Genomic DNA, 61,358 nt, shown 5'->3' with positions numbered 1-61,358 from the left:
TTTAAATTATTAAAATAGTTAAATTTACTGTTGCTCTTTATTTAGCCCTACCTTATACCTTGTTGTACTGTAGATTCCACGTCTGTGCATGCATTACTGTATATATAGAGATGCTGAACCATATTTTCTCACGTGACAGGTCAGAAAGTGATGTAAAACATTATACGATTTTATTTATTTGTTTAGTTTTGATTCTCCTCTTTTGGGAACCAGGGCAAGGACAAATACATTACATATGAAAAGAGACATATTGGGGACCATCATGAAAATAACAAACAACCTTTAAATTAATACAGTGTCATCATATGAAAACAATTATATGATCACAAGATCTATATGAAATATACTTGTTTTCATTTTTGGAAACATGAATAGTGACACCACTTGAAATTTTCGAGTAGTCGATAATTCATATAGCTTCATATAACGATTGTTTTGTGATCAGTTTTAGACATTAATTATTTTTCAGTAACTTGATTAATTAAGCTCCATTACCGACAGAATTAAGATGAGATAAAACCTATTAAAGCTCCTGTACAATTAGACTAAAACGCCTATCCAAAGCATACCCAAAGTAAAATTAAAGCTGTTCGGCATATATACATGGTTTTGTTCACTTTTGAAAGCTGACACTCTGAAGTGTTTTTTCCTCAGAGCTCAGAAGCAGATACCTGCAGATGACTACAGCTAGGAACTATTAGCTGTAGCTGTGTGGAAAACACAATTGGACCACAGCATGAAGCCTTTCCTAGTCCAAGTTCAAATTTGATAACAATACCAATTTTTTATTATATATATATATATATATATATATATATATATATATATATATATATATATATATATATATATATATAAGGAGAGGGGGAGGTGTTGCCAAGAGTTCCGCTGCCTTTACTGTGGAGAGGGCAGTCACCTCGTCCGCCAATGCTCTCTCAAAAAGTCATGGCCCTCCGGGGAGAGTGGGGACAGCCAACCCCGACACCAATTGGGGAGTTCCAACCACGCACGCACAACTCATGTATTCGTGCTACCTGTCATGATTGAATGATCAGGGGTGTCTACTGTGCTCACAGCGCTGATTGACTCAGGAGCTGCTGGCAATTTCATTTTCCAGAGAACAGTGCAAGACCTAAACCTTCCCGTTCGTCCCCTACTCCAGGCACGTCGTATCCAGTCCATCGATGGGTCCCCCATAGGCAGTGGGGTCATCAATGAGACACAGTGTAATGCACTTTGGATAAAAGCGCTATATAAGTGCACCATTTATCTCCCACTGTACAGCACCCCTTGTACTCCAGGTCAGTGCCCTCCATAGTGAAACCATAGTCCTGTACGTCACTGTCTCTGCCCAGCACCCCGTCATTTTAGGCCTCCTTTGGTTGGAGCTCCACAACCCCCAGGTTTCTTGGGTGGACAAACAGATTATCCAGTGGTCGCCGTACTGCTTCAGTAACTGCCTGCATTGCCCCGGTGGCAGCCATGACAGTGGAGAGCCCACTACACCCGTCCCAGTCAAAATTCCTTCCGAATATCATGCTCTCATGGAAGTATTCAGCAAGGAGAGGGCGAGTGGATTACCACCACACCGCACCTACGATTGCTCAATCAAGCTCCTTCCAGGAGCCAGCCCACCACGAGGTCAAGTGTACCCTCTCTCACAAGCCGAACATCAGGCCATGGAGGAGTATATTCAGGTGGCTCTCCAACAGGGATACATCAGACCTGCCATGTCTCCCACCCAGGCCAGTTTCTTTTTTGTGATGAACAAGGGAGGTGGCCTCAGACCATGCATAGACTGCTGGGGCCTACATCAAGTCTCTGTTAAATACCGTTATCCCTTGCCACTAGTATCAGCAGCCCTCGAACAGCTAAGGTCCACACAAATGCAACACAAACTATAAACATGGCCAACGAGGACTACACTTCCCATACACGCACACGCTCGCATTCTCCCAAGTTCTGATCATGGACACCTGCACCCAATCTCACACACACACACGGTATTCAGCCTCGTCCCTGTCGTTGACCAAGCCAGTTTTCGTGTTCGTTAGCACGGTTTTGGATTTTGTGCTTTGTTTACTGACTACGATTCTCTGCCCAAGCCTAGTATTGCCATTTCGTCTGATCGTCCGACCACAGCCTGTATTGTGACTATGCTTCCTGCCTGATCCTCGCAATTCTGAGCCATTCTTACCTGCGCTTGCTTCTGTCTCAGGTACCGTAACATAACTACGTATGTCATATAGAAAAGACATTATATTTTTGAGTCTTTTGAATCCATTCATGTGTTAATTTTTTGTTCAGGTTTGTTCAACAATTAATTTAGTTGTGTGGTTTGCAATAATATTAATATGCTTAATAATTATCTTGTATATCTGTTTAGTATTGTTTTTCACATTGTTACATGAACTGAAGCACTAGAAATTGCTAATTATCAATGTAACTACATAACTGCCAGAACATAACGAGTGGATAAATTTCATATGTGCATGCACCTGTGTGTGATTAACATTGTGTGATTAAAATGCAATTTTCCCTGAGTTATGTGTGAGTGCGTATGTGAATTTTGCAAGTTTTTGTTTATGTTTATTTATTTCATTTAAGATGGTTGCTAAGCTGAAATGCAAAGACCAGCCTTCCAAGTCTTCATTCTCCTCATGAGGGTGTCACAGTGGTGGAAAAACCCCAGAGAATGTGTGACAAATATGCCACCAAGGAGACCTCATCCTTAGCTGAGATAATCAAGTCTCTCTGCAACTTACTCCAGGTCTGTCAGCATGCCATCTTCAACATGCAAACAGAATGAGTCCAGAACATCGATGCCCTGATGGTCGCACAGGCCAAAATGTCTTGAACCCATGTTATTTGCTGTATGAGAAGTCCTGCAAACCTCCAGGGGGGTTCTCCCTATTTGAATTACTGAACAGGGAAGCTCCACAGTGTATTAATTTTTTTCCTAGAAAATTGGAAGGTGGGACCTTCACAGAGCAATGCCCTTGACCTGAGAGCAAGACAACAAGTGCTTATATTATTAGCTATGCTGAGCTCTAAATTGCAAAATGACAAGGGCCCTTGAGATCACAGAGTGAGTCTGGGACGTTGACTATGAACTAAGGTGGACAGATGGAGGTGGTGCACTTTAGATTATGCCAACCTGCTTGTCAGTTACCCTGGGTTCCTTTGTGACCTCATGGACTATTACATGTCTGGCTCTTGGAGTGATCTTTTTTGTTGACCTCTACTGGGGAGGGTAACAATGGTCTTGAATTTACTCAGTTTGTACACAATCCGTCTGTCTATGGATTGGTCCAAACTCTTTAGAGATGGTTTTGTAACCTTTTCCAGCAGGCTGAGCATCAACAAGTTTTTTTTCTGATGTCCTCAGAAATCTCCTTTACACGTCCACAACACTTCTTGTTGTGAACATCAGACTTTGATAGATCTCTGTTCTTTATATAAAACCGGGTACTCACTCACAATTGTCATCCCATTGATTGAAAATACCTGACTCTAATTTCACCTTCACATAAACTGCTACTCCTAGAGGCTCACATACTTTTCCATTCACAGATATGTAATATTGGCTCAATTTCCACAATCAATAAATTACAAGTATAATATTTTTGACTCATTTGTTTAATTCGGTTTTGTGACAGCGGGCCTGCAGTCCACACACACACACAGCGCGTCACACTCCTCGGGCAACTGCCGGCAGGGTGCTGAAAGGGCAAAGCCATTTCAGCACCCCGATTGTTTTGCTAAGCAAGAAAGCACATGGCTGCGAGGCGGGGCGGCAGAAACACACACGGCTGGCAGCGGATGATTGGAGCAGCTTCTCCTCAGCGTCTAGGAGAAGAGGAGCAGCTATAAAAAGGATGCAGCAGACACAGCATGGTGAGTTCTCACTTCAGAAACACAGTTTGTGACATGTCGCTACCTCTCACCATTTACAGACACAGATGATGCCGAGAGCCAAGAAGAAACTCCCAGACTGCGCTGCGCTTCTTGCTGACACTCACAGCCTCGGCCAAGCCTCCTGAGTCCCTCCTCCTTGCAGCACCGCCCTGTTCACCATGCCCCAGTTCGGGAAGACAGCGGCCCACAAGCACCAGCTCAAAACCTCTGCACCTCCACGCTTTCACCTGAATTTTTAATAAAACCACCCGCCTCTTTGCACCATCTCTGCCTCCGAGTGTCTGTGTTCTGCCTATCTCAGCCCTGAGTGCCACAGGTTCTCTTTGTCTATTTTTAGGACTTGTGTGAAAATTTGATGTTTTAGGTCATATTTATGCAGATATATAGAAAATCTTAAAGGGTTCACAAACTTTCAAGCACCACTGTAACTGTCTGTAGAGTTCTGAAGTAGAATGTGTTTATTTGTTTGATAAACACAGCCAGTATACTTGCAGAACTTTTCACTACACACAAACTAATTGCTTTATAGTAAATGCTAAGCTTCATACAAATATTAACAGATATGAACAGTGTTAAAATATTCTGATAAACCATACAGTATTTCCAAATTAAATCAGTCATTCATGAAGATTACTGAAGACTGACATCAGTTGTTCAAAATACTACATGGACACACTCCTTTTTTACATTGTATATGTTTTGTAGGCCTATGTGCCTTTACTCACTCTTTATGTAAATATTAAAAGAAATTAAAACAGCATATTTATCCCCACATTATTCTTTGGTTGGTCCAACTTTATAGACAATTCTCAAGATTTTGTTTCTGATCTCTTTGGTTCTGAACACGAAGTTACTGTTTCAGGTGTTCCAAGTATGTTATGTTATCTGCCTTTTATTTATAGTATACATACGATCTATCTATGTCCATTAACTTTTAAGCAGATTAATGAAGAATTTAAACTGCCTAGTAAAGATTTTTGTAAGTTTATTCAGTTACACCACTTATTGGTGTCTTATTGGAGTCTCAAATGAGAGTAGGTAAAATGCACTTTGTTCATACTGAAGAAGAAAAGAAGTTTTTCTCCTCAGGTGGTACTAAGAGGAGGATATCTTAAATTTAAACTATGCGGTCAAATGTTACAGTAGTTTATTAATGTTTGACTCTCTAATGGAGATATGGGAAAGGAAATTTGGCATCCTTTTAATGATAAGCGGAATAATAAACGTTTTTCTGAAGGGTACTTAAATTTTGGCTCATGAACAAAAATTTTAAATTCATCCACAGGACTTATTTTACACCAGTACGTCTCCACATAATTTTCCCCAACACCACCAATTATGTTTTAAGTCTAAAGCAGCCACTGGTACAGTGATGTATACATTTTGGAATTGCAAAAAGATTAAGACCTACATGAAAGACATTCTTGCATGAAAGTATCCTTTGTTTATATATTTCTGTAAAGCTGCTTTGAGACAATATCCATTGTTAACAGTGCTATACAAATAAAATGTAATTGAAAATTGAATTGAATTTCTCTGATATGCCCTGTTCCTACCTAGATTGTGTGTATAGAGTCTAAGCTAGTGAATGTTGTACATGCTGTACTTAATACTTGACATTGCAGAGTAGGATAACATTTTCAGATTTTATTTTCAGATTTATTTTATTTTATTTTAATTTTCCTGAATGCAATGTCACTGTCAAATTGATTGCAGGCTGCATTTACTTTCCTTACATACTCATCTGCCCGTAGAAAATTAATCTGCAGCTTGAATATATGAGTTAAGTGTCTATACAGTTCTGAGGTAGAAAATGTGTTTATTTGTTTGAGAAACACATCCAGTATGCTTGCACTATACACAAATTAATCATTCTTTTGCATTACATGCTTAGTTTCATATAAATATTAACAGATATGAGCAGAGTTAAAATCTGTTCTAAATCTAATCTAAATTCTGATAAACCATAATTCCAAGTTAAATAGGTCATTCATGAAGATTACTGACTGACATCAGTTCAGAATTCTACACAGACACACACTCTTGCTTTTACACTGTATATGCTTTGTGGGCCTATGAGCCTTTACTCACTCTTTATGTAAGTGTTAAAAAAAAGTAAAAACAGCATATTTTCCCCCACATTATTCTTTGGTTGGTCCAACTTTAGACACAATTCTCAAGATTTTGTCTCTGATCTCTTTGGTTCTAAAAGAATATATGAAAGGATTTACTAAGGACGGACCAAGAATGGTGCCAATTCTGAGCCCATGTCGCTCCTCTATTGTGAGAACTATACCTGTCCTAGTTAAAATGGTTATAATAAAAGTAGGGCCATAATAGCACACTACAACTATCAAATGACTGAAGCATGTGTTAAACACTTTTTTCTTGCTACCTTTTGAGGTCATTTTGACAACAACAATAACTATCATTATGTAAGACCCACAGATGAAACTGAATGTCCCAAACAGCAGAAAAAAAGTTAAAATTGCCATCAAATCAAAATATGGGTTAGGATCTACACAAGTGGCTCTGACAACAGATCCATAGTCACAAAACAAGAATTTAAGTGTTGTGAAACAAAATGGTAGAGAAATAACAGTTCCAGGCATGACAGCTATTGTAGCAGTACCTAGAATCCACAAGAAAGAAGTGAGAATAACAGAACGAACATTTGTCAGAATTGAAGGGTAGCGCAGTGGCTTGATTATGGCAAGTAATCGGTCAAAAGCCATGACAGAAATAGTAAACACCTCCATCACAAAGCCTAAACCAAACACAAACATCTGAATAATGCATGGTACATAAGATATAGTTTTAAAGCCAACTAAAAGGTTCCCTATCATAGTTGGACATGAACATGTACAATAGAGCATGTCTACTATTGCTAAATTGCAAATGAAGAGATACATTGGCTGGTGTAGATGTTTATCCATAACAATAAAGCATACGTTTGCCAGGTTCCCAAGCATTACAAGAATGTATACAGTAAGTATGACAATTCCAAGAATCATTGGTTTTTCAAAATTATCAAATCCTGTGATAACAAATTCATTGATTGTTTTTCTGGAAACATTTTGAGCCATGTTTAATTTTAAGATACTTAAAATGTTATCTTCAATAAGGAATTAACAATCTGTTGTCCAGCAGTCTTTCAAGTTGTTATTTAAAGTGCCTCTGTTATTCCAAAATTCATTAAAGTGACACTATAATAGTACTTAAAGTGAGACTGGAACTGTACTTCCAGTCCTCCAGTACTGTAGAGTTCTGCTACTGTAATGCTGTATAAGGCATCCAGTCCACTTCTTCTGCCAAAAGGGTAAGATGTGGTCTAGGGAAAAGTTTCCTGGTTTTTATATAATTCTGTATGCTTGAGCTCATTGGTCTCACCAAATACATGATGCCCCTTCAGAACTATTCCCAATGCACTACACTTTAGGAGAGGTAAAAACATTGACCTGACCACATGATTGCAGTCAGAAGGCAGTAGACTAGGTTTGTAGCAGTTTTGGAGAGCATGCGTGCATAATTTCGGTGTTACTTGGATAGGTTGTCCAATTTGAAATACATAATTCACATGGTTATTATTCAGTTTGTGTACAGTAAAATCTAATCACAAAATGAGTGAATGCAAATTCCACAGACAGTTTCCTTATTTCTTAGTTTCATTTTTGGTGTATCTGTGTGTAACCAGTCCCTCCTGCCTAGCCCGGCTACACTGCGTTGTGTTCTGGTGCACAATAGTCACTGGACATCGGCGTATCTTGGTGAACTCAGGTTTATTCGTCCCACAGACAAGCTCAACGTCTATTTAGAGTTCAAAGAGAGTAAAACGTCTTCATACAGGATTTATCTTCACAACGCACCTCTCGCAGTCAAACTCAATGCCGACTGACGAGAAACCGGGAATGACGCGATATGTCTGCTACCAATCAGCAAAGAGCACCTATAACACAAATAGTTATATTTGTGTTATAGGTGTTATAAAGTTGTGTTATAAAAAAAAAATTAAATAAATAAAAAATAAAAAAAAACTTGTGTTATACTTTATTTGTGCAATAACACAAATAAAGTACTCCCAACACCAAGAACAGCAAACTATTAAATAACCGTGAAGGATTTTGGCAAAATGAATACATTTTACAGTGCATCACATGCCATTTAAAAAAAAAAAAAAAAAAAAAAAAAAACCACACACACACACACAAAAAAACGTTTTACTTCCTATTTTTCTTATATCTGTTACATTCACTCCTCCTTAATTTCGCCTAAATCCTAGACATACAGAAGGTCCGGCAAGACAGAAAAAGCAATCATATAAGGTACAATGTTCACACTCATTTGGTCCAAAATAACCATAGGAATCTAATTCCACACAGAGCATTTTAAGCTACTCACAAAGTAAGTTCAGAGAAAGCAGAAGCTGATCAGGCTACTGCTTCTCCTAGTTAATATGATGCCTTTTACACCACATAAGATGTTGGGACCCTATACTCGTCAATGTGAACATTCTGTCATACAACCCCAAAAGAATGTACTAACTAAGAACATAACACAGTACTCATGTCTACACTCCCTCTACCCTGTTTAAAACAAGGTACGTAAAGACGGTGGCCTTCTGTTAAACCCACCTACACCATGTGAAAGATTTTTGCAACATATCCTCTATCAGCCTATTGACTGCTTTAACAACCCTGCCTGTACGTCTTCTGACTATGTGCATCTCAGTCCCTAAGACTTGTTTAGGTTTCTGACTATCAGTCATTGTCGTGGGTGAAATGCTGTTATGGGGTCCCGTCTCACCTAATTCAGGAACACTGTTTAAGGTGTCAAAGTCAACGCAAGACTCATGTGGGTCGGAGAGCACGTTGGAACTGGGCAGATCCCATTTGTCCTCCAACTTCCACTTCCCTCTCTGCTTTGTTTGTGAGCAGAACTCTGTCACCGACATTCAAGCAAGTGCCACGGACTCTCTTGTTGTAACCAGCAGCTTGATGCTGCTGCTCTTTCCTTGCATTTTGCTGAGCAATGCGAGCGGCTTTGATGGCAGGTTTGCCATCAATTTCTCAGCGTAGGTCTTCTAGTCAATCATGATTGGGTCCCTCAGGACTTGACTAAAGACCACATCCACCGGGAGTCTGGGAACTTGACCGTACATTAAAAAGAATGGGGCATATCCAGTCATTTCATGAACTGTGGCATTGTAAGCAAAGGTCAAGGTTTGAATCTGTTGTGCCCAGGGTTGTTTTGCTGCTAATGGTAAGGCGCGCAACATATTGCCAAGCGTTCTATTAAACCCCTCGGTTTGCCCATTTCCCATCAGATGGTATGCAGTTGTGTGTGTCTTTGCGATCCCTGTGAGGCTGAGGAGCTCTTCTATGAGTTGACTCTCAAAATTGGCTACCTGATCTGAATGTATTCGCTCTAGAAAACCATATATACAGAATACACTGTCCCACAGTTTCTTCATGACTTGTTTTGCAGTCTGGTTGACACTGGGGAATGCATGAGCCAATTTTTTTAAATGATCAGTTATGACCAAGACATCCACCGCTCTTTGTTTGTTATCCTCAGCGCTCCAAAAATCTATACACACCAACTCCATGGGTGCAGAGGTGCGAATACTCTCCAGGGGAGCTTGGGTAGCTGGTTCAGGGGGTTTTACTAAGATACATCGCTGGCAGCCTTTCACATATTCCTTGATGTCTCTTTCCATTTGTGGCCAGAAAAAGCACTGTCTGAAAAAAAGAATTGTTGCTCTACATAAAGATGGGCTAGGCTATAAGAAGATTGCCAAGACCCTGCAGCATGGTGGCCAAGACCATACAACGGTTTAACTGGACAGGTTCCACTCAGAACAGGCCTCGCCATGGTCGACCAAAGAAGTTGAGTGCACGTGCTCAGCGTCATATCCAGAGGTTGTCTTTGGGAAATAGACGTATGAGTGCTGCCAGCATTGCTGCAGAGGTTGAAGGGGTGGGGGTCAGCCTGTCAGTGATCAGACCATATGCCACACACTGCATCAAATTGGTCTGCATGGCTGTCGTCCCAGAACGAAGCCTCTTCTAAAGATGATGCACAAGAAAGCCCGCAAACACTTTGCTGAAGACAAGCAGACCAAGGACATGGATTACTGGAACCATGTCCTGTGGTCTGATGAGACTAAGATAAACTTATTTGGTTCAGATGGTGTCAAGCATGTGTGGTGGCAACCAGGTGAGGAGTACAAAGACAAATGTGTCTTGCCTACAGTCAAGCATGGTGGTGGGAGTGTCATGGTCTGGGGCTGCATGAGTGCTGCCGGCACTGGGGAGCTACAGTTCATTGAGGGAACCATGAATGCCAACATGTACTGTGACATACTGAAGCAGAGCATGATCAGTATGCAGTATTCCAGCATGATAACGACCCCAAACACACCTCCAAAATGACCGCTGCCTTGCTAAAGAAGCTGAGGGTGAAGGTGGTCTCCAGGCCAAGCATGACTCCAGACCTAAACTCTACTGAGCCTCAGTGGGGCATCCTCAAACGGAAGGTGGAGGAGCACAAGGTCTCTAACATCCACCAGCTCCGTGATGTCGTCATGGAGGAGTGAAAGAGGACTCCAGTGGCAACCTGTGAAGCTCTGGTGAACTCCATGCCCAAGAGAGTTAAGGCAGTGCTGGAAAATAATGGTGGCCACACAAAATATTGACACTTTGGGCCCAATTTGGACATTTTCACTTAGGGGTGTACTCACTTTTGTTGCCAGCGGTTTAGACATTAATGGCTGTGTTGAGTTATTTTGAGGGGACAGCAAATTTACACTGTTACACAAGCTGTACACTCACTACTTTACATTGTAGCAAAGTGTCATTTCTTCAGTGTTGTCACATGAAAAGATATAATCAAATATTTACAAAAATGTGAGAGGTGTACTCACTTTTGTGAGATACTGTATAGGGGGACAACTTTGCCACCCACCGCTGTTCACAAGCGTCAAGTTTTGGTTGTCATTATATATGTTAGTAGGTTATTGTTGGTCCACACCATGAATGTGTGTCCCTTCAACCAATGACTAAATTTTTCACAAACACTCCACCTGAGTGCTAGGAACTCCAGACAATGAGCCAGATACCTCTTTTGTGAGCCAGTGAGGGTCTTACTTGCAAAGGCAATCGGACGTGCTTTGGTTTCAGCTTCCGGTATCTGTGACAAAACTGCCCTGAGATCATCAAGAAAAGGGTCAATGGATAGGATAAGGGGTTTGGAGAAGTCCGGGTGAGTCAGGACTGCACAGTTCAGAAGTCATAGTCATCAGTCCAGTCTGTGGGCTTGAGCCTTTTGAAGACACTGGGTTTCTGATTTAACTTTCCCACCTTTCCCCTCTGTTTTTGACCAGCTGTACGGGCAAAAAGAGGCGTTGCTACGGAGGAACAGTTTGGTATGAAGTGCTGATAGTACAACACCATCCCCAAAAATGACTTTACCCTCCGAACTGAAGGTGTGCAGCCGTCTTCCTCCATTAAATCACTCTTTGACATTTTCACAATAACTTCCACTTTCTCTGGGTCAACCGCTACCCTGTCACCATCGATAATGTGTCCGAGGAATTTCACGGACCACCGCAACAGATGGCATTTTTTTGGCTCAACTTCAGGTTGTGCTCTCTCAGCCTCTGAAAAATGACCTCCAGTCTATTGAGGGCCTCTTGCTCAGATGGGGCAAACACCAGGAGGTCAACGAGATAACATAGCAAGCTACTGAAGTTTAGGTCACCAAAGACACTTAGCATTATCCTCATGAAAGATGCCGGACTGTTACAAAGGCCCTGTGGCATTCTATTATATCCGTGCAGGCCCAGTGTTGTTGTGAAGGCAGTGAATCTCTTGTCTTCCTCGTGCATGGGCAGGTTATAAATACCTGATGTTAGGTACATGGTGGTGAAGACAGTGTTGCCACCAAGGGCTGCTAAACAGTCCAACTGATGAGGCAGGAGATTAGCATCTTTGATGGTCCTTGCATTCAGCCACCTGAAGTCTGTGCATATCCTGAGGTCACCATTCTTTTCCCACACCATCAGGAGTGGGGAGGCAAATTCACTCAAAGACTTCCGAATGATTCCTTGCTCCTCAATCTCTGTGAGGACCTGGTGCAGCTTTTGGTAGTGGGCTGGAGGCACTCTGTAATACGGAAGCCAGAAAGGACAGTCATCTGTAAGCCAGATTCTATGCACAAAACTCTTGCTTCTCCACAATCTAGGTGGTGTTTTGAGAACACATCCTGGTATTGTTCCAGCATTCTCACCAGTTGGATCTTGGTGGATGGGCTTACTTCGCAGTGGTCGATGGTGACATCCCCCAGACCAACATTCTGTATACTGTGTTTCAGGTCACTATTGTCAACGTGTTCATGAGCCACTTTATCTGTGTCATTCTCTTTCTGACAAGAGCCTTGGGTCAGAGTGAAGTCTTCAACTGCAATGCAATGGGAGACGTCAGCCAGTTTGCAATTCCGTTTCAGGGTCAGTGGCTTTTCTGTGAAGTTGGTGACTTTCATGGGAATCCAGCCATCTTCCCACAAAGGCGTGACCACTCTGCTGACCATGATACCATGAGGGCTACACCTGGAGGAGGTGGACACCACCACCACTGTGCTCCAAGGGACATAGGGACATTACTTGGCAACCTGCCCCACAACAGGTGTTCGTGCTTGGGGAGGAGAGTCACTGCTTGAGTTAGTTTAACTGTACCCACTTTATCTGGTACATCTGGTCCCGTCCACCTCGTGAGTCCAGCCATCATCTCTAAAAACTGCCCGCATTCAGAAGACTCCTGTACATTGCATGAGATAAGTTTCCAATAGTTGACGTCATTCTTCAGTTGACTCAGCAAATATTTCAACATGTTGGTTCCTATGATGATGTCATCCTTCTGACCAGCAAGCACCAGGACTGGGACCATACACTTTACCCCATACAAATCCAATTCCATGTCATACCTACACTTGGGGCTCGCCCGTTGTCCTCCACAGCCAACAAGTATAATGTGCTGTGTCAGCTCTTGCCATTGTGTCACAATGTTCTCTATTAAAAGTTTCTGCTCTGCTTCTTCACTTATTGTACAGGCCATGGATCCTGTATCAAGCAATCCTTGCAACTGAGTAGAACCACTTACTGTCACTGGTGCATGAAATAATTCGCCAAACGGCTCAACTTTGTGGATATCCTGAATAATTATGGAGCAGTCCTCTGGCATTGCTTTGCAAACCTTTGCATACACCGCCTTTAAGTCTTCATTTCCTTTGAGGGTTAGTGCCTTACTGCCCCTCTCTGAATGTGAGCTGCCTAGTTTAAACCTGCTCCACCTTGCTCATCTCTGGCTGTGTTTGGGCGGGTGGCGGCATAACGTCATTTCTTGACTTACGTTGTTGACACTCTTCTCCAATGGCCAAGCTTGAAACAGCTCCTGCAAAGGTTTTCCTGTCTGCGGTGCATAGTTGTTGAATGATCGACAGACTGGCACACCCTGCATCTCCTTTGAGGAAAGTTCACTCGCTCCCTGCCTGGTGGAGTAACTGTCGCTGACTGAACTTTCTACTCCAGCACGCGGTCTAGCAAGCCAATGAAGGACTGAATGCAAGCACTCTCTACCTGAGAAGAGGATGACCGCACTTTTTCATTCTGATCGCAGGCAAGCTCCCTCGAATTATCAGCAGCTACGGCCTCTACTGCTGAGGTCTGGGCGTGTGCACCAACCTGTTTTGTTTGTTGTAGTCAACTCGTTTTACCTTGTGGCTTTATCCTGGCCTCTCTCCGATATTCAATGAGATGCTCCTGAATCTCATTTGCTGTCCATCTCTCTGCCGTTTTAAACTTCAGGACACTTGAAAGCGCGGGGTCAGGGCAATGTTTCACGAACATCATCGTAACCCTGTGAGAGGGATCTTCAATGTTCCGTCCCTGCCTCCTCAGCCACATCCACAGCTTTATTCAAGTGGATCCAATAGTCCATCGTGCTTACTCCTACATGAGGGAGAGTGTTGTAAAAATCGTCCAGAGGCATTGTGGAATATGTTAGCTCACTGAAATGTTTCAGTACATCATAAACAAACTTGGGGTCTTCAGCAGGCCTTAAAGATGGAATGCTGTGCAAGCTGACTTTGATGACATCTCTAGCCTTTCCCATCAACCTGAACATAATTTCTTGGGAGTACTCTTGAGGTGGTATACCCATCTTCTTCAGGTAGCCATCCATGATTTCCTCCCATTCATGTACTGTATGTTTGTAAGTTCCATCACCTCTGAAGTATGGTGGCTCTTTGACATCTGCCTGCATCAGTAACTTCACCCCAGTCATGTTTAATGCAGAGTTACCCTGGCCAGTGTTCAAACTAGGTGTATGAGTAGTTTGGTCAGTTTGGTTACCTACAGCTTTCTGCATCTGGCTTGCAATACTCTCTCCAATCTGGTGGGCTAATTGAGCTATAAGGTTCTCTATATCTGGGGAACTCACTCCCGGTCTAGGTGTGTACTGCCTAGGAGAAGGTACATCAGCGTACATGTGAGTGGAAGAGAACACAGGCTGGCCTATTGCAATAGCCCCCCTAACTGGAGTTGAATCTACCTCTCCCAAAAACCAACCCAGTCCAAAACTTACTGCACCCCCATCAAGGCCAAATGGTAACCTTACACCTTTACCATCAGTCATCTTAATTTGTTGTGTTACCTCTTAACTAAAACTAATATGTATGTAAACAGATGCCTTACACTCACATAAAAAAAAAACTAGTAGCACTCAATATTTACAGTATATACAGTTTTTGTACTTGTTACGTTAATGTCTCTGACCTGTATCGGTACTTGTTACAGCAACACCGGCGATCACACTGGCGATAATCTGAAGCGGAGAAATCCAGATAACGGCACCAATTTAGCCGGTTGGTCCTGCCTAGCCCGGCTACACTGCGTTGTGTTCTGGTGCACAATAGACAATGGACATCGGCGTATCTTGGTGAACTCAGGTTTATTCGTGCCGCAGACAAGCTCAACGTCTATTTAGAGGTCAAAGAGAGCAAAATGTCGTCATACAGGATTTATCTTCACAACTCAACGACGACTGACAAGAAACCGGGAATGACGCGATATGTCTGCTACCAATCAGCAAAGAGCACTATAACACAAATGAAGTACTCCCAACACCAAGAACAGCAAACTATTAAATAACCGTGAAGGATTTTGGCGAAATTAATACATTTTACAGCGCAGCACATGCCATAGAGAAAAAAAAAAAAAATCACAAATCACAAAAAAATTATTTTATTTCCTATTTTTCTTAAATCTGTTACATGTGCACTCAAACTTATCTGGTAGGAGTGCATTTAAATTTGTGCATAATGTAACAACCTGAAAAATGCTTGATTTGCAGTTAAGCAATCAAAACCAATAGCATAAATAAACAAACAAACAAACAAACATGAGCAAATATGAGGTAAAGAAATAGAACAATAAAAATAATGTATCTAATAATGTTGATAATTATAAACCTCATAAAATCGGCCTTGGGTACCAAGACCACTGGGTTGCTCCAGTCATTGTGGAACTCGTTGATTACACCCATGTCAAGCCAGAGCCTTGAGTTCATTTCAAACCACATTTTTTTCATGTTCAGGGAGCTTAGACTTCCTCTGGTTCCAGCTCCTCCCTCTCGGGAACCACCATCTCCAGAGCCACAGGAACCACCTCTCCATGGTTTCAGGAGATTGAGGTGGTATATTTACACCTGCACCTGAACCAAATTCTCTTGTGATAATTGACCCAAAAAGGACATTTCAAGAAAGGCAAAAAAGCCTTGTTTCTGGGAAAGGAGTCTTATTTTTTGTGTAAAAGAAAAATAATATAGTCAAGCATGTTTTACATTAGAAAAGTAAAGTAATCTCATATTAAGAAAATATATCAAGCTTTGTCTTAAGATCTTCCAGCTAATATTGAGCTAGATTTAACCGGTAAAATGTACAACAATGGTTTGCATAATATCCCAGCAGAGATTTTTTCCCCCTTATTTTAAGATTACTACCACTTGCACAACTTACATTTTTCAATGAAGCAGGTGTCATGGTTATGCTAAAATATACACTGAACTACATTACCCATCAGCCCCAATACACATGTCCCACTGATCACTCACACCTGTGGTACCTTTAATAAGCACCCCTAAATACAGAGTTACTCATAATTATTGTTATCCCATTGATTGTAAATACTGGCAGAAACACACGGCTGGCAGTGGATGATTGGAGCAGCAATAAATGGAAGCAGCAGACACAGCATGGTGAGTTCTCACTTCAGAAACACAGTTTGTGACATGTCGCTACCTCTCGCCATTTACAGACGCAGACAATGCCGAGAGCCAAGAAGAAACTCCCAGACTGTGCTACGCTTCTTGCTGACACCCACAGCCTCGGCCAAGCCTCCTGGGTCCCTCCTCCTTGCAGCACCGCCCTGTTCACCATGCCCCAGTTCGGGAAGACAGCGGCCCACATGCACCAGCTCAAAACCTCTGCACCTCCATGCGTTCACCTGAATTTTAATAAAACCACCCACCTCTTTGCACCATCTCTGCCTCCTGAGTGTCTGTGTTCTGCCTGTCTCAGCCCTGAGTGCCACAGGTTCTCTTTGTCTACTTTTAGGACTTGTGTGAAAATCTGATGTTTTAGGTCATATTTATGCAGATATATAGAAAATCTTAAAGGGTTCACAAACATTCAAGCACCACTGTAATTGCCTGTAGGGTTCTGAAATAGAATGAGTTTATTTGTTTGATAAACAGCCAGTATACTTGCAGAACTTTTCACTACACACAAACTAATTGCTTTATAGTAAATGCTAAGCTTCATACAAATATTAACAGATATGAACAGTGTTAAAATATTCTGATAAACCATACAGTATTTCCAAATTAAATCAGTCATTCATGAAGATTACTGAAGACTGACATCAGTTGTTCAAAATACTACATGGACACACTCCTTTTTTACATTGTATATGTTTTGTAGGCCTATGTGCCTTTACTCACTCTTTATGTAAATGTTAAATTGAAGTTAAAACAGCATATTTATCCCCACATTATTCTTTGGTTGGTCCAACTTTATAGACAATTTTGTTTCTGATCTCTTTGGTTCTGAACACGAAGTTACTGTTTCAGGTGTTCCAAGTATGTTATGTTATCTGCCTTTTATTTATAGTATACATACGATCTATCTATGTCCATTAACTTTTAAGCAGATTAATGAAGAATTTAAACTGTCTAGTAAAGATTTTTGTAAGTTTATTCAGTTACACCACTTATTGGTGTCTTATTGGAGTCTCAAATGAGAGTAGATAAATGCACTTTGTTCATACTGAAGAAGAAAAGAAGTTTTTCTCCTCAGGTGGTACTAAGAGGAGGATATCTTAAATTTTAACTATGCAGTCAAATGTTACAGTAGTTTATCAATGTTTGACTCTCTAATGGAGATGGGAAAAGCAAACTTGGTGTCCTTTTAATGATAAGCGGAATGATAAAGGTTTTTCTGAAGGGTACTTAAATTTTGGCTCATGAACAAAAATTTTAAATTCATCCATAGGACTTATTTTACACCAGTACGTCTCCACATAATTTTCCCCAACACCACCAATTATGTTTTAAGTCTAAAGCAGCCACTGGTACAGTGATGTATACATTTTGGTATTGCAAAAAGATTAAGACCTACATGAAAGACATTCACAAAATTATAGAAAAGATTATTGGAAAGACTTTTACCATGTCTCCGACTGTCTATCTCTTGAATTGTACAGTTGTAAATCTTGATGGTGCTGTGCTTGTACTGAACCTTTGTACGTGTCTGGGTAAAAAAAAAAATGTATACTGTTGTTGTGGTCAACTTCACAGATACCATCTGTCAAATTGTGGATGAGACAGGCTGCTACTTTTTTGCCATTAGAAAAACCTACCTATTATCTTCATCACAGATCTGACATTTTTTTGGCACACTTGGTCTTTTCTCTGGGACTTTCTTAATGAAGAAAAATGAATGTTTTATTCCATGTATTACTGTGTCTTGATGTATCTAAAGTATTATTATTATTATTATTATTATTATTATTATTATTACTACTACTACTTTTTTCTTTTTTTAAGGGATAAATTCACACACTTAAAATCTGTATCCTTTGTTTATATATTTCTGTAAAGCTGCTTTGAGACAATATCCATTGTTAACAGCACTATACAAATAAAATGTAATTGAAAATTGAATTGAATTTCTCTGATATGCCCTGTTCCTAGATTGTGTGTATAGAGTCTAAGCTAGTGAATGTTGTACATGCTGTACTTAATACTTGACATTGCAGAGTAGGATAACATTTTCAGATTTTAATTTTCAGATTTATTTAATTTCATTTTCATTTTCCTAAATGCAATGTCACCGTTAAATTGATTGCAGGCTACATTTACTTTCCTTACATACTCATCTGCCCATAGAAAATTAATCTACAGCTTGAATAAAATGAGTTAAGTGTCTATACAGTTCTGAGGTAGAAAATGTGTTTATTTGTTTGAGAAACACATCCAGTATGCTTGCACTATACACAAATTAATCATTCTTTTGCATTACATGCTTAGCTTCATATAAATATTAACAGATATGAGCAGAGTTAAAATCTGTTCTAAATCTAATCTAAATTCTGATAAACCATAATTCCAAGTTAAATAGGTCATTCATGAAGATTACTGACTGACATCAGTTCAGAATTCTACACAGACACACACTCCTGCTTTTACACTGTATATGCTTTGTGGGCCTATGAGCCTTTACTCACTCTTTATGTAAGTGTTAAAAAAAGTAAAAACAGCATATTTTCAACCACATTATTCTTTGGTTGGTCCAACTTTAGACACAATTCTCAAGATTTTGTCTCTGATCTCTTTGGTTCTAAAAGAATATATGAAAGGATTTACTAAGGACGGACCAAGAATGGTGCCAATTCTGAGCCCATGTCGCTCCTCTATTGTGAGAACTATACCTGTTCTAGTTAAAACGTTTATAATAAAAGCAGGGCCATAATAGCACACTACAACTATCAAATGATTAAAGCATGTGTTAAACACTTTTTTCTTGCTACCTTTTGAGGTCATTTTGACAACAACAATAACTATCATTATGTAAGACCCACAGATGAAACTGAATGTCCCAAACAGCAGAAAAAAAGTTAAAATTGCCATCAAATCAAAATATGGGTTAGGATCTACACAAGTGGCTCTGACAACAGATCCATAGTCACAAAACAAGAATTTAAGTGTTGTGAAACAAAATGGTAGAGAAATAACAGCTCCAGGCCCGACAGCTACTGTAGCAGTACCTAGAATCCACAAGAAAGAAGTGAGAATAACAGAACGAACATTTGTCAGAATTGAAGGGTAGCGCAGTGGCTTGATTATGGCAAGTAATCGGTCAAAAGCCATGACAGAAATAGTAAACACCTCCATCACAAAGCCTAAACCAAACACAAACATCTGAATAATGCATGGTATATAAGATATAGTTTTAAAGCCAACTAAAAGGTTCCCTATCATAGTTGGACATGAACATGTACAATAGAGCATGTCTACTATTGCTAAATTGCAAATGAAGAGATACATTGGCTGGTGTAGATGTTTATCCATAACAATAAAGCATATGTTTGCCAGGTTCCCAAGCATGACAAGAATGTATACAGTAAGTATGACAATTCCAAGAATCATTGGTTTTTCAAAATTATCAAATCCTGTGATAACAAATTCGTTGATTGTTTTTCTGGAAACATTTTGAGCCATGTTTAATTTTAAGATATTTAAAATGTTATCTTCAATAAGGAATTAACAATCTGTTGTCCAGCAGTCTTTCAAGTTGTTATTTAAAGTGCCTCTGTTATTCCAAAATTCATTAAAGTGACACTATAATAGTACTTAAAGTGAGACTGGAACTGTACTTCCAGTCCTCCAGTACTGTAGAGTTCTGCTACTGTAATGCTGTATAAGGCATCCAGTCCACTTCTTCTGCCAAAATGGTAAGATGTGGTCTAGGGAAAAGTTTCCTGGTTTTTATATAATTCTGTATGCTTGAGCTCAGTGGTCTCACCAAATACATGATGCCCCTTCAGAACTATTCCCAATGCACTACACTTTAGGAGAGGTAAAAAGATTGACCTGACCACGTGATTGCAGTCAGAAGGCAGTAGACTAGGTTTGTAGCAGTTTTGGAGAGCATGCATGCATAATTTCGGTGTTACTTGGATAGGTTGTCCAATTTGAAATACATAATTCACATGGTTATTATTCAGTTTGTGTACAGTAAAATCTAATCACAAAATGAGTGAATGCAAATTCCACAGACAGTTTCCTTATTTCTTAGTTTCATTTTTGGTGTATCTGTGCAATCAAACTTATCTGGTAGGAGTGCATTTAAATTTCTGCATAATGTAACAACGTGAAATGCTTGATTTGCAGTTAAGCAATCAAAACCAATAGCATAAATAAACAAATGAGAGCAAATATGAAGTAAAGAAATATAACAATAAAAATCTAATAATGTTGATAATTATAAACCTCATAATATTGGCCTTGGGCACCAAGACCACCAGGTTGCTCCAGTGATTGTGGAACTCATAGATTACACCCATGTCAAGCAGACCCTTGAGTTCATCTCAAACCACTTTTTTTTTTCATGTTCAAGGAGCTTAAACTTACCTCTAGTTCCAGCTCCTCCCTCTCAAGAACCACCATTGCCAGAGCCACAGGAGCCAGCTCTCCATGGTTTCAGGAGAGTGAGGTGGTATATTTACACCTGCACCTAAAGCAAAATTCTCCTGTGATAATTGCCCCAACATGGCAAAAAAGACATTTCATGAAAGGGGAAAAAGCCTTGTTTCTGGAAATGAGTTATTTTTTTGTGTAAAAAATAATAATAATGTCAAACATGTTTTACATTAGAAAAGTAAAGTAATCTCATTTAAAAAAAAAATATGTCTATCTTTGTCTTATTAAGATCTTCCAGCTAATATTGAGCTAGATGTAACCAGTAACAAGCTACAACAATGGTTTGCATAATATCCCAGCAGAGGAACAAGATTTTTTTTTTTTCTCCTTATTTTAAGATTAATACCACTTGCACAACTTACATTTTTCAATGAAGCAGGTGTCATGGTTATGCTGAAATCCACACTGAACTACATTACCCATCAGCCCCAACACATCACATGACCATGACCATGTCACATGTCCCACTGATCACTCACACCTGTGGTACCTATAATAATTACCCCTATATACAGCTGTAGTTCTCTTTTTACATTTAGTTGTGTTTAACATAACACTATGGGAGCGCCTCTCGCGCGTGACCGGCATCTGAAGCTTGTGTAAAAATCATGTCTTTCATAGGCCTGCCATGATCAGGTGACGTGGCAATTAAGCGCGTCGCGTGATATAAATATGGCACCTGTGAACCGCGCAATCAGCCTTATTATCTTCAGCGAAAGACTGCGTGGCGGTTGTTTGTGTAAAGAAACAAAAGACATTTCATTTCCGCTCTATCTTTTCTCAAAATCTCTGGACTGTTCTATCCCTTTAAAAAAAAAAAGGAATGAGTGAGAGAGAAAAATATGAGTGAGAGAATTCAGGAAGTGTGTTACGGCTTGCTCCCGTTTCATCACGGGGAGTAGTGCACACTTTCTGGGTGAAGTGTCTAGGGGTTGTAGCAGGCGATGGCAGCCTCGAAAGGCTGCGCATGGTAATGCCTACAGATCGTGTTCTTCTCGGAAGCTGAAGCGAGTTGGCTTTCAGAGCCTCGCGGATCTGGGCCGACCGCTGCCGAGGCAGCTAGCCGTCTCAGGTTCAGGGGATCTCTTATGGATCTGGAAGAGGAGTCGGAGACAAGCGCTGCTCTATCTCTTGCTCTGTCTTCCGGGTTCGGCTCTCCGCTGGATTTTGGAGCTCGCATCGCGACTTCTCCTTCCGCTATGGAAAGCCAAAAGGGAAAAAAAGAGAGAGGAAACACACACACACACACATAATAATAATAATAATAATAATAATAATAATAATAATAATAATAAGTCCTCTCTGACTCCAAGGAGCTAGAAGGATGTGCTAAAAACTGTGAGCAGCAAATAAAGAGCTGCTTGAAGTGATTACTAAGGCTGGATGAGCCTTTTTTCCCCAGTGAAAATAAACCCCTCACGTTGCAGAAACTCCCCTTTCTTCCAGAAGTGCATCACAAAATATCAGGCTGTTGGAGGAAAACCATGCATAAGCCATATTTATAACCCCACGATGTTGGATTATTCAGCCATTGTGGGGAATGAATGGCATGGCTATATAGCTATACTTAAGGTGGATTAGACGCTTGCGAGCTACCTCTCTCCATCGACGGCAGGTAATTAGGGGGGCCGGCTTTGCCATCCAAGCCACCATGTAAGGCCACCATGGCATTGGTGGGCAAGGCCTATGCAGTAGTAGTCTTGCTTGTGGGTCACTGCACACAATGATAATGTTGCAGGCCTACAGCCAGTTCCTTCCCTGTTGTGTTGAGCCCGGGCCAGCACTAGTGCGAAGGAGACACAGAAGGGGAGTATGGCAGCCCGCCAACCCCCGCAGACAGCCAGGGGAACTGGGTGGCCACAGTCACGGTCTGCTACTAGGCCTGATCTGAGAATGGTCATAAAGGCCAAGCAGGCAAAGAAGCGCGGTCCTGAGGGCCCATGGAAGGACGTATCAGGGGACATGAGGTTGTTAGGGCAGTTAGCCCCCAGTGCTACTGTAGGGCCTCCCCTAGCCAAGGCTGTCCCAAGTTTTCAGTGTTCTTTGGTCAGCGAGCTGTCACAGGGCAACGAAAATCTGATGCTTTCCCTCCAGTAGAATGTGGAATAGTTAACGTCACTAAAAGACCGTCTGGCAGCATGGAAACTACTGCCAAATGTGTCTCCATGGGTTCTGTCTACAGTAGAAAAGGGTACCAGGTCCAGTTTAGAACTCGACCCACCTGGCTCAGAGGTTTGCTCACCACAGTTGTCGGCACAGACCAGAGCCTGAAGTTTCCACAGATTCAGTTTGAGGACTGGTTTGTGACGATAGATCTAAATGGTGCATATTTCCACATAGAAATATCACTAGCTTTATCCCCTCGCACCTTCACAAAGTGCATGGATGTCATTCTGGCTCCATTGTGACTCCAGGGCATCTGTGTACTAAACTACCTGGACGACTGGTTAATTCTAGCACGATCCAGGGAACTGGTGGTTCAACATCGAGATGTTGTTCTCGCCCACATGAAGAGCTTGGGGCTCAAGTTGAACCTCAGAAAACTATGCTTTCTCCAGTGCAATGGACAACTTTTCTAGGGGTTATAAGGATTCTACTACGATGAGGGCATTTCTATCCCCAACACGTGTAGGGTCAATCCTATCAACGCTGAGCAAGATAAAGCTGGATCTTGCAAGACTTTTGGAGCTTATAGGCCTATGGCACAGGACACCATTCAGTGGTGGCTAAGAAGATGGGAGTTTCATCCAAGGACGAACCCTCTGAGAATAATCAGTGTCACACGGCGATGCCTACGTGCTCTGAGAATTTGAGTGTGCCTGGTTTCTAGCCTTGGGTCACACTCTAGGGGTGTGTAGTAGCACCTTATTGGCCAGCTCGAATATGGTTCTCAGAGATAATATCCCTGCTAGATGGCACTCCTTCGGAGATTCACATCCGCAGGGATCCACTGTAGACCCAGTGAAGTGTGCAATAGCTACAGTCCTGGAGTTCTTACAAGAACGTTTCTCAGTGGGGTGGGCTCCTTCTACAATCAGGGTTTACATGGCCGCCATTTTGGCCAGCCCCGCCCCTGTTGATGGAGCCTCTGTGGGGCAACATCCTCTAACTTCAAGGTTTATGCGTGGTGTCAGGTGGCTGAGGCCCATTTGCAGGCCGCGCATACCTTCCTGGGACCTTTCTGTGGTCCTGGAAGGTCTGTCAGGGGCCCCATTTGTGCCCTTAGACTCAGCCTCTGAGAAGCATCTGACTCTAAAGGTAGCTCTTCTGCTGGCCCTGACATCTCTCAAGCGAGTAGGAGATCTACAAGCTCTCTCAGTTGCCCCCTTCCTGCCTTGACTTTACCCCTGGATGAGCCAAGGCCTTCCTGTATCCTATGGCGGATTATATTCCTAAAGTGCCTACATCAGCTGCCCACCCTGTGGTGTAGTAGGCTTTCTGCCCTCCTCCATTCTCCACACCGGAACAAGAGAGAATGTACCTGCTGTGTCCAGTAAGGGCTCTTTGTACTTAGGTCCACCGCTCCAGCCAGTGGCGTAAGTCGGAGCAGCTGCTGGTCTGCTTTGGCAGCGACAGTAGAGTTGATGCTGTGTCAAAGCAGCACATCTCTAATTGGATAGTGGAAGCAACCTCTATCGCTTATGAGGCGCGCAGTCTCACTACACCTCTGGGCATAAGGGCGCATTCCACTAGGGCGGTCACCTCCACGAAGGCTTTGTCCAAAGGTGTATCCTTACAGGATGTGTGTGCTGCTGCAGGGTGGTCTATGCCACACACATTCATTTGTTATTACAGCCTGGATATTCATTGCACCCCGGGCTTGAGTGTCTTACAGTGACCCTCGGGCTTGGGTCTTTTTGAACAGGCCGTTCCCTCGGTATGACGGAGTGGGTATTCTCGTTCCCAGAAGTGTTCTTTTGGGATTGTTTGGTAAATGTAATAGTTCATGACAATATTTTGATTAAATACCACTTCTGGATGTATGTTTTCTTGTGTTATGACAAAGAAATATCATATTGAGAAACCATATTGATATGTCGCATGTAATGTCCTTGGTATAATGCAATGCCAATGCGGTGCAAGGTTATTTTTTAATTTATTTTATTTTCCTTTGGTAGTTCGTGATGCTATAGCCTACATTTCACTTTAAATTACTTTCTGAATCTTATGTTATTTGTCATTTTCTGTGGTTTTAAAATGTTGGGAGTTTAATCTCCTGTGCATTGAAGGTATTGTGTGGTGCAGGAGCTCATTATTTTGTGTGTTATTTCATTATTGTTGTGGGCAATATGAATATTATTATATATGATATTATATATATATGAATATTATATATGAATATAAAGAATGTATTTATTTATTTTTTTCATTATTAATATATATTGTTTAAATAAAATTAGTCCCACTGCTATATTGTCAGATGTAACTAGTAGAAATGGTTTGGTCTTGCATAGTTTAATTTGTGATTACCACGTCTGGTGATAATATACCCCGTCCGGTGCAACATATTTGAAATGATGGTATAAATTGCACATAGGTTTGTTAAATTTTAAAAAAAGAGCGAACTGAGGGAGAAAGTAAGGGTTTTATTATCAGTTCTGAAAATTTTTGTTCCAGATGTGAATGCAGTTTTTGCCAACTAAATTTGCAGCACTATAGTCAAATAACTTTTCAAATTAATTGCTGAATAAATTAAAATAAAAGAACCCTTTAAATGTGTTCCTGGTGGTAAATCTAATCACGGTCACATATTTATTATGCTGTTTGTAGAAATTGTGTCTTAATGTAAGGTTGTTTTTTTTTGTTTGTTTGTTTTGTTTTGTTTTGCTAATTATTAATCTTAAATTAAGGGACCGAAATACTCATTTTAAGTAAGGCTATCTTAAATAACTGAGTTCCCATTGCTTGTAATAACCACAACTTGCTTAAATTTTGGCATTTCTATCTAGTTTTAATGCCAATTACAGTCTTTTGATGATTTGATTTTTTTTGTGTGTGTGTGCCAGTTGTAAGAATTCTAGCCAAGCAAAATAGGCTTGCCCCATTGGCAGATTTCTTTGCTTGATACAAGACAATTTGATTATATAGATCCGAGCACTCCATTAGGTTCATAACTGGGCCCCAACAATAGTGGCAGCAAGCGGACCACCCATTGTGAGTCAACTGCATTTTGGATAACTGAAAATAAAGCTTTTTTGGTGCAGAAATTTTACAAACCAGTTTTCACTGTTTTTGTCTGAACAGAGCAAACACATATTTTTGAAAACACTGAAGTCACAGCATGAACGTATGCATACCCATTGTGGATTTGCATGTGTAATGAATGTGCTAGGATGCTGTTTATCATAACTACTGACCAGGTTGTTACTTGGTTTTGTTACTGGTCTGTTATTTCTTATTTGTTAAAGTGTTTGTAATTTATTTTCTCTTTGTTTTTTTATTACTATTGTGGAGGAACCAGAATATGTGCTGTCCCTTTGCTGAATCCACAGCTCCAGCACTCCAAACTGCACTACAAATAGAAATGTTGGATATGATTCAAGTGTAAACTTAAGTCCACACATATGGATCCTTGTGTTTGTCTCTTTTATTTGTATTTATTTATTTTTGTTGAACATTTGGCCCACCCTGACCCTGATGAAGAAATTACTGAAGATGAATGAAAGAATGAGTTTTTGGCAATGTTGCTGTTTTTCTGCATTTGACATAACAGTTCCTGAGTCTAGTCACTTTATTTGCATGTACACCAATGTACCATGAAAGTCTGACTTGCATATTGTTTCCACAATCCAAGAAAAAAGAAGAAAACTGACCAATATACTTTCAATTTGTTTTATCTTTCCTTGTTGTATATGGAGTTATAAACAGACCTTAAGCAATACCTTTTTGAGCATGTACCATATAGAGAACACAGAAATTCTCCACATTCTCTTGGTCAGTGTAAGGTGCCGCTAAGCTAATAAGAGGTGATCTTACAGACATACACAAAAAAAAAGTCCCACATTTTTTTTATTCAGTTGGTTCTTTGGACACAATTCTTAATATTTTATTTCTAATCTCTTTAGTTCTAAAACAATATATAAAGGGATTTACTAAAGAAGGACCTAGAATTGTCCCAATTCTCAGACCATTTCGTTCTTCAAGTGATAAGGATACCCCAACCCTGGTCAGGACTGCTAGAATGAATACAGGTCCATAATAGCAGATTATCACTAATAAATGACTTAAACAAGTTTGAAACACTTTTTTCTTGCTACCTTTTGAGGTCATTTTGACAACAACAATAACTATCTTAAGATAAGTTAAACAAACGAAACCGAATGTTCCAAACAACAGGAAAAAGGTGAAACTTGACATCAAATCAAAATATGGGTTTGGATCTACACATGTGGCTCTGACAACAGCTGCATAATCACAAAAAATATACTTTATAATTGGGGAGCATAATGGTAAAGGAACTGCAGTACCAGGCACAATTGTTATTGCAGCAGATCCCAGAATCCACAGCAAGAAAGTGAGAATAACACAACGTACGTTTGTGAGAATTGAATGGTAGCGCAGTGGCTTGATTATGGCAATTAATCGGTCAAAAGCCATGACAGAAATAGTAAACACCTCCATCACAAATCCTAATCCAAAACTATACATCTGAAAGATGCATGGTACATAAGATATGTTTTTAAAGCCAACTATAAGGATGCTTATCATAGTTGGACATGAACATGTACAGTAAAGCATATCTACAATTGCCAAATTGCAGATGAAGACATACATTGGCTGGTGTAGACGTTTATCAATGACAATAAAGCATATGTTTGCCAAGTTAGCAAGCATTACAAGAATGTATACAGTAAGTATGACAATACCAACCACCACTGGCTTTTCTAAAGTGTCAAATCCTGTAAAAACAAATTCATTGATGTTTTTTCTGGAAACATTTTGAACCATGACCTACTGCGCTCTTTAATAGTGAACACGATACACAAGCTACTTTTAATATAGAAATATTTAACAAGAGTCCACAATTGTTTTCACTGCTTCAAGTCCTTCAAAGTATGAGTGCTAAGCAGTTCCTCAGAGTCCAAAGAAATAGAAACAGGCAAAAGAGCACAGTACCCATCAATCCAAAACAGACTGTCTAATGCTCTTTATATAATTCAGTTGGAATCACCTGATTGGTTTATCAGATATGTTTCTTTTTCCAACACTATAGGTAGGTCTAAAATTAGTCACCCAGTTTCCTCCAGGGTCAATTTAGCTATAATACATCATAATAATAATCAGTCATAATCCAGAGTCATAATTCCAGCCAGGGAATTGTGTGTGTGTGTGTGTGTGTGTGTTTATGTTGTAAAATTTGTGGATATATGCAAGGATATTAAATAATAAAAACAAAAGTGTCTGAATACGTATTCCCCCACACTGCATCTAGTTGACAGATTAATATACAGCACATGCCCATAAGTATCCAGACACCAGCCTGTCTAGTGTTTTGTTTTGCACTTGCACCTTCTCCAACCCCATTACATGACATCTAGATTACACAACTTTATTAACAAGTTTTTAATGTTACAAATACATTACTTAAATACTCAGCAGTTATTTCATTATAATATAAATGATAAAATGAAAAGTCACACTCCAGCCAAAATAAAAAATGTAACCATCAATGTGTCTGGTGTAAACGTGCCTGCTCGTGTCTTACAGCAGTGACACAGTGGCTCTTTAGTGAGATTTCCTGGTTTGAGTACTAGGAAAAACAGTACACTCGTTGGGCTAATGTTCAGGAATCCCAGATAGCTAGCTGACTACTGCTAGCAAGCAATTGCTTTGTAAGTAAAAAGTAAAAACTTTAAATATGTTAAATATAGAGGAAAAAATATTTATTTAATGTTGATTTTTAATTTTTTTTTTTTTTTTTTTCAAATAGCTTAGTGGTAGAGGTGGACTTAGTTAAAATACACTGATGCAGAATGTAACATGCAGAGCATTCCAGTGAAGGTTTGATGTGTTTCTACGCAATGTATGTTCATGAAAGGACGTTGGTATTCAACTTATAGAAGATGCTGCAAATGAGTTGCATGTGAATGTTTGTGAGACTGGGTTGTATATAATACATATCTCATAGAAACTCATAGAGCATTAATATTAGAGAGAAATTAAGATTTTATGATTAAAACATCAAGGATGCCATGGCAACACCTCAGTAAAATTCTGACCTTCATATCTAGCGTTAACTAGCTAGTTCCTTGATGTAGAATTTAGGCAAGCTACAAAACTAATGATTTGTTAACATGCTATGTTAACATGCTCTGGTTGAGGCAGTGAGCTATGAATGTTTGCTCAATGTTGAGCGAGAAATACAATCAGTTTATTTTGGAGGGTCACATCAGCAAGGAACACTTCACACTGTAGTACTGTAGCAGACCTGGTTTCTGTTTTAATGCCTGAGCTCACACTGAAGCTGTACTAGGTATAATGACAATAGCATTTCTCCATAATCAAACACCTTAGTATCTCCAGATGGCCCAACACACTCAATACAAAAAAGGCAACTTCTACCATCTATCCCAGGGGTCAGGAACCTATGGCCTTCAGTGATTGCCTATGGCTCAACGACAGGAAAAATAGGAATCATGAAAGCTAGTGTGTCAATTCAATTAAAACTATAAAACATATTTTAAAATATTACATAATTTATAATCGATGCCTGTTTGCCATGTATACACCAAGCTGTTGCACAACAAGCTCAAATTTTACTGGACAGTGTGGAGCAGAGCGGTAATTTCCCAGTCTAATTTATAAATCGTTAGAAAACTACATAGCCAGTCTGTTTACATTTTTTTTTTTTTTTTAGCAAAAGTGACATGGCTAAAAGAAAGAAAAAAGACGAGTATTGTTCTTTCCAGTCTGAACGGACATAGAAATTTGCATATTTGGAAGTCGCATTGATGGTAAGTAGGGTTCACTTTACTCTTACTTATGTACTGAATCTTGTATTCAGTACAAGAAATGTAAACGAATAAATGTATTGATTTACCATTTGATGGAACTATCATAATTGGTTAAATAACATCCAGTTGCCACTTACAGGCCTGTTACGTGAAGTGCAGGCTGTTGGGTCAAGAACACACAAATTACCAAATGGCCTTTATTACATTACCATTTTTTATAATTATGCAATAATAGTACAGATCAACATTTTTTTTCTCTAGCTCTTTAAAGAAAAATCATAACTTTTTTTAATTTTATGGCTCTGCCAGCTGAAAAGGTTCCCGACCTCTGATCTATTCATATACATATCTATACAAGAAAGCTGTAAAGAGATTTCAGCTGGAACTTGAGGCTAGTTATGGTAGGGGGTCATTGATACAATGATTGAAGAGATCACTCCGGAGTAGCTATACCTGATGTAAATATTTGAAAGCTGTCATGTAATGGAGTTGAGAATGAATGCAAATGCAGGTAAGAGTTTTATTAAAGAGAGGCAGGCAAACAAATCCAAATCGTGAATCAAAAGCGTGGTCCAAAAACAGGCAAATGGTCAGGCAATCAGCAAATGGACATAAACAAGGCAAGGCAAAACAAGAAACTAGAAGCGAGATCAAAAACCATGACACAGAAGCCGATGAAAAATGGCTTGGCATGGTGAATACACTCAATACTTCGCAAAGACTAGTGTTCAAACAGTCTCTTATATGTGGTCTGATTGTGTGAGATTGGATGCAGGTGTGTGTGATTAGGATGAGATTTCTGGGAGGATGTGATTAGTGAGAGTAGTGGGAATTGTGGTCCACACAGCAAAATCACAATTGTGGATTTAACACCTACAGTGTTGAATTCACACCCTACAGTGTTTATATGAGTCCACTGGACTCATATAAACACTCTGGGTGTTAATTCAACACTAGGGATTTTACTGTGCATGGTGGCCATGTTTGTAGGCCGCAGTGCAGGATGGGAAATGTAGTCACTGGTTTACTGTGATATGACAGAACCCACCCAAGCAGCAAAATAAACTCCCTCCCTGGTGGTCCTTGCCATCTGGGCAAAATGTCTTCACAGCCCCACAGGTTCCAATGCAGGCATTGTTCAACAAGTAGTAGGTTCCTCGAGGAGCAGACATGTGGCTGGGGCTGGTTCACTGGGGTCATTAGGCAAGACTCAGGCCTGGAAAGTTGTGTCGTCAGCTTTCGACAGGTGCTTGATTTGGTGGGCCTTCTCGTTGGCCTTTCTTGAGTGTGGAGCAATGTCCTCAGGAGGCAGAGAAACTGCCTCAGCTAAACAAGGAGGTTGAGTGACGTCCTCAGCTATATATGGATGCTGAGCGGAGTCCTCAGTCCCGCAGAGAGGCTGAGCGTCATTCTCCATTTACTCTGCAGGCTGAACTTGGTTGTCCATGTCTGCGACCTGGGACAGGGACGTGGCGTGGGAGGCCAACTCGTCGACCTGGGACAGGGACGTGGCGTGGAAGGTCGCCTCATCGACCTGGGACAGGAATGTGGCTTGGGAGGCCACTTCGTCGACCTGGGACAGGAACATGGCTTAGGAGGCCACCTCTTTGACCTCGGACAGGAACTTGGTTTGGGAGGCCGCCTCTTCGACCTCAGACAGGAACTTGACTTTATGCTGAAGCTCTGGACACATGATTTGCCACTGTAAGAATGATCAGATGTCCTTCCTGTCTCCACGCAGCAGTAGTCTTAGGCGTCTTACATTATGGATATTGCAGTTTATTGCTCTGGCCACATCTGCAGTACTCAAGCCTCCCTGCAGCAGGCCTATGGCATGTTCATGCAGGTGAGCAGGAACCCTAGGCATCTTTCTTCTGGTGTTTTCAGAGTCAGTTGAAAGGTCTCTTTAGTGTCTTAAGTTATTGTAACTGTGACCTTTTTTTCCAGTATCTCATTTCCATGAGCTGTAACCATCAAGATTAAAACAAAAAAAAAAAAGTCTTGAAATATTTCACTTTATGTATAATGAATCTAGAATACATGAAAGTTCCACAATTTGAATTAAATTACTGAAAACAAATGAACATTTCCAAGATATAAAAATGTTTTGAGATGCACCTGTATATTGCATTTAATATTTCAATATTGACATCATTAAAATAAACTGTATTTGCTTTTTTGCTATTTGAGTCTTTGATGAATTTGAAATATTTGGATAATGATTTTTAGTATAAATCCAATTTCAGGAATCTCTGACACCGTATAGTAAATATAATGCATATGAACATATGAAGTACATATGAAGTATTTTAATATGCAGTATGTTACTGCAACTGCTTGTAGGCCTGCTTGTGACCTTTGTATTAAAGTAAATTAAATTAAATCTGGGTAAAAAGCTGTTGAAGAGCAAAAATTAAAGTACTGATATTTATTTTTACCCCTGCTGTGGCTGTGGCTCAGGTAGTAGAGCTGGTTGTCTACAAATAGCAGAGATTGCTGTTCAATCCCCGGCCCACATGACTCCACATGCCGAAGTGACCCTAGGCTTAACAACATTAAAATATAACAGAGCATTCAGTAAAGATTTCTGTGCAACCACATAAACATGTATTACATGCTAGCTGACTTTTGGTCCATGTTTACATTCCTAAATTTAGTTTATCTTAATAATGACAGTAATATTTAATGCTATCTGAAGTTATCTATTGGTAACCACAATATTATCTTTCTGCTGTGCTGAAGGCTTTATAATATGCCAGAAGATTTATATATTATAAAACCAGTGAGTGCAGTAGACCTGTAATTTAACTGTTGTGTATATTTACATCGGTGTCTTAGTGGTTAGCACGTTCGCCTCACGCCTCCAGGGTTGGGGGTTCGACTCCCACCGTGGCCCTGTGTGTGCAGAGTTTGCATGTTCTCCCCGTGCTGCGGGGGTTTCCTCCGGGTACTCCGGTTTCCTCCCCCAGTCCAAAGACATTCATGGTAGGCTGATTGGCATGTCCAAAGTGCCCGTAGTGTATGAATGGGTGTGTGAGTATGTGTGTGATTGTGCCCTGCGATGGATTGGCACCCTGTCCAGGGTGTACCCCGCCTTGTGCCCCATGCTCCCTGGGATAGGCTCCAGGTTTCTCCGTGACCCTGAAGGAAGGATAAGCGGTATAGAAGATGGATGGATGGATGATATATTTACATAATGTTTATATTGTATTGCTCTCATAGAGCTAACGTGGCGCAACTATAGCTGAAAGCTACTTTCTCATCCAGCCCATGATATCCATGCTTCAAGCCTGTGCTTTCTGTCAGTGTTTCAAATAGGATGTGATGATGTGGTTAAATATTTTTTGACCAAAATTACATATAGAGCCTTAAAGTACTGAGGTAATGTGTTGTTGCATCCCCATCAAGTTTACGAATACTAATGAATCAGAAAATCTTATTTAAATTGAAAAAGAACAAGATTTGCACTTTTGTACTAATTTTTTAATTGGATCAGACATCTGAAAAAAATCTTGGATAAACGTATGCAGAACAATCATGCAGACAGCAGTGTTAAGCCACTATTTTCTGTTTGACCATAAAATAATAAAAATAATTTGGCCTGGCATCTTTTAAATGTAGTGTCAGAACATTTTGTCTTATGACAAAGTTTGCTGTTCTGGAGCACCCAGGTGTGTGTCTACATCATGCCAAGAAGAAATGACATTAGCCATGACCACAGAGAAGCAATTGTTGCTGCTCATTAATCTGGGAATGGTTATATCCAAACAACTTGAAATTCACCATTGTATAGTGAGAAGGATTGTTTACAAATAGAGAGCCTTCAAGACAGTTGCCAGTATTCCCAGGAGAAGGCATCCCAGAAAATTCAATACAAGGTCAGACCATTTAATGCTCAGAGATAAAAAGAAAAACCCAAGGACTACACCATATGACATGCAGGCCTCTGTAAGCACGTTATATGTTTATGTATATGATGGTGCAATTAAAAAAAGACTGAACAAAAATGGCTTTCATGGAAGGGTGGCTAGGAAAAAGCTAATTTTCTCCAGACAGTATATGGCAGCGCAACTTAGTTTTCAAAATTGCATCTGTAACATGATCAGTCACATGATTATAACATGATCACTTTCCCATGGAGCTGCTGCACTGTCATAGCCATACTGTGTAACAATGCACATTGGTGAAGAAAGATGTTCTGGCTTTCCATTTAAGAAGGAGCTAAAACTTGGGAAATATTTGCATTTCAGAAACTTCAGGGTATATTGGGAAAATTGTTGAGAAAATTGTGAAAAACATCTACTTCTGGAGTGTGCCTCTTCCACAGCCTGCATTAGTAGTAGTAGTAGAAGTAGTAGTCCTAGTACTGAAACTAGATAAAACATCAATCATATCATTTTATAACATATATCAGTTAATGCCAGTCAATTTAAAGCCATTTAGACCCAGTGTAGTGTTTGTCTGTTCCCTTTCAGATTGTCAGAAACAAAAATAATGAGGTGTGTGTGTGTGTGTGTGTGTGTGTGTGTGTGTGTGTGTGTGTGTGTGTGTGTTTGTAGCTCTATTATGATTTCACCTAACAGAAAGCTGTAGCACTGTGTACTGGTCCTCTCAAGGGCATCCAGTTATAATGACTGGTAAACATGTAGCTAATGAAGACTACAGGGAAAGGGACTAATTAGTAAACTCTTTCTGTTTGTGTTCTGGTGTGTCTATATTGGTATATTTTCAAATGAAATCCCCTGTTTCACATCAGCTGGAACCATGTGATCATAAAGCAAGTTTCTAAAGGGATTGTGTCCCAAGGTGTCAAGTTTAAAAGTTCAGACTAAAACCTTTTCCCTTTCAAATAATAGTGTTGATTTTATTATTCTTATTATTATTGTTGTTGTTGATATTATTATTATTATTATTATTATTATTATTAATAATAATAATAATAATAATAATAATAATAATAATATATCCACCAGGGTGGAGGGACAGATGGAGAGACGGATATACTTTATTGTAACTACAAATGATTCATTGACGGAATTACCTGTAACATCATGCTTAATGTTTGGTCTTGTACTTTTACACTTGAATAGGAATGTTGCACCAACTACAATTCTTTTTTCAGACCCCGTAGCAAGTGTCTCATACTATTTATAAATAAAGAAACCCACATTTTTAATTCAGAGCATGGGGAATACATTTAATTTAATTTGAATATTAGTAGATTTATCCTATGGGGAATAATAAGAGAAATCACTCAAAATCCCAATAGCCACTCTAGTGCAGGAGACTGGGAATTTGTCCATTTTGAGGCCTATTTACATGATTACATGTACTGATTACATGTGAGATTTTATGAAACAAGCACAAACCAATTTATACGAACCCCGCTCATTAAGGGCCACACATGCAGTATAAAGATAAATTAAATAGTGATTTAATGGGAAAAGCCAATTTAATCTTTTTGTCTACATAATTTCAGCTGTTATTAATTCATCAGACAATAAATAAACCTGAATTCGTAAGTAGGATTAACCTATTGCCAAATACTTTATGATTGTCAAGATTTTATGATTGTCAAACATTGGCTCATTTCAGGGCATGTAAACATGCATAAAATTGTTAATAAAGATGATTATTTTTTTTCCCACTCAAATCATGCTCATTTTGATGTTTCAATCAAATGTAGATCAAACATCATTGTTTGCACACAAATTTGCATCGGTTCTACACAACTTTGATGAATAAGGTCCACTGTCATTAAAGAAGCATGGTATATGAGCCAAATACAGACCCCTCTGAAACAATTGGAACAGCAAGGCCAATTCATTTGTTTGTGCTATACAGTAAAGACATTTGGGTTTGAGATCAAAAGATGGATATGGGATGAAGTTTTAGGATTTCAGCTGTTATTTCTTGGTCTTTACATCTAGATGTCTTAAACAACATAAAACCATAAAACATATAACCTTTTTTTATCAGGCCATCCAATTTTTAGGCAAACAAATGTATTGGAACAAATAATTCTTGAAGTAAATTCAAGTAAATAACACTTTATATTTGGTTGCATATCCCTTGCTTGCAATAACTACACTAGCTTGTGACTCACTGACATCAACAAATTGTTGGTTTCTTCATTTGTGATGCATTTCCAGGCTTTTACCACAACCTCTTTCAGTTGTTTTTCAGGGGATTTCTCCTTTCAGTCTCCTCGTCAGGATTTAAAATGCTTGCTCAATTAGGTTAAGGTCTGGTGATTGACTTGGCCAGTCTAAAACCTTCCACTTTTTCCCCTGCTAAAGTCCTTTGTTGAAATGGAAGCATGTTTTGGATCATTGTCTTGCTGCATGATAAAGTTCCTCCCAATTAATTTGATGCATTTCTCTGTAAATTGGTAAACAAAATGTACCTGTAAACTTCTTAATTCATTCTGCTGCTACCATCACGAGTTACATTATCAATAAAGATTAGTGAGCCCAAGCCGTGACACTACCTCCACTGTGTTTCACAGATGATGTTTTTTATGTTTTGGATCATGAGCAGATCCTTTTTTTTCTCTACGCTTTGGCCTTTCCAGCACTTTGGTAGAGGTCAATCTTGGTTCCAGAACTTTTGTGGCTCATCTTAGTATTTCTTTTTGAATTCTAATCTGGCTTTCTGATTCTTACTGCTGAGTGGTTTGCATCTTGTAGTATGGCCTCTATATTTTTTCACTCAAAGTCTTCTTCGCATGTCATATTGTGATAACTTCACAGCTGCCCTGTGGAGGTGGTTGGTGATGTCACTGACTGTTTTTGGGGGGTTTTCTTCACAAATCTCACACTGTTTGTGTCATCAGGATGAAGGATAACACATGGTTCCTGCAAAACACTTGAATCCAGCAAATTGCATCTTTTCAAACTGCTACTATTGCTGCATCACAGAGCAGCATAACACTCTCAGAAGTAAATGTTATCTGACATTGTCCTGAAACAATTGATCTGTGGAACAATAAAACAAAAACTGTATAAACAACGTTTTTCTCAACTGAAAAAAAAAAAGTTTTTATATGTTGTAACTTTTTTTCAGTTGCACAAAACTCAAGAAGAAAAAAAGTTTTTTTGTAAAAATTAAAAAATAAATAAAATAATAAAATAATAATAACTTTTTTTTTTATAAAACGTTTTGTAATTTTTTTTTCTTTTTTTTTTTTTCTGTCTACTTGAGCTCACAGATGCCCAGGATTGGTTAAAGTCAATGTACAAAAGTAGAAATCTACATTGAAATGCATGAGTCATAAGTGTGGTTGAGAATTAAATTGTAGTTTATTGTAGTTTATACACTGGGTTTCATGAAAAGTCAGACATAAATGTGCCTTCATCACAATTATTGACACCATGAGGTATCTCATGTCAGTGAGCCATTCCAGTACAGACTCCTCAAAACCAGCCAATTTTTTTTTCTAATAATAATAATAATAATACATAATTTGAGCATAAATATTACACTACAGCTCACTGAGATTCTCAATGTGTACACACTACTCATACTAAAAGTATGTGAAGTAGGCCATTGAAGCTCAAGAAAATAAGTGAGGAAAGTCGATGATAAACAAGTCAGACTCAGAGAATCTGAGTTTTTATTACTACTATAACATTGCATCGCATGATAACGTCAGCAGGGATCCTGGATATAAAATGATGTTGTTACATGGGCTGATGACAACATCTCTCAACCTGAAGGAGGTAACTCCAGGTGTATAGTCAGTATGAAGAGTGGAAAGTACTCACTACTCACTAAATGAAAGAAATCTTTTACTGATTGAATGTCTTCAGCTGCAGAATGTACACTAAAATTGTGAACTAGATTGGAGAGGTAAAATTTATTGTGATTTGTTTTATTGTCAAAGATTATTTTTTAGTGCTATGCATTTTGATATCACCACTGAAATGTTTATTTTGATATAGTCAATTTTCATTTAACGTAAAATTATACAAATCATTTGGTAATTATTTTCTATTTGAAGAACTACTTTACTTTATGAATTGACCAAAGCTGAATATGTTGTTGATAAAATGCATATGATGTATTTTATGCATAAGCTCTATCCAAATTTGAGTTTAGTTAAAAATGTTTCTGTGCACTAGGTTACATCAACCCTGTCTTTCCATCTGACATCTGAACATCAAAGCATCATGCCGGAAGAAAACATTACCAATGTTAAGAATTTTGTCATTCTAGGTTTTCCTGGACTTCCCCCTAATTACTATGGTCTTGTCTCAGTGGTTATGTTTTTTGTTTATGTATGCACCTTAATAGGAAATTGTACATTTTTTACATTATTTCTAAGAGAAAAAAGTCTTCAAAAACCTATGTATTATATCATGTTAAATCTTGCTGCATCAGATGTGCTGTTTAGCACCACAACTTTACCCAAGATTATTGCAAGATATTGGTTTGGTGATGGCTCCATTTCATTTGCTGGCTGCTTTATTCAGATGCAATTTGTGCATTATTTTGCTACAGTTAATGCATTGGTGCTAGCAGTCATGGCCTTTGATAGATATGTGGCAGTCTGTAATCCACTCAGATATGTTAATATTGTCAAAGAATCCACTATCTTGGGTTTATGTGTTGCATCCTGGCTGTTAGCTGAGCCCACTGTCTTGACTACGGTAATCAGGGCAACCTCTCTTCCTTATTGTGCTTCCAACACAGTCATCCAATGCTACTGTGACCATGTGTCTGTCACGAAGCTTGCATGCATTGACAGAACACCCTATGCATTTCCAGCTCTAGTTTCAGCTCTGGTTATGCTGCTCACACCACTAGCATTTATTTTGTTCTCTTATGGTTCTATTATTGTGACAGTGTTTCGAACTTCATCCACACGTGGACGGCTAAAAACTCTCTCCACATGCAGTTCTCAGCTTATAATTATCACCCTCTTTTTTTTACCACGGTGTTTAAATTATTTATCCTCCAGTTTAGGTATACACATCAACGCTGATATACAAATACTTGTTATTATGTTGTACAGCCTGCTTCCCCCTATGATCAATCCAGTCATCTACTGTTTAAGGACAAAAGAAGCTAAAGAATGCTTAAAGAGGAGCCTAAACAGGTCATCGTTTGTTCAGTTTTTGAAGATAAATGTCCAGGTTTCTACTCTATCTAATTGATTTATTAAACACATGTATAATGCTAAAATATTTACTATTATCATTATTATTATTACAGTTTAGGTAAGGGTTAGGGTTACATTAACATGTTCTTTAAAGACTATCTTTGAAGATAAATGTCCAGGTTTCTACTCTATCTAATTGATTTATTAAAGACATGTATAGGGCGCATGGTGGCTTAGTGGTTAACACCTCCAGGGTCGGGGGTTCGATTCCCACTGTGGCCCTGTGTGTGCGGAGTTTGCATGTTATCCCCGTGCTGCGGGGGTTTTCTCTGGGTACTTCTGTTTTCCAAAGACATGCATGGTAGGCTGATTGGCATGTACAAAAGTGTCCGTAGTGTATGAATGGGTGTGCGAATGTGTGTGATTGTGCCCTGTGATGGATTGGCACCCTGTCCTTGTGTACCTCGCCTTGTGCCCAATGCTCCCTGGGATAGGCTCCAGGTTTCCCCGTGACCCTGAAAAGGATAAAGCTGTATAGAAGATGGATGGGTGGATGGATAGAACACATGTATAATGCTAAAATAGTTACTATTATTACAGTTTAGATAAGGGTTAGGATTACATTATGTTCTTTAAAGGTCAGCTTTGAATGGCGATGCATGCACTTATCACTGAGAATTTAATTTGTCCCACAGTAGCCTGGCTGGTGAGAGGTTTGTGTACATTTATGGTAACGCTTTACAATAAGAGTACCTGATTAATCATGTATTAGGATCTGAATTAATAGTTATTTCACCATGAACTAATGGTGAGTGAAAGCATGGAATTAATAAAGGGCTACAATTAGCTAAGAATGGAGTCATGAGGATTCATGTGTTGATAACGGCTACCTTAAACTTCAAATCAACTGGACTCTTTTATAAAGAATGAAAGTAAAAGTATAGTGCATAACTGAAGAGATGTGTGCAGAAAGTTCACCTTCCAAAGTTCATTTCTAAATTATTCAGTTTGTTTAAAAATATCACCTATAATATTCGACAGGCAAATTTTGGTTAATTTTATTTTGCTTTACAAATTCGCTTCCACAAATGATATTCAATTGAGCACATACGGGAAATGCAGGAAAAGCAGTAGAGTAACGATGCATAAGCTTTACCTGCATCCGCCTCACCAGCAAGTGGTGCAAGCGGGTGCTGACGAAGACACAAATGCAGCGTTTATGTTTCTATTCGATGTCTTAGACAGCCACTGGGGCGTTGAACGGACCATTTTTCATGCTGCGAAAATCATCTCGGTATGAACAGGGCTTTAGCGGTTACTCTTTACCCCATGTACACGTAAGCAACTTTCTCCACCGCAAAGGAAATATAATGCTGCTTTCATCTCTTGAACAACTTTGTACCCCATTGTAGATTGTGTTTAATAATACTTCGAAAACAATTTTTAATGTAACATTTAAAATTTATTAACTACTGCTTCACTAACATCAGCTCATGAACTATTAATGCAACTTAAAAAAATTACTTGAAGGGGCTCATAATAATTAACTCATTATTAAGTACTCATGTACTAACATTAGCTCATGAGCTGTTGATACATCTTCATGTCATGACTTCGAAGGGGCACATCATTACAAACTTACTATGAATTACACATGCACATAGTATCCAGCCCATTTAAAGATGTGAATGAAGGTAAAAGACTAGGACCTATGGCCTGTGTGTGGATGAAATGGAGCTAGAGTGATATGATGAAGGAAAAGGCAAGAGAATATCTCTCAAACCTGGACTGATATTGATAATCTATTGGTAATTTAGTGCATTTTTGCAATGTTGTTAAGCAGGAATAATATATAGTAAAAGATCATGAAATGCAATAATCCATGCTGGCATAAGCAATATGGGCACATGACAGTGTCCTTGCACCCATCTCTCAGTTACACACTCAACTTTTATGTGATTGCACCCCTCTCCCTGAAAATGAACTGTGATCAGAGAAGCTATCTATGTAAGTCAGGACCACCACTAATCCAGAACCCCCAGAGCTGCAGATGCTATATCAAAAGTAATTGTTTAAATTTTAATATTTAATTCAGATCAAGGTAATTTAGATCAAAGTAGGGTTTGCTATGCCAATATTGTTACTGTTTTGGTATTATTTCAGTGATGTCACTATTTCAGATTTGAGCCTTTATTTGTCTTCTTTATTTAGTGTTGATTTGCATTCATTTATGGATTTTTTTAAATTGATTTCTCTCAAGTCATGTCACAAATGTTTAATTTATATTAGTGTGTGTAATTTAAATAAATAAGCTTGAAACTTGACAGCATAATCCGTACAAAAGTTTAAAACTGACAGTCTAATTTGTATGTAAAATTTCAGTACCTTTCCAATTATATGATTTGAAGCCAATCAATGAATTGACTCATTAGTGATTTTCCTTATAAATAAATTTGGTAACACTTTACAATAGGGCCACATGATTAATCATGTGTTAGTATCTGAATTGATAGTTAGTCCAAAATGAACTAAATGAAAGCATGGACTAATCAGAAATTAATCAAGGGCTAATCTTAACTATGACAAGAGTCATGAGGATTCATGTGTTAATGGCCACATGTATGTTAGTACATGCTATAGTTAATGTATTAACTTGATTAACGTAAACTTGTTTTTGTATTCACTATTTTTATGAGACACTAATAGAGTTTTCAAATAATTTCTGGATAAGCTTGTTTAAGAGTTATCTAAGAACTGATATGTTCCTCATGTAGGCATATATTTACTTTAAATGAGACTGGATGGGGATTGAGCTGTGGACCAGTTTGGCATCCATGTCAGGTTATTTGCTGTTAACACTTTGGATTTTTGAGGAAACAAGTCTAACACCACAACCAAAATGTTCAGTAATATATACATTGAATGGTATGAGGTCTTTTCTAGCCCAGACTTTAGATTCATGCATCAGTGACAGGCATGTCAGCTCACTTTGCTCACACATCAGACATCCATCAGAAGTGATAGAGAAGGCACATGTGAAATAGAGGTGTGGGTGTAATGTATGTAAATGAGGTAGAGTATTTGTCTATGAAATCTTTTATACCAGCAGTGAGAATATGTCATTCTCAATATGGCATTGTTCAATACTAATAGCTTCATTGTTGAGCTACTGATTGATATTAGATTTTAGCCTTCAACCTAATATCACCAACAGCCAAAACTGTGATTAACATATTTTATGAGAATTAATGATTTTGTTGTTTGAGAGGTCAATAGTCTTGACATCTAATTTAGGTAATCACAGTGCAGTGGTTTTCTGCTGTGCTTCAATAATGATCTAATTTACAAGAAAGAAAATTCTAGTCACGTGACATGTACTATATGTTATATAAATAACTTTCCCTGGAACAAACACACATTTTCTGATGTGCAGTGACAGTTAGCAACACCCTTTAAAAGGTATGGAGAGGACATATGTCTGAATGTGTTTTGGTAATTCATATCATTGTCATTTAAGTTTGAAATTATAGTTAATATAACAATCTAAAATAAAGAGAAATTAATAATAATAATATTTTCTTTGTACTTTATAACCAGTTTAATTTATAAGGCAATTACATTCATATATACAGTGTACATTACTTAGTATGATGCTGCCATTTTTCTATATTTTCTCTTTAAGAACAATAGATCATGATGCCAGACGGAAACATGACATTTGTGAAGGACTTTTCATTGTTTGTGTTTCTGGACTTCATCCTGACTACTATGCCCTTGTATCTGCTTTTATGTTCTTAGTTTATATGTGTATCTTGATAGGGAATGGATTTTTTTCTTCTCTTGTTTGCAACAAACAAAAGCCTTCATAAACCCATGTATTTTTATTTATATAAGTCTTGTGTTTTCTGATTGTCACGTTTCAAAGATGGTTATGGAAGCAATCACAGATTTCCAAACAATTTAATGAACAAACGAACAACAAAACAAAGACACGAAGACAACTCGGCAAAATACTGTGGCTAAGGCTAAACATAAACTATTAAACCAAACATGGTACAGGGACACAGGTCAAGAAGACAATTACGTGAGACAAAGAAGCAGTGCAAACAGTGGCTATATATATGGGTGCTCGTTAAACAAAAACATGATACAGGTGCAGGTGGTCATGTGACAGTAATATGGTGCAGTGACTGCTGGGAAATGAAGTCCAGAGTTACCTCCTTGATATATGACACTGATGTGTTGCTCAGTACCTGCACCTTACCAAAGATCATTGCTAGATATTGGTTTCAAGATGGGACCATTCCTTTTGCAGCTTGTTTTTTTCAGATGTACTTAGTGCATTATTTTGGTGTGGTCAGTTCATACACACTAGCTGTAATGGCCATAGCTCAATATATAGCAGTTTGCTACCCATTTCATTACCATACTATTATGTCAAATAGAAATATACTAATTTTGAGCCTAGCAGTCTGGTTTTTCTCACATCCTTCCAGTTTAATGATGGTTGTTCCAGCTTCCCCACTTCCTTATTGTGGCGCTAACACCACTGTACACTGCTATTGTGATCACATATCTATTCCCCGACTTGCATGCACTGACAGGACTCCATATAGTTTTCCAGCTTTTGTTTATGCCATGGTAGTATTGTTGGGATCTCTTATTATTGTGTTCTCCTGCATTATTCTAGCTGTCCTTCAAATATCAAGTACACAGGGGCATCTAAAGACTTTTTCCACATGTAGTTCACAACTCATTATAATTGCGCTCTTCTTCTTACCAAGGTGTTTTAATTACTTGGCCGCCAACATAGGTATCACATTTAATGCTGACTCGCAATTATATATATATATATATATATATATATATATATATATATATATATATATATATATATACAGTTCTAGCTACATTTATATTATTGTTAGAATTACTTATAAGTGATACACTTGCTTTTTCAGTGCCCATCATAATGCATTATACACCAATTTATAAGTATAAATTAGTCAGTCTGAAGGTTCCATTAATGTATTCATAAAAATGCAGCCTGCACATTATAATTATAATGACTTATTGGTAAAGCAGATTTATTTCTATGTCCAATTATTTAATTTTCTTGTTGATAGTTGTGTTGTGCTGCCTTATAAATACTTATTGTGAGTGATAATACAATTACTATCCTTTATAAATGCATAATTGCTGGCTTAATGCCATAATGCAAATGTTAAGAAATCGTAAAGATGTGCATATTATGCATTATAAATGCTTTTAAAATTGTTTATTTGTAAATGTAACTACTGAACAGTATTGTTTTTTAATAAATTAATGAAAAAAAACAGAAATCATATTAATGCAAACAGTTGTAAAGGTTTTTTTTTTTTAAATGTTACATACCATCAAAACGTTGTAACATTAATTTTTGAAGTATAATGTCAAATCAGAATATGCATTTCCATGTCAAATTTTCTAGTCAAACAAATACTTGACATACAAATTCCTGACATCAAGAAATGCCTGAGATGAACAAGTGCATTAAGAACAAGTGGCTGACACACTGTGTCTCAGGAGCTGCTACTGGCAAAAGTTCTCCGTCAGTTTTCATCTGGGAGATTGTCTCTTTGATGGCACTGCTGATTGCAGCAGGACATCTATCAGTAAATGAGGAGAGCTTCTCCACACACTCACTCCATGGTGTCAAAGACCTCAGAAGCAGTTCATTTCAGTTCATTAGTATGATTTGTTGCATTAATATGTTTTTTTCATTATCTTATTAAAACCATTTTCAATCAGTACAAACAAATGAATTATTTTTCAGATAAGCATGCGTATTATTGTCAGCCGCCACTGTGAATATGGGCGGGAACAGGATATGACATCATCCGTCAAAACTGGGCAGACTTTCTTTTTAAGTTGTTTTTATAATCTTTCAAAGCTGTGTTGTAAAGTATAGCGCGATATCGCTAAAATTAGCGCTTCCATTTTTTTCTTATTTATTTATTTATTTGTTTATTTTTTACTAGAGGTAACGCAGTGACGTTGCGATCATCTATTGGCCACACGTCTTCACGTGATCCAATTACGCAGGTCAGAGTGCACCAAATTTAATCACGTAGCTTGCTTGTGTTTCCGGTCTGCCGTTTTCGGATGCGTTTGCGCGCTAAATCCTAGTGTGACCACCCCATGACTGGCGAGGAATTGGAGGTTTCTTTTGGAGGAAGACAGTGTGGATTGAGCCGAGGAGCATTTCAGCATGGCGTGGACAAGGTCCTTGAAGAGTACGTAAAATATTTTTCTGAATTTTTCTGCATGTAGCTTGGCACTGCATTCTTTATAATAATAAACAACAGCAAATGTACCAGCATGGGTTCTTTGATAGCTAAATAGAAATATAGAATTATTAGTGTTATTATATAAATATAAAAGTCAGTTTACTACGGGTGATTTTGGGTACTTATTGTACTTTGTATTCATGATTATTTATTGTTACAGAGAAGAAGGAAAATGCTCCTAATCCTTCTCACACTTCATCTGAGGCCTTCTCCCCCACCACCCACATGGAGGTTTCCACTGTAAAACCGACAGCTCCAGCTACGTTGATCACATAGCTTATTTTTTGCAATAATCCAAAGGCCTATGTGAAAATCCTATTGGGTTTTTGTCAAGGAAACAGTGTGATGATAACTTCCGAGTTTTGGTACAAAATGACGTAATCCCTGCACCACTCTATTGGGTGATTTGGCTGCGTCTCTCCTCCTGTAAACACTGTTGTTGCCTTTTCTGCATGGACCTGAATTGTTTTCATTTGGTTGCATATTGTTATATTTGATGCATATTTTCATATGGTTGATGGCATTTTTATTTTTACTTAGCCTATATTTTGAGTACAAGTGTATTTATATTTTGCTTCTACAAGATGATGCACATTAAGGACCAGTCTAATTTGATGCAAAGATTTGTACATTAGCGGGAATGTAGCACAACATGGAGGTAAAAGCAGTGGTCTGTTTATTAAATGTGAAAGTGCAAACAAAAAATTTCCCTAAAATCAGTGAATAATCGTGATAAATTACTAATCGATGTTTTGAAAAAAAATTAATATTCGAGTTATCATTAGCCGGCTAGCTTGTTGCTAATACAACCTGCTATTGTCTGCTGGTTGCTAACACAACTTGCTGTTCGGCAATACCAATAGCCAATAGTGCCAATGCCATTTTTTCCCCTATCATTTCCTGTAATATGCTGAAGTGAACACTAACATCTGAAATTCAAGTGTACTTCCAGTACACTCTTTTGTCAAAAGCTTTTTTCTCCCCACTACTTCTCCTACAAATTATGTCTGATCAACACCAAATTTGGCATACATCATCTTCAGACCAACCTGGAAAAAAGTTATCAAAAGAATGTTTATATTCCAAACAGTTTGCCCATAATATTACCAACAGATCTGATGGCCAAGCCACCGAACAGGATGTGAGCCTGTATCTCAGCAACAACCTTGCACACTGACACAAATCTTGGTAGGCATCTTCATGACCATGCCCTGAGGCTATGCAACACATCTCATGACAACAGCACTTATGGGTCAAAAATTACAATAAAATGCCAAAAATGCTTCCATCTAAGTGCTATTTCTGCTACTCCTCCAAATTTTGTCCAATCTTCACCAAATGTGACTCATATCATGTTGAGACCTGTCTAAACTTGCACAAAATGGGAAACAAAGGCCCAGACTGATGCCAAAAATGATAAATACCTTAGGTGTTTTTAAATTGCAAGAAGAAGAAAAAAATTCAGGTCAGAGCAATAGCAGTCACGACCACAGGTCAAAGTAGCAACAGACAACACCACAGGTCACAGCAGTAGCAGCAGACGCAGCAGCAATGTCACCCTTATGCCCATTTGTTCATATAAACCATTCCTCCTACAGTCAGAGAATTCCATAACTGTCTGTGGTCAAAACATGCACATCATGAGTGAAACTAGAAATCAGTCTTGAATCCCTTTGCCTGAAAATAGCTATTCTTTGAGCAATGGTGACTGACTTGACTTGGAAATTGACTTGACTTAATCCTGTCCCTGCTAGTCTAGCACAGGTCATCCCTAATGTTGCTTTCTTCCAGGTATATCCTTGCTCCTTCGATTCTGCCGTGAGTGAACTTCTCCAGGTGTTTCTGGGTCTTCTACCGCTTCTTTTCTCCTCCTGGTTCCATGTTAGCAATTCTCTAGTTACATTGTTTGCAGGTTTTTAGAGCGTGTCTGAACCAGTCCAATTTCTTTTTCCTGATCTCAACCTCAATCCTCTCTTGTCCTGTATCTTTCCAGATACTTTTCCGCCAATTTATCTACAGGATGGTCCAAACGTCCTTATTGATGAAGGTCTAAAGTTTGCTTTTTGGTGTAGTTGTTGTTCACCATATTTCTGAGCCATAGAGGAGCCCTGAACACACATTTGTTTGGAGCATTTGGAGCTTGGTGTTCTTGGCTATCCCCTTGGAGTTCCAAATGGATCTAAGAGTCAGGCATGCTGTATGCATTCCCTATCTTTGCCTGCATGTCTGCATGTGTCCCTCCATCCTTCCCTAGCACTGCCAAGGTATGTGAAAGTGTTCACTTTTCCACTATTCCTTCCAACCTGATGCAATCATCACAGGTGTGCATGACCTTGGTCTTGTCTTTTTAATAGACAGGCCTGCCAGGATTGTATGATATCTTGGTTTGCATCTGCCAGTGTGTACTATATAAGATGCTATGACTGTCATCTGCGAAGTCCAGGTTGCCCAGCTGAGACCAAGGTGGTCACTGAATTTCTCAGTTCTGAATGTCTGTCTGTTGTCTTGCACATAATCCAGTCCACAGCTGATAGGAAGAGTAGGGAGATAGCAGACAGCCCTATCTGACTCCATTTTCCACTGTTGAACCATTGATGAGACAGCTGTTGTATCTTACTCTACAAGGGGAGTGTTGGTACATCTCATCTTGGATGATGTAGACCAGCTTTCCTGGTGTGCTGAAGTATACCATCAGAGCAAAGAGTTTCATTCTATCAATTGCTTTACTATAATGTGCAGGGTGGCTATGTGATTGGACCTATCCTATCAGAAAGCGGCATGCTGGTGTCTCAGCTCCATGTCCATGGATCCCTTTACGCTCTCAAGGATAATGCTGTTCCAGACCTTCCCAGAAACTGAGAGCGATACTGAGAGACTAATTCATAACTCCTCTGCCACTGTCTTGTCCTGTAGCAGAGCAATATTGTATCTAGTGTTCCTTTTTGCTGTGGTGAACCTATAGAGAAAGAGTTTGCCTGTCAGAAGGTGGAGAGTTGTTGCTATCTGCACCACATTTTTAAGTCAAGTCAAGTGGCTTTTATTGTCATTTTAACATTTATAGAGCTGGTACAGTACTCAGTGAAATGAAACAACGTTCCTCCAGGACCACGGTGCTGCATAAAAAAACATACTAACCACATGAGGCAACACTGAACTAAATAAGTCCTACACCTTCTACATAAAGTGCACGTGCAAATGTGTACAGTAACTACTAAAACAGGACAATAGGCACAGTAAGTGACAGTGTAGTGCCGACCAGTACACAGTTCTAGTGAGCATCATCATGTGAAGGTCACATGCTCACCTGCTGTGGATAGCTGGTTCCAGCAGACTGAGCAGATGTGTGACCAGGCCCGCCAACATCTAGAGCATGCAGCCCAAACAAGCAAGAAATTTGCGGATAATGTGGAGAGACAACCAGCTACAAACCAGGTATGGCTTTCTACCAGACACCTAAGGGTCACAGAGGGAAGCCGAAAATTGTCACACAAATTCACCGGCCTATTCAAAGACCTCCATAGAATAAACAACATCACCTACAAGCTGTAATTACCATGACAAGTCGCTTAGCCCTATGGTTCCATGTTTCCCATCTCAAACTAGTCACTTCAGGTCCCCTCACAGAGGGCAGTCTCCCCTCCACCCATCCCCCCCCCCCCCCCCGAACCCCTGGACATTGAAGGCCATATAAGAGATACAGGATTCACAATGTCGAGATGGTAAACTGCGCTACCCCCCTACTGGGTTGGGACTTTCATGCATGCCACCCCAATCGTCTAGGTCCATGTGCTAAGACACTTCGCAAACACTCGTATCAAAGTATACACTCTGCATCATTGCCAGTCAATACCAAGCCTTGATTTACTGTTTGCTTACGTGGCCTGATCTAGTTTGTGTTATTCATGTTTTCTCTCTTGCTTGCCCTTGTTTGTTGTTTGCTCATTGCCTGTTTTTTGACCATGCTTCTGGATTACATCTTTGTCTTGTTTGCCTCTATTAATAAAACCACTGAGTACATGCATCCTCAACTGTTTCCTGACAAGTACAAGTTACAGAAAAGGACAGATGATGGAACCATAAATTTTGTATGAAATTGTTATAACATTTCTGTTTACAATGTTTGGTATTCAGAGGAAACACAGTATGGACCCAGTAGCGCATTACAGACTTGAAACACTAAAGAAATATATCAGAAATGCAGCTGCCTACTGGCCTTCAAGTATGTGTACTGTGTAATTATTTGCCCCACATCATTATTGTTATGCATTATTATCAATGAGATCACGATTTAATTAACACTCAACCCTAATAGTTTAATTGTGTTTAAAATATTTTATAGGAGCAGATGATTTTTGGTTTGAGAGGTTTACAATTTAGCGTTACAATTTAGTACAATTTCTGTTAATCAGCCCAGTGGTTTTCTACTATGTTTTCATAATGCTCCAATTTACATGTCAGTCTTTGTCTCTTTTTTTTTTTTCTCTAGTGAAAAAAATCCAACAAATAAAATCACTCAGAGGTATGTTGTAAAAACGTGGTGCGGTTATTCACACTGTAATTTTAGACATTAAAATGTAGCTTCTTGCATAAATCTCAGGAGCTGTTGTGTAGACTTGCATTTCTTGCTAGTCATGTGACATGTACACTGACTGTTAGATAAATAAATTGCCCTGGAGTAAAGACACATTTCCTGATGCTATGACCGTTACCAACACATTGAAAAGGTATGTAGGGTATGCATAATGTCTAGATATCTTTTGGTAATTTATATCATTGGCGTTTGTTTTGAAATCTATACTTAATATCACAATCTATCTAAAATCAAGATAGATGTAATGTAACAATAATTAAACAATTTTTACTCATTTTGTATTGTGTAACCATTTTAATTTGTATATACTCTGTATTTGCATTAAATCTGAAATTTTCTCTTTAAGGACATCAAATCATGTCAGGAGGAAACATGACATTTGTGAAGGACTTTTTTATAGTTGGTTTTCCTGGACTTCGTCCAAATTACTATGCCCTTGTATCTGCAGTTATGTTCTTAGTTTATGTGTGCATCGTGATAGGGAATGGAATTTTTCTTCTGTTGTTTGCAACAAACAAAAGTCTCCATAAACCCATGTATTACATTTACGTAAGTCTTGTGTTGTCTGATGTATTGTTCAGTACATGCACCTTACCAAAGATCATTGCTCGATATTGGTTCCAAGATGGGACCATTTCTTTTGCAGCTTGTTTTTTTCAGATGTACTTAGTGCATTATTTTGGTGTGGTCAATTCATACACACTAGCTGTAATGGCCATAGATCGATATATAGCAGTCTGCTTCCCATTTCATTACCACAGTCTTATGTCAAACAGGAATATAGTAATTCTGAGCCTAGCAGTTTGGGTTTTTTCTCATCCTTGCAGTATAATGATGGTTGTTCGGGCTTCCCCCCTACCTTACTGTGGAGCCAACACCATTTTACACTGCTATTGTGATCACATATCTATTACCCGACTTGCATGCACTGACAGGACTCCATATAGTTTACCAGCTTTTGTTTATGCCATGGTAGTATTGCTGGGATCTCTTGCCATTATTGTGGTCTCATATTCTTTCATTATTCTAGCTGTCCTACAAATATCAAGTATACAGGGGCGGCTAAAGACTTTTTCCACATGTAGTTCTCAACTCATTATAATTGCGCTCTTCTTCTTACCAAGGTGTTTTAATTACTTGGCCGCCAATGTAGGGATCACATTTAATGCTGATTTGCAAATAGCCATCATTATGCTGTATAGCCTGCTACCTCCAATGATAAATCCTTTACTGTATAGTCTAAAAACTGAAGAAGTTAAGAAGATTATTATAAGAACATTTAGAAAAAGGCCAAGTTAGCTTGACCTAATTTGTCATATCTTGAAATATATTCTGATACATGTGGATTGTGTTATTGTATTTGTGTTGTACTGTAATCGGATCTACACAGCATCAAATAGTAATCAAACGGTTGAATGATTTGATCACTGAGGAGAAAGCCCCAAATCTATAAAACATACAGTATATATTGATGGCTACTTTGTAATGGGCAGGTAAAGAAACACACTACCTTGATATGATTGTACAACAAAGGACCTAATCTCAAAGGTTGAATTTATTTTGCACAGGCTGGGCAAAGCCTGGTATTTTCCAAGCGTTAACATTTCTTTATTCAATTTATTCAAAGCATGTATATAAACTGTTGTTTAAAGTGAACTGTACATAAATCCAGGTCAAATTTGGGTGTATTTCATTCTAAAATAAATTAGATGATACACTGCAATACCTTTCAAATATTGATTCTGTTTAAAATGAAAGGATGCATGTTGAGACCACATGGGATACAAGCAATAAAAAGTTTGTACAAAGTGTATTTTATGTTGTATTTAATATTTTCAGTTCTTCAAATATTTAATCATTTAACCTTAAAAAGAACATAACAATTATATCTTTCTATAAGAGTATTTTGACATTATTCTGAATTCATATTCTTGCATTGTTTTAGCTTTCCTGTGAATTTAACACATATGAACAGAGAGGTTCCTCCACTCATAATAATCTCCCTCTTCTTCTAGCTCTGCAAATTATCACTCTTCCTGCTCTTGCTCATGACCAATCCCATAAGAACAGAAAATATAATGATTTTTTAAAATAGATAAATGAATAAAACAGCCAAGTTAGCTGTAGTATAATCTGTGTTTTTGTGTAGCATGTACATATCTGAAGTATTAAAAAATTATATCTATATAGCATAATGGATCATTCTGAATGTACATACTTTGAAATGGAATTTATGCATTATTCTCACATCATTATACAGGAGTCCCTGCTCCAGCCTGAACACTCAGCTGAACTCAGCTTTCTATTTGCCTCAATTATGTTGTCTACTCAAATAGCATTTATATTCTTTGCTAGTGTTTGCTGTCTGAGCAGTATTTCCCCAATGTGACTAAGGTTTAGATCTGCTTTCTGTGTGTGTGTGTTTTTTAAACCCATTTTTCCTATGTTTGCCTGATTGTTGCTTGGTTTTTTACCACAATTCTGACATTTAATAACATTATGCTCATGTTTACAACCAACTGCCTCTGATCTGTGGCTGCAGGTTGTGTTCCCTTTATCCATCATGCCACAATACAAGCAGTAAACACCAGTGTTTACCTTCCTCAAAGTTAGGGGACCAAATGCTGTTCCACATTGCTCCGGCTCACATACCCTTACAGGTGCATCTCAAAAAATTAGAATGTCATAGAAAGTTCATTTTTTTCTGTAATTTAATTCAAAAAGTAGAACTTTCGTATATTCTAGATTTATTATACAGAAAGTTAAATATTTCAACCTTTTTTTTTTTTTTTTGAAATCTTCCTGATTATGGCTTACAGCTCATAAAAATCAAAAGCCCAGTATCTCAAAATATTTCAATAGATTTTTGATTTCCATGAGCTGTAAGTCATAATCATCAAAATTTAACAAAAAAAAAAAGGATTGAAATATTTCACTTTGTGTAATGAATCTAGAATATTCGAAAGTTCCACTTTTTGAATTAAATTATGGGAAAAAATTGACTTTTTCACGGTATTCTAATTTTTTGTGATGCACCTGTACACTCACGGACTTGGACCAGCTCACTCACACTTGCACTCACTGAATTCTGGTAAACAACCAGAAATTTCTGTCTATAACATATTTTGACAAGTCAACTAGAAGAAACCATCAGTATATTTAAACCAAATGACCTGAAAATGTTTTTATTCACTTTCTAATCTCGTGCACTGTATCTTTCTGCAAAGGTAATGTGAGAAGTCAAATACTCAAAAAGCAAACATAGTAGTAAAAATAGTCTGTCTAAAGATAACTAAAACACATGAGGAAATAGATTAATTCATCACAAAATTGCATTATGTGCTGTAGAAAAAATGACATAGACCTAATTAATTCAGCTTGTAATAAAATACCAGCTGTCAAAATGTATTTGGTACTCCTGCATGTGACATAAACATCAAAACACAGAGTCATGCTTACACACTCCGCACAGCCAAGAACAGACAAAGTTTTAAAATGTTTAAATGTCCTAAAGAGAATCGACTGGATGTGACTAAATTAATCAGCAATGTAAGATTTAACTGAACGGTCAAGTGATCAGTCGAGTCAAGTGTTGCCTCTAATAAAGTAAAAGGGCTATAGAGGAAGTAACACAGCTGGCCCTTTTGATGGGTTGATTTTAATCGAGTACTATTATTGTTGTCCTATAGTGTACATTGTCATGTACACTATGAAACATATCTCAAGCAGGTTTGGATGAAATGCAGGGTTTGATAAAAGAACCAGGCCAGGCAAGCCAATAGGATAAAACTGATCAGAAACTCACGTCAGATAAAAGGTGTGGTGATTTATAGACTGGACTAAGCAATGGAAAATGTCTGGGTTACGCATGTAACCCTGTTCCCTGAGAAGGGAACGAGATGTTGCGTTTAGCATAACACTATGGGAGCGGCCCTCGCACGCGACCGGCATCGTGCCTATTTATAGGCCTAAATAGGCCTATTATGCCTATTTATAGGCCTGCCATGATCAGGTGACGGGGGCAATTAAGCGAGTTGTGTGATATATATATATATATGGCACCTGTGAACCATACCGTCAGCCTCTATTATCTGAAGCGAAGACTCAATTCACAGGCCTACCCCGGTATGACAAAGCTACGCAACGTCTCGTTCTATTCTCAGGGATCAGGGTCACATGCGTAACCCAGACGTTCCCTTTCAAAGGGAACTCCATGTTGCGTTTAGCATAACACTACATTTACATTTACATTTATTCACTTAGCAGACGCTTTTATCCAAAGCGACTAACAAATGAGAAAAGTACAATACAAGAAGTACACTATGGGAACGAGAATACCCACTCCGTCATACCGAGGGTACGGCCTGTTCAAAAAGACCCAAGCCTGAGGATCACTGCAAGACACTCGTGCCCGGGGTGGAATGAATATCCAGGCTGTAAAATCGAATGAATGTGTGTGGCATAGACCACCCTGCAGCAGCACACACATCCTGTAAGGATACCCCATTGGACAAAGCCTTTGAGAGGGCAACCACCCTAGTGGAATGAGCCCTTATGCCCAGAGGCGCAGCGAAACCGCGCGCCTCATAAGCGATAGAGATGCGCTGCTTTGACACAGCATCACCTCTACTGTCGCCACCAAGCTGACCAGCAGCTACTCCAACTTGTGCCACTGGCTGAAGCGGTGGACGTAAGTACAGAGAGTCCTTACTGGACACAGCAGGTGCATTCTCTCTTGTTCCAGTGTGAGGAACAGAGCAGGGCAGAAAACCTGCAACACCACAGGCTGGGCAGCAGATGTAGGCTCTTTCGGAATATAATCCAGTCAAGGGTACAAGGCCTTGGCTAATCCAAGGGTAAAGGCAAGGCAGGAAGGGGCAATTCAGAGAGCTTGTAGATCTACTACTTGCTTGAGAGATGTCATGGCCAGCAGAAGCGCTACCTTTAGAGTCAGAAGCTTCTCAGAGGCTGACTCCAAGGGCTCAAATGGGGCCCCTGACAGACCTTCCAGGCCCACAGAAAGGTCCCAGGAAGGTATGCATGGCCTGCAGATGGGCCTCAGCCGCCTGACACCACGCATAAACCACGAAGTTAGAGGATTCTGCCCCATCAACAGGGGCGTGGCTGGCCGAAATGGCGGCCACATAAACCCTGAATGAAGAAGGAGCCCCCACCAATGAGAAATGTTCTTGTAAGAACTCCAGGACTGTAGCTATTGTGCAGTTCACTGGGTCTACAGTGGATCCCTGCGGATGGGAATCATCTAAGGAGTGCCATATAGCAGGGATATTATCTCTGAGAACCATATTTGAGTCGGCCAATAAGGTGCTACTACCAGCAGACATAGACTTTCTTGGCGAACTCTCGCTAGAACTTGTGGGAGCAGAGCGATCGGGGGGAAAAGCGTACAGATGTGACCTCGGCCATATGTGCACCATGGCAGCCCTAATTGTGTGGGAGGAGTGAGGGCGAACCACAGCAGGCAGTGTGTTGTCTCCTTAGAAGCTAACACATCCACCGAACCTCCGCCATATGGACTTCACCATTTACGGATGGAGCCTCCAACCCCCGGGCCTCAGCCCCGTCCTCGACAGGATGTCTGCCCCCACGTTCGGAATGTACACTGCACTCACTGACAAAACTTTCCCTCTGCCCAGAGAAGAATTAGTTGCGCCTGCCTGAACAGGGGGCGCGGACATAATCCTCCCTGGTGGTCAACATATGAGACCACCGCTGTGTTGTCTGTAAACACATGGTGACCTCTCAATTGAGGAAGAAAGAATTTCAGTGCTAGAAATATGGCCCACATTTCTAGGCAATTTACATGCCGCTCCAGATAAGGGCCGCTCCAGAGACTGTGAGCTGGACTGCTGTCTAAGACCACGCTCCAACCCGTGAGGGAGGTGTCTGTCATTACCGCCTTGCACTAAGGAGACACCCCTAGAGTGTGACCCAAGGCTAGAAACCGGGGACATTCAAATTCTCAGGGCACGTAGGCATCGCCGTGTGACACTGATTACTCTGAGGTTTCATCCTTGGACGAAACCCCCACTTCTCAGCCACCACTGAAACGGTGTCCTGTGCAATAGGCCCAATGGTATGACGTTGGCTGCCCTTAAGCTCCAATAGTCTCCCGTAGAGACTGGAGGGGATGCCAAGATCCAGCTTTATCTTGCTCAGTGTTGATAGGATTGACCCTACGCATGTTGGGGATAGAAATGCCCTCATCGTAGTAGAATCCTTATAAGCCCCTAGAAAAGTTGTCTACTGCACTGGAGAAAGCATAATTTTCTGAGGTTGAACCTGAGCCCCAAGCTCTTCATGTGGGCGAGAACGACATTTTGATGTTGAACCGCCAGTTCCCTGGATCATGGTAGAATTAACCAGTCGTCCAGGTAGTTTAGTACACGGATGCCCTGGAGTAACAATGGAGTCAGAGTGACATCCATGCACTTTGTGAAGGTGCGAGGGGATAAAGCTAGCGAAATTTCTATGTGGAAATATGCACCTTTTAGAGCTATCGTCACAAACCAGTCCTCAAACTGAATCTTTGTGTAGCGAGGTGGAAAATATTGTCATTATTTAAATTGATTCTTAGAATATTATTCATAGAATAATTCATAGAATAAGTTCTTAAATAGTTCTTAAATAGTTTGGAAAAAATTACAGTCATAATGAGTTTAATGCTGTAATAATATTGTGAGTTGTGTACAGAAAAAGGGATGTAAAGGTGTAAGTTTGTTTGTGTTAATAGACCAATCAGGAGAGAGTTGCAGGTCACCGGAAGGTCGAGGGGAAAAAAAACGGTGAGAGAATAATGTTCTGAATAATCTGAGTAATTGAATAATGTTCAGTCCCTGAACAAAGGGGGGGGGGGGCAATATCAAAACTAACAGCCAGTATCTTGTGTTCCACCAGCTGCTTTAAATACTACAGTGCATCTCATCCTCATGGACTGCAGCAGATTTGTCAGTTCTTGCTGTGAGATGTTACCCTACTCTTCCACCAAGGCATTTGCAAGTTCTTGATCACGTGTGGGGGGACACATGGTTACACATAGTTTGCCACTGAAAGGACGGTCAGCTGTCCTTCCTGTCTCCCTGTAGCACTGTCTTAGGCATCTTGCAGTTTATTGCTCTGTCCACATCTGCAGTCCTCATGCCTCCCTACAGCAGGCCTATGGCATGTTCATGAAGATGAGCAGGCACCCTAAGTATCTTTCTTCTGGTGTTTTTCAGAGTCAGTAGAAAGGTCTCTTTAGTGTCCTCTGTTTGTGTGTTAAGGGCTGTTCCACACGTGCATGTGTAATAATTGTTTATGGTTCAATGAGCAAGAATGAAAAACATTTTTTAAACCCTTTCCAATAATGATCTGTAAAGCTTATTTGGATTTTACAAAATTATCTTTAAAATACAGTCTCCTGAAAAAGGGACATTTCTTTATTTTTTTTGCTGAGTATATAACCCAGAGATAGAAAGGTGTGGTTTCACAGGGTGTCTGGTTCAACAGTTGAGTAAAGTGCAAGTAGCAGCCTGTTGGATGGGTCAGTATCAAAAAGTCCATAGCCACAATATGAAGGGGAGCACAATGTAATATATGAGACTAAAGGTGCTTTGCAATCAGGCATAATTTTGCAGTGTGCCAGCATCTTTATGGCAAGCCTCAAAAAGAGGCTCTATCTGATTTGATAGATGGTCTCATGGGTCAAGGGATTTTTTTTATGGTAAGGCAAATAACCCCGCCTCTTAGGCATAGTATATTCCAGACGTCTTTCTTAATACCTGTTTAGGCATTTCCTTCTATTCTTGTGCTGCAGGTATCTCCTTCCTTTCCAAGTAGGGCTGGAGTGTTCTGAGATCCACATCTGCTCCCCGATGTCACCCTGCATTCCAACCCCCATTGACTGATGTTGCATCAGTCACTGTTCCCAGGGCCTCAATTACACCCACCATCAGCCCCTTATTCTCCAGGGCTGGTATTTCACTGGCAGGGGAATTGTCAGCTGCAATAGAGGGCCTATTGAATGATATTAGACGTTAGCCCACTCATCAAATATTACCACCAGCCATCTGTGTTTAACCTGACCAGTAGTTTTATGTTATGCTTCATTAATGCTCTAATTTACATGAAAAAAGGACTAGTCATCATTTATATTATTTGGCAACAGTCCAACAAAATTGTCAGTAAGGATGTCTCAAATAACATGGCTTATTTACACTATTTTTAGACATTAAAAGTTAGCTTCTTACACAAGTCTCAGGAGATTTACTGTACATGTGACATGTACTCTATGTGTTAAGATAAATAAATTGCCCTGGAGCACGGACACATTTCCTGATGTGCTATGAATCTGTAAAGGTATGGAGAGAATCCATAATGTGTTAATGTCTTTTGATAATTAATTATATCATTGTCATTTAATTTGAAATCTAGTGTAATATCAAAATCTATCTAAAATAAAGAGAAATGTAATATAACAAAAAATCAAGCTTTTTTTTATTATTATTTTCTAACCATTTTAATTTATAAGTCAATTTTATTAATTTACACAGTGTACACCCATGCTGTAAGATGCTGGAATATATCTGCAGTAAATCTGAAATTTTCTCTTTAAGGACGTCCGATAATGTCAGGAGGAAACATGACCTTTGTGAAGGACTTTTTCATTGTTGGTTTTCCTGGACTTCATCCTAACTACTATGCCCTTGTATCTGCATTTATGTTCTTAATTTATATGTGCATCTTGATAGGGAATGGAATTTTTCTTCTGTTGTTTGCAACAAACAGAAGTCTTCATAAACCAATGTATTTTATTTATGTAAGTCTCGTGTTGTCTGATGTATTGTTCAGTACATGCACCTTACCAAAGATCATTGCTCGATATTGGTTCCAAGATGGGACCATTTCTTTTGCAGCTTGTTTTTTTCAGATGTACTTAGTGCATTATTTTGGTGTGGTCAATTCATACACACTAGCTGTAATGGCCATAGATCGATATATAGCAGTCTGCTACCCATTTCGTTACCATTCTATTATGTCAAATAGAAATATTTTAATTATCTCCATTGTAGTCTGGGTTTTTGCTCATTCTAGCATTATAATGATGGTTGTTCGGGCTTCCCCCCTCCCTTACTGTGGAGCCAACACCATTGTTCAATGCTATTGTGATCATGTATCTGTTACCCGACTTGCATGCACTGACAGGACTCCATATAGTTTTCCTGCTTTTGTTTATGCCATGGTAGTACTGTTGGGATCTCTTGCCATTATTGTGTTCTCTTACTCCTGTATTATTTTAGCTGTCCTTCAAATATCAAGTGCACATGGGCGGCTAAAGGTTTTTTCCACATGTAGTTCTCAACTTATTATAATTGCACTCTTCTTCTTACCCAGGTGTTTTAATTACTTGGCTGCGAATATAGGTATCACCTTTAATGCTGATTTGCAAATAGCCATCATTATGCTGTATAGCCTGCTACCTCCAATGATCAACCCTTTACTCTACAGTTTAAAAACAGAAGAAGTTAAGAAAATCTTGATAAGAAAAGTAAAAAAAATACCAAGTTAGCTTGACCTAATATGAAAGATCTTGAAATATTTTATGGTACATGTGGACTGGGTTTTTGTGTTGCTCTGTTTGTACTGTAATTGGATTCACACATCATGCCTGAGTTCAGCTGATAGTAATCTCAATTCTTTGGAAAAATTCTAAATATGTATTTTGAAATGGGCAGGTAAATAAACACACAGTACTTAAATCACAAATGTTCAATTTATTTTTCACAAGTGGGCAAGGCCAAGTATATTCCATGCTTTAACATGCTTAATTCAATATCACTCAAAGCTTGAAAATATGATGCACTTTTATTAAAAGTGAGAATTAAAAAAAAACAGTCCATGGTCAAACAGGCAAACAGGATAAAAAACAGAGAGAAAGCAACGCGTTGAAACCAGAGATACAATAAGGTATTAATGCTCAGAATTCATTTATAACAATTAGCCATAATTTTCTGCCAATATTCCAATATTTTTAAAGCAAATTTAGATGACGCTTTTTAATATAATATATCTTTATTAAATTTGATTTTAGTATGTGTCCACCATACAAAATAGAATTTATGGATGATTATCATATACAGACCCACTAGCCATTCAGCAGCAACTTCGAATCCAGCCGACATTACAATGCTCACATGCACCTGAATTCTAACCCACCTGTTTCCTGTTTTTCTTCAACCACTCTTTGTACTTACACAGCTTTTTCATGTATCTCCTTTGCAAGGTGTGTGATTTTTTTTTTTGTGCAATTATAGTACATTTTAATGTAATACATTATAAATAAAGTGCAGTGTAATACTTCAAGTACTGAATAGTCATTGTAAGACCTGCTATTAGAGAGAAGGTTGAGACTCCAGGTGCAGAATGCTTATTACAAATCAAAGACCACAAAAATAAAGTTTCATCACAGGATCTGCTAGTAATTGAAATGTTGTAACAGGCAGTACATGCAAGAAAGCCCTCAAACATCATGTGAAAAAATAAGTACACCCCATGGAATTTATTTTTTAATACATGTTTGGACAAGCAAACATTTGATAATCTTTGAAACAGTACCTATTAATTAAGTTGATGTACCTGAACAAAACCATAAGGAAATTAACTTTTTCAATCATCAGTCATTTATTTAACAGAAATATCAACAGATGTGATATTTTTCTATGGAAAAATTAAGTACACCCTTGGCCTCTGAAGCTTGCCCCCTTTAACAGAAATTACTCCTTGTACACATTTTTGCAAAATTGTCCACAAGGCTTGCTGGAATTTATGACCACTCATTCAATTCAATTCAATTCACTTTTAATTGTATAGCGCTTTTTACAATAGACATTGTCTCAAAGCAGCTTTACAGAAATATCAACACGGTATATAGATATTAAAGGTGCGAATTTATCCCAACTGAGCAAGCCATTGAGTGGCGATGGTGGCAAGGAAAAACTCCCTAAGATGTTAAGAGGAAGAAACCTTGAGAGGAACCAGACTCAGAAGGGAACCCATCCTCATCTGGGTAACAACAGATGATGTGAAAAAGTTCATTATGGATTTATATGGAGTCTGTTTGGCCTTAGAATCAGCCGTAGTCCCAGCAATCTGGAATTGGAGTAGATGAGAGCTCCATCCACAGGTAGGACATCCGAAACGGATCAGGCAGGTCCGGAGAGCAGAGAGGATCAGGATCTCTAGTGTCTCCATAAAATTGTGTGTGGCTCGACAGAAGGAGAGAGGGAGATGTGCTTAGCATAACAGAAAGTCTAGTCAGGATTGGCTTGAGTAAACAAATACGTTTTAAGCCTAGACTTAAACACTGAGACTGTGTCTGAGTCCCGAACACTAATTGGAAGACTGTTCCATAACTGTGGGGCTCTATAAGAGAAAGCTCTTCCCCCTGCTGTAGCCTTCGCTATTCGAGGTACCGTCAAATAGCCTGCATCTTTTGATCTAAGCAGGCGTGGCGGATCATAGTAACCAAAAGCTCACTTAGATACTGTGGCGCGAGACCAGTGCTTTATAGGTTAATAATAGTATTTTATAATCAAAGCGAGATTTCACTGGGAGCCAGTGCAGTGTTGATAAGATCGGGGTGATATGGTCATA

The 61,358-nt window shown here is 39.0% G+C and overlaps 7 protein-coding genes across 7 annotated transcripts; 4 read left to right on the top strand and 3 right to left on the bottom strand.

The window, feature by feature from the left end:
* Positions 1 to 6,059: 6,059 nt before the first annotated feature.
* Positions 6,060 to 7,093, bottom strand: LOC128621076 (olfactory receptor 11H6-like). The gene has a single exon (XM_053646555.1). The coding sequence runs from the start codon at positions 7,002 to 7,004 to the stop codon at positions 6,060 to 6,062; it is 945 nt and encodes a 314-aa protein (XP_053502530.1). The 5' UTR covers positions 7,005 to 7,093.
* An 11,710-nt stretch (positions 7,094 to 18,803) lies between these two features.
* LOC128621075 (olfactory receptor 11H6-like) lies at positions 18,804 to 19,748 on the bottom strand. Its single transcript, XM_053646554.1, has one exon. It carries the CDS (start codon positions 19,746 to 19,748, stop codon positions 18,804 to 18,806), a length of 945 nt encoding a protein of 314 aa, XP_053502529.1.
* Positions 19,749 to 26,738: 6,990 nt separating this feature from the next.
* On the bottom strand, positions 26,739 to 27,677 carry LOC128621074 (olfactory receptor-like protein OLF3). Its single transcript, XM_053646553.1, has one exon. The coding sequence runs from the start codon at positions 27,675 to 27,677 to the stop codon at positions 26,739 to 26,741; it is 939 nt and encodes a 312-aa protein (XP_053502528.1).
* A 10,056-nt stretch (positions 27,678 to 37,733) lies between these two features.
* LOC128621301 (olfactory receptor 2AT4-like) lies at positions 37,734 to 39,799 on the top strand. Its single transcript, XM_053646965.1, has one exon. It carries the CDS (start codon positions 37,855 to 37,857, stop codon positions 38,839 to 38,841), a length of 987 nt encoding a protein of 328 aa, XP_053502940.1. The 5' UTR covers positions 37,734 to 37,854; the 3' UTR covers positions 38,842 to 39,799.
* Positions 39,800 to 42,710: 2,911 nt separating this feature from the next.
* Positions 42,711 to 43,643, top strand: LOC128621569 (olfactory receptor 2AT4-like; the record flags this gene model as incomplete). The annotated part of the gene is made up of 1 exon (XM_053647430.1): positions 42,711 to 43,643. A coding segment is annotated over exon 1 (807 nt), but the record flags the coding sequence as incomplete, so codon positions are not given.
* Positions 43,644 to 50,063: 6,420 nt separating this feature from the next.
* On the top strand, positions 50,064 to 51,070 carry LOC128621541 (olfactory receptor 2AT4-like). The gene has a single exon (XM_053647391.1). It carries the CDS (start codon positions 50,064 to 50,066, stop codon positions 51,003 to 51,005), a length of 942 nt encoding a protein of 313 aa, XP_053503366.1. The 3' UTR covers positions 51,006 to 51,070.
* A 7,262-nt stretch (positions 51,071 to 58,332) lies between these two features.
* On the top strand, positions 58,333 to 59,455 carry LOC128621415 (olfactory receptor 2AT4-like). The gene has a single exon (XM_053647166.1). The coding sequence runs from the start codon at positions 58,333 to 58,335 to the stop codon at positions 59,272 to 59,274; it is 942 nt and encodes a 313-aa protein (XP_053503141.1). The 3' UTR covers positions 59,275 to 59,455.
* Positions 59,456 to 61,358: the final 1,903 nt, after the last annotated feature.

This window comes from Ictalurus furcatus, chromosome 17, assembly GCF_023375685.1.
Source record: "Ictalurus furcatus strain D&B chromosome 17, Billie_1.0, whole genome shotgun sequence".
Taxonomy (NCBI): Eukaryota; Metazoa; Chordata; class Actinopteri; order Siluriformes; family Ictaluridae; genus Ictalurus; species Ictalurus furcatus.
Note: the sequence above shows the minus strand (reverse complement) of the source record. Positions and strands in the feature narration are given on the sequence as shown.

What these genes read in the sequence shown, in the direction of transcription:
- LOC128621415 (XM_053647166.1), top strand. Translation starts at nt 58,333, where the DNA reads ATGTCAGGAGGAAACATGACCTTTGTGAAGGACTTTTTCATTGTTGGT.
- LOC128621074 (XM_053646553.1), bottom strand. Translation starts at nt 27,677, where the DNA reads ATGGTTCAAAATGTTTCCAGAAAAAACATCAATGAATTTGTTTTTACA.
- LOC128621301 (XM_053646965.1), top strand. Translation starts at nt 37,855, where the DNA reads ATGCCGGAAGAAAACATTACCAATGTTAAGAATTTTGTCATTCTAGGT.
- LOC128621541 (XM_053647391.1), top strand. Translation starts at nt 50,064, where the DNA reads ATGTCAGGAGGAAACATGACATTTGTGAAGGACTTTTTTATAGTTGGT.
- LOC128621075 (XM_053646554.1), bottom strand. Translation starts at nt 19,748, where the DNA reads ATGGCTCAAAATGTTTCCAGAAAAACAATCAACGAATTTGTTATCACA.
- LOC128621076 (XM_053646555.1), bottom strand. Translation starts at nt 7,004, where the DNA reads ATGGCTCAAAATGTTTCCAGAAAAACAATCAATGAATTTGTTATCACA.